Source organism: Pteropus medius, unplaced genomic scaffold (genome assembly GCF_902729225.1).
Source record: "Pteropus medius unplaced genomic scaffold, Ma_sr-lr_union100, whole genome shotgun sequence".
In the NCBI taxonomy this organism is placed as follows: domain Eukaryota; kingdom Metazoa; phylum Chordata; class Mammalia; order Chiroptera; family Pteropodidae; genus Pteropus; species Pteropus medius.
The window spans coordinates 2,652,230-2,722,354 of NW_024340701.1; the positions used below are offsets into that span (position 1 = coordinate 2,652,230).

The following is a 70,125-nucleotide window of genomic DNA, read 5'->3' on the forward strand; positions in this document are numbered from 1 at the left end:
CTTTTTCTATTTGCTTTCATGAGGGGCTGTGAAATTCCCCCAATTTTACCCCTTTTCATGCCCCTCCCGCCTCAATATTCAACACTATCTGACAAAGGCAGGTCTTCCTTCCTATGGGGAAGTTTCAGTCTGAGGCTGCTGGGGAGAGCCTCTGAGGGAGAGGAGGGAGTCTGATCCTTCATCTCACCTCACAACGGACTCCTGAAAGCTGACACTGGATAAGGGAGGGAGAGGCTCCGGGTAGCTGGAGGGTCCAAGGCTCTCACTTATTTTCCCTTACAGGGAAGACTCTGTCTTTGGGTTTCAGCAGTTTTACTATGATGTGCCGAGGTGAGATTTTCTTTGCATTTATCCTTCTTGGGTTTCCTGGTGCTTCTACAATCTGTGGCTTAAACCACTATCCCCCAGTTTTGGGATATTTTCAGTCATTGTCTTTTCCCCCATTCTCACTCTCCCCTCCTTCTGGGACCCTAATTGTGCACATGTGCAACCATTTGACATTATCCGATGTGTCTCTTACACTCTACTCTGTATGTCTAGCCTTTTTTTTTTCTGTTTCTCTTTAGTTATTTTTCTACTGATCTGCCAACCGTTTTACTAATCTCTTCACCTGTGTCTTCTCTGCTATAAAATTCATCTTTTCAGTTCTTAATTTCAGTTCTTAACTTTTCAGTTCTAGAATTGCCACTTGATTATTTTTCATAGATTCCATTTTCCTGTTGAAAGTCTCCCTCTTCTTATCTATTTTTTTTAACATATTAAACCTTTTAAAGTCTATGTCTGAAAACTCCGACATGCAGATCTCTTGTTTCTATTGTCTGTTATTATTCTTGCTTTTTGGTCATTTAGTCTTATCTTCTGGAATGCCAGATAATTTTTTTTTTTTAGGCGACGTAACTCTTGGTTGACCTCACAGGTTGCAAGGACCTTGTCAGCTTACAATCCCTTATTTTTTACGCCTACAGCACCTGGTCTTCCTAGGTGGTCTCCTATCCAAGTACTCACCAGGCCCGACCCTGCTTGGCTTCTGAGATCGGATAGGATCGGTCTTGTTCAGGGTGGCATGGCTGTAGATCAGATAATTTTTTATCAAATGTCCAACATTGTAGAGATTGCATGAGGTTCTGGATGATGTTATCTTCAGCTGAGGATAAGCAAAAGTAAATCTCCAGAGAAGATTTAGTTTTGCTTCTGACAGGCAGGACAGGTCATTTTAAACCAATCTGGGATTGCACTGACTGAGAACTGTGCTTCAGTCTTTCTGAGTCTGGTCTATATCTGGTTAGCCAGTAGTCCCAGAGGATAGCCTTTTGCCCGCCCCCTGCCACCTGCCCCATCCCAAAAAAAGCCGGAGGTGTTTAACAGGACCACTCCCCTTTTCAAGCCCTAAATTCCAATTCTGACATCCCAATTCCATGGCCCCTGCCCCTTACAAACTGGAAAATGCCTTAGAGGAAAAAGTGAAACCGAATATTCTTTTCTCTCCAAGATCTTGGCCCCTTCAAGTCCTTACTGCCTTGGTGGCTCTCCCATGTCCTTAAACAGAGTCCTTAAATGTTTAACATTTTTACTTATCCTCAGTGAGTGAGTTGGTCTGACACAAGCTGGTCCATCTTAGCCAGAAACAAGTCTAGATGAGAATCTGAAATTAGCACCATCAGATTGTTAAATTAATTGTGCTATGCTGAGTACTTGCAATAACGTATTACTGTTATATCCCCATTTTATAGATGAGGATACTGAGGCACAGAAAGATGAAACTCATCCAAGACCACAGAATAGCAGTGGTGGTGCCAGATTTGAAACCTGGTGTCCTGACCCCAAAGCCTGCGCTTTCAATTTAGCACAGTGCTTGTTAGCTTTGGTAAATGCTTGTTGAATGACTGAAACACAGAGAATAGGTTCTCCTCAAGGCCCTGTGGATAAGCTGCTGAAATTAGCATTTACATTGCTCAAATGTCAACAGCAAAGGAGGAGACAGGGGGTATTTTGTGTGATTCTCCAGAAGGTAAACTCACTTTGTTCCTTCCTTGGCTTAGCACACCCAGTTCAAGAAAAGCAAATGCCTGCCCAGGGGCTGAGCTTCCAAGTGCTAATTGCCAATGAATGAGTCTTATTTGCTTCTGGTTGGTGGGGTTGACTGTGGAAGATAAATCTATTCCCAGGGTCTCCACCCCAGGCAGAGAAAGAACTAAGGACCCTTCCTGTCTCCATCCTGGTTAATTGGGATCTGGGGTGCACAGGGGTGAGGTGTTGAGGTCACTCGCTGTTGCAATTGAATTTTCAGCACCATTTCAACCTGGCGGGCTGAGGCCCTCCAGTTGGGGCTGTTGCAGTACTGGATACTGTTTTGTTGCTCTGAGCTCCATTGTGGGGTGTCACTGGTGCTATTCACTAAATCTTTCTGGTTCTGCAGCCTTCTGAACACATGTTAAGATTGCACTTCAGGGCCAGTTTGTGATTAGGTGGGGCCGTGTGACTAGTTCTGGTCAAAGGATTGTGACATGGATCACTTCAAGGCTGGAGTATTTAATTTCAGAGGCAGGATCCTCCCAGTTGATGCTATTGCAATCTCAAATCCTTCAAGCTGTTTCTACTTCATCTCAAGCCCAGCCCTCAATTGCATTGCATGAGCAGGAGGGAAGGTCATTACTGTGAATCTTGAGTTGCTAGGATTGGAATAGTCCTTCTCTTTAGTGAGCACTCTAGGCTGCTGAGCCTGTAGAGATCACCTAGTTTAAACCCTTAATCTACAGGTGGGGGAAACTGAGGCTTGGAGTGGAGAAAGTCATGGAGGGAGTCTGTGGCCAAGCCAGACCAGAACCAGGCCTTTCCCTACCCAGATAGAGCTCTGACCATGGCCGTTAAGTTGCCCATGACCCTGATCAAATAGTCACCACCCTGCTGCCCTGCCTCTGGCAGGGGAGGCCTTGTGGTTTCTATTTGGGAGTCTAGGCCAGAAGCAGTTTGGAGCAGAGGCAAATGCTCGAGGCTGAGCCTCTGGTCATTTTGATCTGGTTGGGTGACTTGAGAGGGCTGGGGCCCCTTTCTGAGCCTCAGCTGTCTGAATGTAAAGGGAATGATTTAACCAGATTACTGTCTCCAAACGTGTCAACCTGCTGCCCCACCTTGAATTACTTGTGGTTAGTGGAAATGGAAAACTGTTGAGAAATTACTGTCGATATACCTAAAGGGCTCATAAAAATGATTCATTTATCTGTAATACCGCTGTTCTTTGCTTTGGGCTGGGATTAAGTCATTCCCTTGAGAAATAATCTGCACAGAGTTTTTGATTATGGAGGAGGAGTGCTGAGCATTCTTCCCACACTAATACAGTTGTTCTTCACCAAAACCCTGTGAGCTGTTGCAATCCTGAACCCTGTTCGCAGTGAGGAAACCGAGGCCCAGGAGGGCGAAGGAACTTTCCCCAGCTTCCTCAGCTGTAATTGGTAAAGCTTGGATTCAAATCTGGTTCTGTTAGATTGAAGAGCCCATGTTGTTTCTGCTACATCATAATTTCTACTTACTGGAAGATATAGAGATGTTTGATTATTAAAAATATATAGTAATTGATTATGACTATCCAGCGAACGAACCATCAATAAGCTTGAGGCCCAAGGAGAGTGGTCCTCAGTACGTGGAGGCAGGAACTCTCAGTGGTAGGGAGTGGGGAGAATCCCTGTCTGAAACCCCTTCAGGTCAGCCTGCCCCCCACCCCTGGCCCAGTCCATGGATCTAGGATGTCTGCGTTGTGTGAGAGCAGTTGCTTGAAACTGTCAGGCCTCCTGGCCCCAGGTTCCTGCTCCAAGGGCCCAAGAGCCTCCAGGTGAGGGGGCTGGAGCTTCGGCCCAGACATCAGCCACTGTTCCTAGCCCCCTGTCTTCCATGTGAGATCGAGGGACTCATTTACTCAGTCTGAACTCTTTACCCCTCACTGAGAACCCCTCTGTTCCCTTTAATATTAGCCCTTCAGTTCCCCCTCAGTCCCTGAAAGTCTGGGCCAGCCCAATGCCCTGGTCCCTGCTAGCTCCAGTGCTCTCTCTATCCCCAAACCTCTCTCCTGGCCACCACACTCCCTCCTCAGGGGACCTCCCACATCACCATTACTCATTACCAGCTTATTCACCGCCCTAGAAGCTCCCAGCTTCTGCCAACTGAACTGTCTCCCCAGAGCCCAAAGAGATGCCACCACTCCCACCACAGCCAGTTCTACAGGGCCTTCCCCACCCCAAGTGATAGGCATGGGCGTGTGTGCGTGCATGCGTGCGTGCGCACATATGTACACACACACGCTGGAAACAAGGCTTGAGAAAGAAGTCTGAAGGTGTAGCTTCCAAGTTCCTACATCTGATTCCTGGCCCCATCATCCTCATCCTTGAGTGCATGTGCATGCACGCACACACATCATACGTGTACAAACATGTATGCTCAGTGATCAGACATACCTAGAAATACAAACACAGATGCATCACACATTGAGAATTGCAGACACAGGCCAACATGTAGACAGACAGATATTCTCTCAGTTGTCTGCCTGTCTGGTGGAAATGAGCTGCTGCTCAGCAGAAGTACCTTTGGAGAACTCCCTTTGCCTGGGAGTGTCGGGGTGGAGAGAACCTTCTTTGGTAGTGAGGAGAGGTGATGGGGGGTGGGAGGCAGAGCCTATTCCAGCTGCTCTGAGGGTGCCTTCCCATTTATAATGGATTCCATGCCTGTAACAGGCAAGTGCTTGCAGTTCCCCTCACCGGGGCTCAGTTTCACTGAGTTTGGTCTAGATGGTCTCTGCTGGTCCTGCAGGCTCTGGTTTTTGCCCAGCTGAGGGGTGCCAGTGACACAGGACTCTCTCTGTAGCAATCAAGCTCTGTGTTCATTAGACTAACTCTACACCCAGCTAGGTGAGGTGACCCTTACTGCTCTGGGCCTTCTGTTCTCTTCTGGGTCCTCCCTGATGCTCTCAGACTTGCTCACCAGACTCCTTGGGCCACATCCCCAGCAGGGGCCATGTCTGTGGCCAGCCTGGACCTCAGACACCACTCCATGCAACTCAGCTGCCTGGAGCCAGCAGGATGGGTGGATAGAGAGGAATGCAGACTGGCTGGAGTGGAAGTGCCTCCTTCCAAGGCTTTGGGACTAAATCTTCCCCCTCCAGCCCAAGTCCTACCTTCCCCACCCCCAAGGGACTTCAGCATCCTTTGCACAACTGCCCTCCTCCCACACCATGCTCCAGTAGTTCCTTGGCTCCTTATCTCTAATGGCCAATCCTCCATTCAACTCAGCTACCCTTGTCCGCTAAGGACCTCATCACCCTGTCATCACACTGAACCATTTTACTTCTGAGAAATCCAGACATCTCACTCTTGACAATAACCCCATTGCTACCACTATGGAGACACGTGTATAGCACCTACTACGTGTCAAACACTGTTCCAATCCCTTTATATTATTAACTCATTTATGCCCTGTGACAACCCTAGAGGTAGATGCTACTGCCATCTCTATTTTCAGATGGGGACACAGAGGCTCAGAGAGGTTGAATTACTTGCCCAAGGTCATAGACATGGTAATAACATGTGGCAGAGCTGGCATTCAAACCTAGGCTGTGTGTGTTCTAAACCTGTACTCTTTGCCACAGCTCTACAGTGCCTCTTGCTACAACTGCTCTTTGAGCTGATACGATCCTGGAACTCTCCGCGGTTTCTCCATAAGTCTCTTGCCTCCACTTCTGCATCCACTAAAAACTCACACTGCCTTACTTTAGTATTCTTTTGCAATTTACCTTGTCTCGCAACTTAACTTGTTCCTTTGCCCTTCTGCAGAAGCTGCTCAGCAAAGCCTCAACCCTGCGTCAGTCCAGCTTCCTGCCTCCTCCAAGTTTGTGCCCAAACAGCTAAGCCTTGTAGGTGACATGAAAATCACAAACTGGGCAGCACAGGCCCTCTGTGCATCCATGTCTGTGGCATGTCTCAGGTCCTCAAGGCTCCCGGGAAATCTCCCCCTTCCTAGTCAGTGCTCATCGATCCACTTCCCTGTGCCTGCATCTCCTCCTGGAGGCAGTCAAGCCTCTATCTCTTAAAACTAAATCCTCCTGGAACCCCACATTGCCTGTTTAACACTCTCTTCCCTTCCTGAAAGTACTGTCTATGCTCCCTACTTAACCTTCTCAAGGGTCAGTGCACTCCGGTCTGGTTTCTGATCCATCACTTGGCTCTTTCCAAGGCCACCAGCTGCCTCCTTGTTGCTGAATTCAATGAACACTGTTCAGTTCTTAGTTAACTTGACCTTTCCACAGCGTTGACTCCACTTAACCTTCCCTTCTAGAAACATTCTCTTCCTCTTGTAAATAGGCTCCTTAAACTTCATCTTCTCCAACAAAGCCCAGACAACAGCCAGAAACCGGGCCTTCATCCTCGCTCCTCCTTCTCCCTCAGGCTTTCCTCCACATATTTCCGATCCCATCCGCCACCAAGCCCTGCAGATTCTTCCCTCCAGGTGTCTCTAGAATCCAGCCTTTCCTCTCCAGTCTCACTGCTACACCACTTTGCCCTCTTCCCCATCTATCCCTATGGGTTAAAATTCCAGCCCTGGCTCCCTCAGGTGGTGGATCTCTGGAATTTTGCTAGAGCGGAGCTGAGCTCACCAGGTGTCATCTGGTGAATATGCTGCTCCCTGGGCCTGAACCATGATGTTGACTTTACCTTCACCTGGCTAACTGCAACTCATCTGTCAGAGGGCAGCTGGGAGGTCACTTCCTTCAGGAAGCTTTCCTTAACTCCCCAAATCAGCAGGTGACCGACGACTCCTGTGTCCAGGACTGCATCCTCCAGTGGTCTTCTTTGAGGATCAGGATTATATCTGCCTTGCTTGCGACTCGCATCCCCAGTAGAATGTCTGAGTCTCCCAGGGGCCCAGGGAAGATTCGTTAGACAAATGGTGAAGGAAGGAATTGATTGGAGGAGCCCCTGATATGTCTCCTGCCTTCCCGGCTTCCTCTGTCTCTTCGTTTTGAAGTCTCTCTGTGCCCACTTCTCTCTGATTCCCTCCTCGCTTTGGGCCGGGGAGGGTGGTGGGAAGCTGAGTGGGGACTAGAGGTGTGGAGTCTAGGGTAGATTTTTATTGAGTTAAAGAGGGGGAGGGATCAGGGTAGAACAGAGGGGGCCCAAGGCAGCCACTCTGTGTTGTCTCTCTTTTTCCCGTTTCCCTTTGTCTCTTTTCAAATAACTCTGTCTCAAGGCTGCAGGTCCCTGACCTCTTGTCTGGGCAATACTCAGTCCCCTGCAGTTCAAGGCTGGATTGAGTGTCTCCTCCATTCCTTAAAGCATCCCCTTCTCCAGCACCCTCTCCTTTCTCCCCTCTCGTCTCATCCCCTTGCCCTCCCTCCGCCCACCCCCAACTTGTGTGGCTTTCTCCTTCCTGAGCCATTATCCCCCTGAACACCCAGCGCCAGCAGGAGGGAGGGATCCCCCGAGAGCAGAGCGGGAGTCGGGGATATGGCGGGGAGGGACCCGACTTAGGGTGGGGTGGGGGCAGGGATGCCCGACTGATCCCCCTCACTTACCGCCTGGCGACTCGGAGGTCCGGGGCTCCGCGGGTGGGCGAGGGCGCTGGGGGCCGGCGGAGCGCCAGGCCAGCGGTGGGAGGCGGCCCTGCGGGTTGCAGCTTCCTCGTGCCCCTTCGGCTCCCCTCTGACCCCGGGACGAGCGGCGATTTCACCGAGTGTCCTGCTGCCCCTCCGCGCAGCCCTTCTCCCCTCACTCCACCGTTTCACGGGTTTCAAGCACCCTGCCGAGAACTCCCAGTCCTCCCACAAGCCGGGGGCTCGACATTCCGAGTACGCGGGGGACACACAGCCACTCGCTCTACAGCGGCGAGGGGTGCAGGTCGCACTGGCTCTGTCTTCAGCCTCAAACAGACTCCCCACCTTCCCTGGAGGGGGTAGGGATGGAGCTGTGGGGGCAGGGAGATTTTTCCAGGGATGGGGCTTGTTCTCAATCACCCTCCACCAATCCTGCCCCCAGAAAGGGGTGTGGCCACGAGTCCCTTAAGAAGCCGAGTCTCTCCTGGTGGGGCTGGGAAGGTCTCGCTGGGGTTGAAGGATGGGGAGGGAGTGCCCCGGCTCCAGGCCCAACAGGCTGGCCTGTGTTAAAGAGAAGACTGGCTGGGGGTGGGAGGTGCTGACTTTCCAGAACCTGGAGTTCAGCTGGAAGAGCATCTCCTCCAATCTCCTGCTTCATTCATACGCCCATCCATTCATAAACTCTCCCTGATATAAATAGATGCCTGGCACCCTCCATCTTGACAGTGGCCCTATGAGGAAGGTGCTGTCCTCATCCTCCATCTGCAGATAAGGACACTGAGGCACAAGACCTCATAGCCCCTTGCCTGGCCCCTGAGGGCGGACTCAGGGTGTGAGTCTTAGCCCCAGACTCCAGCCCCAGCCTGGTCAGTCCCCCAGGTTGTCCCAGCAGGGATGTGACATCCAGAGGGCTGCCTGGACCAAGCACTCCCCAGCCTTTGGTGTGTTCTCAGCACCCACCCCCAGGCCGGCCAGGCGCAGCCACGGTTGAGGTCAAAACAGGACAATTGGACAGAACCCATTTCCTTTATTGAATAGACCACTGGCAGGGCAGGGTCTGATGACCTGTCCCTGTCCACATTCCCTCCAGTGCTTAAATATTAGGGAGTTCAGGGGCTGCTCAGAGGTGAGAGGGCACTTTCCCCTAACACTAGTCACCACACCACCCCTGCCTCCTTGGCCCAACCTCACCTTCCAAAGCATGGATGAGGAGAAAGTGTATGTCTCCACATGGACCACTCCTGTGACCAGAGGGAGTGGAGGTACCAGGAGTGGAGATACACTTGGGGAGGGGGTATCTAGACATTCACCTGCACTGGGGGGAAGGAGGTCTCAGAGAGCCCATGGCAGAGGGAGAGAGAGGAACCAGAGGCTCAGGCCTCAAGAACTCACACCTAGTTTCAAGGATCCTTTGAACCCCACTCAGTTCCTCTACAGTGGCCATAGCTCTTGCTTTCCCATGTGTTCATTCCTTAATTTATTCCACTCTGATCCCTGACATTGCTCGGTGCCTTGCCCTGCCAGGCACTGGAGATACTATAGTCCTGCCTTGGGGAGATAGTGGCTGGGAAGGGTTGATGGTGGGCTGGAGTGGGGGACCATCCTCCCCACAGCTCAGGCTCCACTTCCCTCACTTCCACCCCCTCCACCTTTGGGCATCTTTTGGGGGCACTGCAGGTAAGGATTGAAGATAGACAAGAGGAAGTGTTTCCTTGTTGATCAAGGAGGGGCCACCAAGCTTGAGTTATTGTTGATGAAAATGAGGTTGAGGGAAAGGAGGAAAGAAGAAGGGGCAGGGAACAGGTAGAAGGGAGGAGGAGAGGAGTGAAACTCAAAGAGGGGAGCTGACTCCCCTAAGGCTGGAGGAACTCCACTACTGGACGGTGTTTATGAAACTGAGCCCCTTTATGGCGGTCTGTCCCTCCATGACCAAGGAGTTGGTCCCTGTACCCTGTGCAGAGAATAACAGAGGGTAGAGCCTTGGGTGGGGAGATAGAGGAGATCTGGGTGCCATGCCTGGACCCACAATCTCTCACTGTGGGACCCAACAAGTCTTTTTCCTTGCAGGGCCTCAGCTTTCCCATCTGTACGGTGAGATGGTCTCTTACACTTTTGGTTGGGTTTTGCAAAATTTACTGGGTACTTTCTATGTGCCCAGCCCTCCGCCCCCCACTCTCAAGAGGGGGAAATAGATGAGGGCCACTCAGAGTTTTGGGCTGGGGCTGTGGGGAGGCTTTTGGGAGGAGGTGTCATCTGCATTGATCCTTCAAGAATGAGACTCTTCCTAGCTTGTCTTCTGCTCACCAAACCAGGTCAGGGGCCACATGGAGCAGATGTCTGTCTAGAGGTCGCACAACTGCTGTGCATTACGGGTGCAGATATGTGAAGAGTGCTGTGGGTGGAGGAGCAACGTCTCCTGCACAGCCGCAGGCACCTGGGCCAGGCCTCTCTCACCCCAACCCTGTGGGTACATGGGGCCTTGAAGTGGCTCTCTAGGGAAAGCTTGGGGAATGTTTTCTCCCATTAAATTAAGGCATTAACATTTATTGAGCACCTACTGTGTGCCCTGACGGTGACTGGAAAAGGGCAACATACAGTAGGTTTAAATAGGATTAATAATTGTTTTGTGAGAAAGAAGACTTCAACCTGCCTGGAGACTGTTGAGAGAGAGTGACACAGGCTGGTGGAAGAGAATGAGGAGGGCACTGTGGTTAAGGGGATTCTTGAAACTGGGCCTTTAAAGGTGTGGGGTTTTGATAGGCAGAGAGATACAGGGCCGCCTTCAGGAGAAAGAACGTAAGCCAAGGCTTGGAGGCTGGAATATGTTTAGATTGTTCAGGAGCAGTGAGAGGGTTTGGGAGAAGGAAGGCTGGAGGTCTTGTCTGAAGTCAGATCACAAAAAGCCTTGAATGTTAGATTCAAACACCAAAAGTCTCAGAGGGCAGGGCTCAGTTCGGGAGCTATTTCCTCCTGGAAGCCTTCAGGCCCATGCCTTACCTGGGCTCTGTCATGGCAGTGACCACTTTGTCTAGAATTCGCTCTCGTCTGGTTCATTGCTGCTAAGGTCCCTGAGGGGTTGTCTGGAGTTTTGATACCCTCAAAAGAATCTGATCCAGCCCCTCGATCCAGCTGGTGAGCCCTAGAGGCCCAGGGCCAGGCCTTGGGGGCTGAGGGACTCAGCCAGAACCCTGTCTGTGGTTCCTGTGGGCCTGTGGTTCACTTCTGTGGCCAGGATGGAGCAAGGAACTGGGGAATCCCTGGGGCCCAAATTCCAGAGAAACCAGCTAGTAGATCAAAAAGGAAAGGAAGCTGAGCTGCAGTCCAGAGAGCAAAGCCAGGTCAAGAACCTGAAACAAGGCCCCCCGTGGGGCTGCCAGTGACACCTTGCTTCAGACCCCACCCTCCTTCACATGGAATCTATTGCCAAGAGCCTTGGTCAGCTGGACAGATGCAGGTCTGGTGTCTCCAGGGCCCGGTTCACCTCTGGTGTGGATCCAGGAGGGCTCTGAGACTGGTGTGGCGGGCAGGAAGGGAGGGCAGGGCAGGGGGCAGCCCCTTGGCCCCTGCCTCAACCCTCTCCAGTGCCTCGGCCCCCTGGCTTCAGCTTCTCCAGAGTTCTGCTCACGGTGGATAGGCTGCTTCGGACTCCTAGGGGAGAGACCAGCACGAGGCTGCCTGAGTGGACAGATCTCTGGGTCAGAGCAGCCCAGAAGGACCTGGAGGCAGAGCAGGACAGAATGAAGAGGGAAGGGAGTCCCAGGCTGCAGTTTTAGACCACTTTAAAGAGGCATGGACGATAAACTAGTGGTTATCAGAGGGTAGCAGGGAGAGGAGGGAAGGCAGACAGGGGCAAAAAAAATTTAAATCATTTCTTCAATTAAAAAATTAATTAATTAATTTTAAAAAATAAATAAAGAGGTATGGACGGTCAGAACGCCCTGCAAGAGGACAGTAGCCTAGTGCGGGGTTAGAGGCAGGACTCAGGGGCTGACCACTTGATCTCTCTACCATTTCCAAGCTGTGTCACTTAATTACCCTGCACCTCAGTTGCCCCATATATAAAGTGGGGTTAACTATAGTACCTTCCTCATATGATTGTTCTGAGAATGGAACAAATTAATATATGTAAAGTGCTTGGAACGGTGTCTGGGATGGGACTTTTTGCTGAGATTAGGCCTCCTACCACTGGCACAGACCCTGTGGACTGGGACTGTCTTTGAGAAACTCCTGCCCTGGAATTTTCCAGTGTGCGGGGATGGGGTAGGAGGAAGATGCTCAGTTTCAGGTACCAGTGCTGAGAGTTGGATTCCACAATGGGAGAGGAGAGTGAGAAAATAAACTGGGGCACAGGGCCTAGAGGAGGGGAAGGGGCAGTGCGCTGCCCCCTGTCTCGGTGTCCGTGACGCTGGGCACGGCAGAGAAGCCCTGAGGACAAACAAGAGGGGCTCAGCTCAATTCGGAGCAAGATGGGTTTTGACTCAACGCATGGATGAACCACTCGGCTTTGCGGGCTCTGTGAGACTGGGGAAGCTCCTGCATGCCCCTCCAGGTTGCTCCTGGGTCCCACAGAGCTGCTCAGCCAGAGGGGGAAGGTGGCAGATGGATTCCGGAGTTTCTGGAACTTACCATCTTTATTGCCATTGGTGCTGGATCTTCCCTCCGCATGGTCTGGCCCTGGGTGGGGGTGGATTCTCAGGCTCCCTGCAGGATGAGATCACCCCGAGCCCCTTGGTCACTAAGCCATTCTCAAATCAAGTCCGGCTTTGGGAAGGGAAGTCATTTCTGCTGTATAATCTCCATCCCTGTTGCTGTCTTTGTTCTACTGCATTCGTTTAGGTCTCCCACACGATCTAGGCTTGTGTGGGAGGGGAGTGGGGATGGAAAAAATGGGCCCTTGAAGGAGAAGATGGAAGATTTTTTTAAAATGAGGGTCCTGGGTAGAACTGGGGCTATGTGAAGCCCCCACAGGCGTGATGGAGATGGGATCGTGTGGGGAGCTGAGATGAGGTAGGGGGCTATTCAAGGGTCCTGAGGTCTTGGGGGAGATGGAAGGTCTCGGTAGGGGCTCAGGGGTAAAGTGGAGTGATCTGGAAATCTTGGAGGCTTGGGGAACATGGAGAGTCCTATCAGGGGAGATGGGAGTTCTAGACACCCTGAGCTAGTTCAGGCACTTTTGAGGCAGACTGAAGTCTGCTACACTGTAGTCATGGCAACACCTGCGCCACACACCCAAACACATACACACAGCAACTCTAACACACACAGCCAGGAGCAGTCACACATGTGGGCTTGGCTTCCCCACACAGTGGGTCACAGGCTTATACACAAGGGGTCTCACACAATCCTCGGCAGAGGATCTTCTGGGTGGAGAGGACTTACCTATGTTAGGCAGGATGTGGTCCAGGTTGAACCGAGCTTTCAGGAAGGGGTAGGCCAAGATGAGGAGCCCTGGGAAGAGAGACACAGAGGGTTTCTGTGATAGGGAGGGGCCTGGTGAGTGCGAGATGCATGAATCTGCGGGTGGGCTGTGAGCCTGGGAGATGGTCTATGAGGTGATATAGGTATGTATTGGAGGAGCACAAGTGTGCAGGTTGGGACTCTGGGTGTGTAAACGTGAGCCTGTGAGTATGTGTGTGGGGTAGTTCCCTAACGCCTGGCCCCAAAAGGGGCAGGGAGAAGTGCCTGTCTGGGGAAAGGGCTACAGGCAGTGCAGGCCCAGGATCCTGGCTCCACCCAACTCAGGTGAGGAGCGGTTCAGCTTTCTTCCTTCTCAGCTGCTGGAAATGGGGCCAGCTGCCACCACCACCACCAGCTCTCCCCTGCCCCACCATCTCCTAGGAACCCCAGGTCTTGCTGACTCCTCGGCATACTCCTTTCTACACAGACTTGGGGGAGGGGGGTAGCAGGAGAGCAGGGCCTGCCCAGCCCACTCCCACTTCATCCCCGGACCAAGCGTCTGTGGAGTTTGCAGGTGCAGATACCCAGAGTCCACCAGCCTGGTGCTTCTGGTTCTGCTTTTGGCCTGGGGTGGTGGAGTGGGGCGAGGGATGGTGCTCAGCATCGCTGTGGAGATATCAGTGGAACTGGCCCAGGTAGACAGATGGGCAGATGCTTGGACAGACAGATCCACTGCTGAGACATACTGGGAAAGAAAAGGAAACCCTTTGTCTGAGCTACATCCTGTCTTGGCTCAAGGAGAGTCCACTGGGAACTCAGTTCTCTTTCACCTGCCCCCTGTCAACCCAGCCTCAAGAGGCTCATGAATCCTACCACAAACGTGAGAGCCCAGGCCTGAGGCTGGAGAGCCAGAGAGGAGTGTGACAGCCAGCCCCCTTCTCCACGTCTCCTCACCCTGGCCGTCCACGGAGGGAACCTCACCCCAACCTTTCTCTCCCTCCCTTGTACCCCCAAAGCTGCCTTGCTCACGCCTCTACCTTCCACCCTTCCCAACCAATTCCTATTCATTTGACCATGCCCCTGCTCCCCCTCTTAGCCCAGCACCTGCTCACCCAGACTAGCGGCGCCAATAAAGATACCACCCACGGCAGCTGCAGCTTTGGACACAGAGACACCGATGATGATGCTGCCAGCCACCAGGCCAAGGGCCACACAGGCCAGTTGCAGGCAGCGAAAGTCTCTGCCGCTGATGGGGATGTCCATGCAGGTCTACCCAGGGCACCGTCTCCAGCCAGTGGGGCCTGTTTCCGGAAAAGCCCTGGAGGTCTTGATCTTCTTAGACGTCTCCTTGTTGGAGCTCTGCCTTCAGGGTGGGAATTTCTGGGCAGTAAGAAACTGGCTGGTAATCCTTGGATTTATTTGCAACTCTATCCCACAGCTCTCCTGGGGGCCCCCACCTCACCTTGACCTGGGATCTCTGCCAGGTCACCCAGCTTACTCTTTCTCCCTTAAGGGCCCCTGAAGCTGAGGGCCACTCTTAGGACTCCCGCTTGACCGCATCTTGCTTTGGCTGCCAGAATTCTGGAGAGCTGGGCCTGCCCTGATAGCCGTCTCTTGGGCTCAAACTCAGCCCAAGCTCCCCTGCCCAGGACATCCTGCCTCTGCTCCCTGGAGCCTGCTCAGCTGCCACTTAGCCTCTGCTTATTAAAGTTTAAAGCAGCGAGGGAGGTTGGTCCAGGGGCCAAGTTCCTCTGACATGTAGGCAGCAGGGGGGTGCTGAGTTATTCATGAGATTGCAATGTGAGCTGCTGCCTGGGTCTCAGAGGCCCACTAGGGCAGTCAGCCTAGGTTCCACTACTGGGCTCTGAGGGGGGAGGATGAGTGGCTGGCAACATGCTCAGGGCCCACCTTGCTTTCCCTTTGGCTTGGAGGTGCACCTGGGGCCTTTTCTTGGGGACTTGGAGCCAGAGTGATGGAAGGAGACCTGGAAGAGGCTCAAGAGACAGAAAGTGACTGGGACAGGAAGAGGAGAGGTGTCTCTCCAAGTGCATTCTGTACCCCTGCTCCCCCATCTCAGCAACTTCTGGCTCCCCGGCAGGGCTGATGGGTCCTAATTTGAGGCCCCCCTGCGCCTCAGGTAGGCTTGGTATCCACTCTCTAGTTTCCAGTGGGCTGAGAGGGTGAGCCCTTCCAGCCGCCTAGGAACCCTGGCTGGGGGCTGATAGGAAGGAGCAGTGGTGGGGAATACGGTGGAAGGGAAAACACATGGGCTAGGGCTGGGAGAGGAATCAAAACTGGAATCAGAATCAGTGGGGGCTGGGTGTCTGTGACCTGGATCAAGAGACTGGAACATGGATAGCGCCTCCTGATCTCTGGACTGAGCTCCTCTGCCCAGCTTATCTGACCTACTTGCAGGATCCTCCAACTCAAGGCCAGGCAGTGCTCACCCAGCCCAGCCAGCCCAGCCCTGTCGCACCCCTCGGTTCCAGCCCTCATCACTAATTGCATTCTCTGGCCCTTTGTGGATCAGGGTCTCCCTGGTCCCAGAATGTGGCCTGCACCTACACACCTGGTCTCAGTCCCCAGGGTCTCATCACCGGCCCCACCGGCCCCTCTTTGGACTCCCCCCCGCCAATTTCTCTGTACCATATCTACAGTCTGGCACAGCTAGACACACAGGGTCTTTGCCTCCAAGGTGCCCCTCCCCTTCTCCTCTGCTGCCCTCCCACTGAGTGTCTGCTTGGCCCCAACCATGTGGAGAATACCTCCTCATTCTGCAGGACCCTTCTCAGCCAGCCCCAACTTCGTGAAGCCATTTCTGACGGCGCCTGAGTGGGTGGGCTGCCTATAATTGCTGCCATGTCCCCATGCCAAAGTGCCCACCACCAGTCCTCATTCTCTCTCTGTCTCCCTTGCAGACTGTGAGCCACCCAAGGGCAGGTTTGGGGAGTGAGCTCCATAGAATGCCATGGCTATAGAGGACCGGGGCTAGGCTTTTGGACACAAAGCAGAGCTCAGGGAAGGCTTGGACCTGCACGACCACCTCAGGTTGGCAAAGAGGAGGCCCATGGGCACCATGGGACCTCTGTCTCTAATGAGAGGCTTTCCTTAGTAGGGGCGGGGCCCTACTAAATGTCGCCTGAGCTTCAGCTGAGGGAAGGCACTGCCCAGATGCTGGAGGCCTGAATAGGGACAAGTATGAACTCAAAGGTATGTAGAGAGGAGAGGGGTGCCTGCAGAGCACCTATGGGTCCCCTGGGCTGTATTCCTGGCCACCATAAGAGGAAGCCCCTGGAGGTGGGCATTCCCCAGCCACAGCCACTGCCGCCAGCATTCCCTGTGCCTCTTGCCAGGATGAGGTCTGATTATTCCTCTAATTAGGCATCAAATGACGGCCCATGTCTCTGTCACACATAATTGATCCCCCACTGACTAGTTTTAGAAGGAGCCATCAAAATAATTGTCCATGAAAACATGTTCCTGAGATGTCGAGCTTTGGGAATCTAAACACCCTCCACAAAGCCCCTGCCCCCATTACGTGTGTGCGTAACTCTGGACGTGCACGGCCTGCGCCGGCCGATCTCAGGGCAGTGCTCCTGCACCATCAGCAAGGCAGAGGCTCTCGGGCCATGTCTCCCACCTTGCACTGTGAGACTTGGGCCAGCCGCTCCACCTGCCTAAGCCTCACTTTGCTCATCTTGGGAATGGGGATGGGGATGGCGATGGCTGAAGTCAGGGAGGCCTGTGCCTTGTGAGTTTCAGATTTCAGAAGAACACTCTGACCTCTAAAAACTGGAGACCAAATTAAAAATTAGAGTTTTTCTTTGACATTGGAAACTCCTCAGAGCACGGATCAGAGGAGGAAATATGGAGGAGGAGACATACATTAAGCCATTATCAGCTACAAGATCATAGAACCACAGAACCACATTGACTTCTTTCTAGAACAGAGGAGGAAACAGATGTGGAAGGATTGCCCCGGAGTTCCAGGTAAAATCTCGGTGTCCTGATTCCCTGCTCATCTGGGAAATACTCTAGTATATTTCTGCCCCTGAATTTCTAAACTGTCTCATTTGAAGTAGGAGGAATTGGCAACCCCACCATCAGAGGGAGACACTGTATTCAAAAGAATCAGTCAAGGCCCGCATCTTTTCCTCATCACAGGAGAGTGTCATTAAGGGCTATTGGAACTTTTGTGATGCCTGCTCTTTCATTGATTACAAATGTAGAGAGAGAGGCTTGCCAGCTCTTTCCTCTATATAGACTGTATCATCTCTGAAAAAGGAAATATATGCTTGTCCTTGGGTGATGTGCTTACTCTAACAGGTAAATGAGATAAGCCCAAGGCACTAGAGCTAAAGCATCCACCCCTCTCCCACCCCATAAGCATCAGAGCTCTCCTCCCTGAAGCCTGGTTTCTCCAGGCCCCAGACTCAGAGTGTGGCCAGGCCATGGGTCACTGATGAGTTCCATCACAAAATCTCTCTGTCTCCTGTTTTGGCCAGGACCGGAGGTTGCCTATGAGCTTTTCTTTCCCAGATGCATGAGTCCAAGGGCGGCGTGGAAGTGAAAGGAAGAGTGGGAAAAAGGCCTCAGTTTGGTTTAGTTCTGTTTATTTTCCTCGAGGGGTGAGGACCCTGGAAAAGAGAGTGATTAATTCACCGATCCTCTGGGGGACAGGCAGCTTTCTAGGGCTGTTTGGAAGCTGAAGTCAGGAAGTAGCTTCCAAGGCAACTGCTACCATGGCAACAAGAGTGCCAGCCATGGGGGAACCTTGTTCCTCCATCCCCTCCAGACCTAAGAAGCTGGAGCCGTTGGCACGGGACCCAGTCACTGCTATTCACAGAGCTGGGTCTTGCGAGGGGCAGTCAGGAGGGAGGGAGGAGGGGCCCCAGAGCTCAGGCAGGTGGACACTGGAGGGAGAAACACTTGATTCCTATGCCCAGGGCCCCTCGATGGGGCTCAGACAGGAGTCCTCAGGTTCTGCTTGAACCAGGATGGGCTGGGCCTGAGGCCTAAGGTCTGGGACATACCGGTCTGGGACCAGCTCTCTTCTAAGGCACAGCCCAAGCGTGAGTCCTAGAGCCCGGAACCTGCTGCCACAGTTCCAGGCCCCAGAGCCTCCCTCAGCATGTCGGCCATGGCTGCCTCTGCCCAGCAGAGCCAGGCACATGGCCTGGTCCTCAGAAAGGGCAAGGGGCTTCCAAGGTTACCTAGTGAACTGTGGCAGAACTAGAACTCAGGGCCCCTGGCCCCCACAGCTGCCCTTCGGGGGGAAAGCAGGGACAGAACAGCCTGTCAGAAGGAGGATCCCACAAAGGGCCAGAGGCCAGGCCCATCTAAAAAACCCAAGCTCATCTCCAGCCACACAAGCCAAGGAAAGGGGGAAAGCTCCTCTCCACCACTGGGACCTAGTTAAGTAATTCTGCCCCGGGAGACAATAAAAATAACTATGACTATCATAGCTAAGTTATTGAGCGCTTATGTGTATGCCTGAAACTGCTCTAAACACTTTATATTTATTAATTTATGAACTTTCACAATAGCACCATGAGGTCAGCATGCCCGATTTTGGGTTGAAGAAACTGAGACCCTCAGAGATTAAGTAACTTGCCCAAGGCCCAAAGATAGTAAGTAGCAGAGCTGAGATTTCAACTCTGGGCAGCACAGCTCTGGGTCCCGAGTCTCTCTGGAAAGAATTCCAGTTCTACCTTCCTAGCTGTACAGCCCCTGGCAAGCTATTTTTGCCTTTCTCTGCTTGCTTTTTCATGTGAAGTGGAGTAAATAATAGTACCTAACCTCATAGGACTTCTGTGAGATTTAAATAATGTAATGTTTGTAAGCTTCTCAGAAAGTACCTGTTACTTAGTAAGTGGACACTAATGCTGGCAAAACCAGAGTAGGCATAGTAGCATTTAAGCAGAGCAGTGGAGGATGAGGGGAACCTTGCCAGGTGGACTAAAATGGGGAAGCGGGGCAGTAGAGGGCACAGCCTGAGCAAAGGCACAGAGGCATGAGAGCTGTGTGCAAGACAGGGTGGGAGAGGGGGATGCTTGGTGCAGGAAGCCCCCGGAAGTCACACCCCTGCTGGCTCAAACTGGAGGACTGACCATGCTGGGGCTGCAGTCCACAGACAAAACTCATACCTTGGTTCTGAGTCCCCAGGGACTGGAAGACTTCGAGCCAAAAGACTCAGATTCTGCAGGCCTGTTTTTCCAGCCCATCCCACTCCAGAATGAAGACAGGATGTGAGGGTGGTAAGGCCTACTGCAAAGGGGAGACTGCCAACAGAAAGTATGCCATTATCAACATGGAGGCATTGACAGTGCAGGATAGCTGGTAGCCGGGCTCATCATCTGCCCCAGAGTGGAGAGCCCCTAATCCCAGCTCCCTGCTCTGCTCTCCACAGGGTGAAGGGTGCCAGGGCACCCAGTCCACTGCCCTGACACTCAGGCCTCCCTCTTGCTACTTCCTTGGCAACTTAGAAAGGCCCTTCCTGCCTCAGCCCTTTCCAGCCTGTTTCTGAGGATTACATGAGACAACGCACATGAAAGCCCCTGCATGATGAACACGAGGGCTGTGGACGTGAGGCACCATTTTTCTTTGTTGCCAGCTCTGGCAGGATAAGCACAGTCCTGGGAACACAATGGATCTTCAAGAAGGGCTTAGTGCTGCTTTAGATAGAGGGAACTCTGTTCCCACTTGAGTGGGTAGGCTGGGCTGTGTATAGGGCACATCTCTTAAAGCACTTTTTGAAATGGCTTGTGTGATAGTTGCTGACACCCCCTCTTCTACCTGATGAGGAGATCCTAAAATGCAAAGGCCATTCTTACTCATCTCTGGGCCTTGGCACAGGATAGGAGACTGACAAATGTTTGATGAATTTCATTTCCTCTCCTAAAGAAGAAAAGCAATCACATCTCCTTTACCTTGTTTTACGAACCCAGTGAGGTGCTATATTTAGAGGGGCACTTTCTCCCCGCGGGGCTGGGTTTGGTCCCTCTCCAGAAAGTCTGTATTCCTCTCAGGTCTGCAGGTGAAGAAAGGATGATCAGGAAGGCCATGGCTAGAATTTAAAAATTTTATTAAAACAAGTGTAATGTATAATGGCATTGTTGTATAAATATCGGTCTGACATATGCATATCGATTATCTTTAGGTAACTCCGTAGCTTAGCTTATCTGATGCCAGATTTGCCTTCATGCTGTCCGGCAGGCAGCAAGCACCACATCGCTCAGACTAGGGCGGCTGTGCTGCCTTGAACTGGCTCCACATCAGGCACAGAGCTTCTTCTAACTGCCCCAGACCCTCTTCTAACTGCCCCAGACCCTGTGGCCTTCCACACCAGGCCTGAGGGGTGCAGCAGCAGATTCAGTCTCTAAGTTGCTTACTATCATCTTAACAGCTTAAAAACAATTAAAATAATAGGAAACAGCTGATTAAAACCTTCCACATGCATGGACATTCAGGAAAGAAGAGCGAGCCATTGCACGCTCTGGAAAGTCCATGGGCTTGCAGTGGGAGTTTAAACTCCCATCTTTGCTGGAAAAGCATGGTTAAAAAAACAAACATTTTTTAAACGAAATAATACTAACTTTAGCAGCAATCCCAAACAAGGAAGAGGATGATAAATGAGGGACACATTTCGGTCACGGCAAAGAAAGATTATGTGCTTCTCTGTGCAACAGACTGGAAGACTGATCTGGCTTCTCAAATGTGAAACCTCCTGCCCTTCCCTGAATTGAGGGGATGGCTTTGCTCAGCCCAGGGAGAGGACATCTGGAGGACAGAGGAAGGTAGAAGGACCGCCAGAGGGGGGTGACAATGCAGAGGGGGAAGAGCCTCTGTCAACTGACACTTCTCAACACTGGCTCCCTGAAGGCTGGAGCCCCAGCCGCCCGCTGCCTGCCTGCCAGGCTGGCGAGAGCAGGCTGGATCCAGAATCTGCAGGCGGGTGAGCAGGTGGGCAGGAGCCCAGCAAAGAGATGCCCCTGCCTCAGGCGATTATGCAAAGTGACAAGTGATTGCTTTCCTTTTCAAAGATAACCCCTTTGGAAAAGCTTTTTCCTTGAGGACTCTGGGGAAATGGGAAATGGTAGGGTGGGAACCTCAGGGCCCTCCAAGAAAAGATCTGCCTGGAGATGCACAGCAAGTCCCTCTGCCTGCTCTGCAGACTTTGGCCTCACAGGTTTCCAATGCCTGGAGAAGCCAAGAGTGGGTCAGAGTGCTGTGGGTGTCGGGTATGGTCCCTCATCTCCTCTGCGGCCTGCCTGGGCCAGGGCCCTCCGACGGGCCAGGCGTGACTTGGCGGGAGGGGAAAGCTTCATGGAGCAGAGGCCCTGGGCCAGTGCCTCAGACTCCTCTGCCAGTTCATTCTCCTCATGCTGAGACAGCTCGTTCTCCTCATGCTGAGACAGCTGGCGGTTAAGGGCGATGGCCTCAGCGGCGAAGAGCGTCAGGTCCATTGTGCTGCTATTTCTGTAGGGTCAGAGGGAAAAGCGGAGAAAAGAGGGAGGCAGCACTCAACGGCGTCAGCCAGGCCTGGTCCCTGACATTCCCACCAGCTGCTGCAGTTCTATACGCGCGGTGGATTGTTCTGAGCCTGCCTGCACAGGCTGCTGTCTCCAGAGTTCTTCTTGCATGGGTTTGGAATCTGACTTCGCTGAGGCTGGAATGGCTTTGAGCCTCAATTACTGTCCCTGGACTTAAGAAGAGCAAATGCCCTTTCTATTCAGAGCACCCTCCTCTAAGTCCCCACGGCTATACAAATAGCTCAAAGGGCCATGACACATGAAACCCACCCATGTACATCCCTGTCCACTGTCAGGGCAGGAAGCTCCAAGAGCAGGGGCTGTGCCTTTATGTCTGTGTCCCCAGCTCAGGGCTAGCATATAACAGTCACTTTGGGTTTGCTGAATAACTCTGCTAAGGTAGATCTGAGGTTTGGAGCTCAAAGCATCTGGATGCAGCTCTAGAGAATCAGGTAGGAACCCAAGCCACACAAGAGCATTTTGGCTCATGTGAACTGAGTCTATAAAGGTATAAGACTTCCCTGTGTAACTCCTAGAAATGGCCATGAGGTTGGTTCCTGGAGGCCTCCCACAGTGCTTTCGCCCTGGCCCTTTGGGAAGAGGGCGCTGCTCACTAAGAACCCGATCAAGTGTTAAAAGGCACTACAGTCAAACAGAACGAGGTTCAAAGTTGAACTCCCAAGGTTACTGTGTGGCTTTGACTAAGTTCATTATCTCTATTCCTTGGTTTTCGAATCTATAAAATGGGGTAAAAGGAACACCTCTCTCTTTGAAATTTATTGTGAAGATCATGGTTATAATATATATAAAGCCCTTCACACCATATGTGGCATGTGGTAAGTATTTACTATACAGTGGCCATTATATTTTCTTTTGTCTAGTGCTGTGTAAGTCACAATTAACCCCACTAGTGGCCTTACAGTGTCCCTGATTCCTGCTACTTTCACCAACCCATAGCAGCAGAAGGAAACCTTGGTGTGAGTAACCCACGAATAAGGTCTGTCTTTGGGCTGCAAATGGTGATTTCTTGTTAGGATCAAGTGGATATGCAAGACAAGATTTTCTCTTGCACACAGCACAAGGAGGGGCCTTGCAGGTGCTTGAAGGCAGGGGAAGCTATCAGCGTAAAAGAAGAGAAGAGAGGGAGACAGATCTCTTGCAGGGAGTAAAGAGAATAGAAGTGGGGAGAAGGCAGGCTAGTCCCTTCAGGAGGAGGATATCTGAGCCCAGAGACGACCTCCCCAGCCCCCACCTCCACCCCAAGGTGGCTGAGACAAAGTCAAAAAACCAAAGAAGGAAAAGCTCTGGTGGTCGTGGCATTTACCTCTGGAGGACTTGCGGCGTGGGGAGTCCCCTTTCTGGAGCTTGCTAGAATGGGAAGGACAGATGTGTGGGTAAGTGCTGCTCCCTCCTTCAAGAGCTGCCCCCACCCACACCAGAGTGAGTAGGTTACTACAGGCTCTGGCCCAGCACGGGGGCTTGGCCAGGCTTACCTGCAGGATCAGACCTCCTAAGGAGAGAGCAAGAAAGGAACAGTCCTCAACCAAGCTCCCTCTGCATGGAGAGCCCTCTTTTTGCCTAGCAAAGTCTTAATCACCCTCCAAGACCAGCTCTAGGGTCTCTTCCCGCTGTGAGACATTCCCCCTTCCCTGCCACTTCCTTGCCCCAAGCACAGGTGGGTCCTTGTCCTTTGGTGCACCTAGCACTTTTGATAAGTACCTGTCACACTATCTTGCCATTTATTCTCTTCTCTCCCTCTCCCCATGAAGACAGGGACTTGGTATTACTTGTCCCACTATTATCAGCATCTGGAATGTGGGGGGTGCTCAGTAGAGACAGCAACTCTTGGGTGGCTAAGATTTATCCACTCAGAGACTCTTGGGTTGGGTCCCCATCTGTAACATGGGGCTGTCAAGGCCACTGAGGCTAGCTAGGGCCTGGCAGGTCGAGGGGACACAGTGATTCCAGGAGGTCTGGCAGACCCCTTGGAAGGGCAGAGGTCAAGGCCCATAACTAACCAAGGAAGATGGTTAAAAATGTTTTCTAGTGAAAACTAAGATCTTTAGTTTGGGTAAAAGCCACCATGTGCCTTTTGGGCAAACTGTACCCAGAGTCCAGAACCACAAGGAGAACAGATGTACCCCTAGTGCAGCCATGCAGTAAGCAGGGCAGTAAGGCCTTGCTTCTGGGTGCTCTTAGCTAATGATCTTTATATACAAGGCAACGGCACTATAGGCCCCAGTGATGACACTGGGCTGCTTCTTGGGCTGAGTGCCTCTGCCAATAGTGGGATGCATGTACTGAATCCCCCAGAGGCCTCTGTCTGTTTCAGAGAGGCATGGGTCAGCTAGGGGCTTGGTCTATGGCTCAGGTTAGAGTCAAGTCTATGACCAGTATGGGACTCAGTCTGGGGCTGAGTTAGGACTCAGTTCACTTTACATGCACAAGAATTAAAGCTGCCATACAATCTCCCTCCAGTTGAGGTGAGCTACCTGGGTGTAAGCGCTTCCTCATGGCTATGATGCAGGCCTGAGGAGGTGGGACGCCACCTCTCCTTGGGTCACTCACCCCCTGTACCCACGGGTGTTGCAGAACTTGGGCAGCGCTCAGTCTCTGCTTCGCATCTCGAACCAGGAGCTTGGAGATGAGGTCTTTGGCCTCACTGGAGATGTGTGCCCAGTCTTTGTCAGGAAACTCATACTTGCCTTCCTGGATGCTCTCAAACAGCTTGTTCTAGGTAAAGAAGATGTCTCCTGAGGCCACACTGGCTAGGGGATGGGCAGGATATACCTGTCATTGATCTGGTCACCCTGGGTCCAAATAACCTCAGTTGAAGCTGGGGTATGCCACAGATCAGGGCCCTCTCTAGACTCCCCACTCTCCCCTAAATCATCAAACCGCACAGAATGCCCTTGGTGGGCTGGGATGGCTATGCTTCTGGAGGGCTGGGTGAGTGATGTATAGAAAGTATCAACTAGAGAACAGAGCTTGAATTTCTTGGCCCTTTACACAGGGCCCTCCGTGAACGGGCTCCGGGCACCCCCTCAGGTCTCGTCTCCCACCACCATCACACTTTCGCTCTTCTTCCCTACACACGCAACTCTCGCAAACCTCTGTGTCTTTGCTTGTACCTTTCCTTCTACTTGTATATCTTGCCCCTCTTCCCCTGAGGTAAGATTCATCCTTTCAGGCTCAACCTCAGGTACGGCCTTCTCTAGCAACCCTTTCTGAACTCCCGGCTGGGCAAAATACCCTATTATCTCTATTTCACCTTGTGGCTGCCCTGAGACAGAGAGGGAAGGGGCTTTATCTACACGCTTCCGGATCAGGAACAATCCCAAAGCCCAGACCTGCTTGGCATCCCACAACCATGCTGCCACCCAGCCAGCTCTTTGCAATGGGTCATGGGGCTGCACTCACCTGGCACACCCTGCACACCTCTCCCCGGTCCCAGCCACAGTCGGCCCCACAGTGACCGACAAAGGGGGGGTAGCCACTCAGCATGATGTAGAGGACCACGCCCAGGCTCCACAGGTCACAGCGCTTGTCATAAAAAGTGGCCTCCTCTGTGAAGACCTCTACCACCTCGGGGGCCATGTATTCTGCAGAGCCACACTGTGGGGGCCAGGGTTGGGGAGGAAGAAGTGGCAGAGAAGAGAGAGGCTTAGTCATAAGGAGAGAGGATGGCAAAGAGAAGAATGAAATGGCACTTAAGCAAGAGGACAGAGTTACAGAGCAAGACGCTGTCAGGAAGGCCAGCCAGAGAGCCCGCCTGATGCCACCAAGATGCTTAGAAAAGCTGGGCCAACTGAGCATTTAGTAACTGAGTCCTATCATTCCCCATGATCCTTGTGACCACCTTCTTATCTTTTCAGGTTCTTCTCCAGGAAGCAGAGACCCTTGGTCCAGAAGTTCCAGGAATCTTTCCCTGCCTCAGTGCTCTATAAACAGTCATTTAATGTACAGGTATTTAATGTGTCAGAAGCACGGCTCTGGGAGGGAGATCTGTGCAGATCAATTCCATAAAGCAAGGATTTCTTAAAGTGAAGTCCTGCCAAGCTTCCCTGCTAGCTTAGAGCAGAAAAAGCATAAGGATTTAGAATTAAGAGACCATCAAAGCTAGGAGAGCTCTTAGAACAAATCCACTCTCCCTGCTCCTCCCATTTATAGACGGGAAAAAACAAGGACTAGAATGGGACAGGGATTTGTTTAAGCACAGCAGTGGCAAACCCGGGATCCAGGATTCCTTCCTCCCATCTGATCAAAACAAAACAAATTCTTTTTGCTCCCCTCTTCATCATTTCAGGTTCAGCAAGAGACGCCCCCCACCTCCAACACACACAACTAATTTGATGGAAAGATCGTAAGTAGAGAAAGGACATTTTCTCTGTTATTGGCAATTAGAGTTAATGACCATGAGAACAAGGTAGCTCAGTGTCGTAAAAGCTAATACACAAACATTTCTAATAATGTTACTTAGAATAAGACATGAGCATATTCCAATACATGTCTTAAAAAAAAGGTTATTAGGAAGATTCACTTATAAAACATGTAAATCTCAAAAGAATCGTAATAATTATAGTATACTGAGTATGTACAGAGATGTCTTAGGAAGAAGTAGCTCCCAGCAGCACCATCTGGGCATGGAGTGTTAAGTGAGGGAAGCAACAGGACAACTGGGCCAAGCGAGCCTTTGTGCAGAGAGCCCGGGACCTCTCAGCTCTCACCACAGACGGACCACACTCTCTATCCTCCATCACGAGGTGATGTGCCACATCTTTGGCAGTGGAATGGGTCTCTCAGAGCTAACATATGCTCATATAGCAAAGGCTGGCCCGGAAGTAGTGGTCTGTTTTCACTTGGGTTAGGAGTCAGGGCTCAGCCTGTTCTTGTAGATACAATTTGTCTCGTCACTGGCAGAGGGCCCACCCCAGGCTAAAAGCTCTAATGTCAGTTTCATTAGCAACTAAGCACTGGGGCAGGGAGGGTGTTATCAGTACAGAGCAGTGAGCCAAATGACAACTCAGGCAGCAGGAAGGTATAGATACACTCGCTTTTCCTTCCTTAGCCCTCTGTTCCGGACTCCAGAGCTTTGGGTCAGGGGCACTTCCAATGTATAGAAGCTCGGAAGGAGGTGGCACATACTGGAGTGGTCAGCTCTGGTGTGGTTATGGGGGTGCAGGAGTTATTCAATTTCACTCCACTTCCCAAGTCAAAGTCACAGATTTTCACTGGGGACACCTGAAAAGGAAAGCAGAAAGCAACGGTTACAAATAAAAGAAACCAGAGGGCATGCATGAGGAGACCGATGGGACTATGTGGGTACATAGTTGTGTGGCTGCCACACTGAAGCCCAACTGTACCTGTCAGGTCATGTTTACTCTCTTCAGGTAAGGAATCACGTGAGGATTTATCCTAAGATGTTCTCTTCCCTTATTTCTCGACTAAGAGAAAATGTGTGCACTACATGGTGTCAGACTGTTGTGAACTTAGTATAAAACAAGTAGCAAATCTATGGAACTCTTGTCGACAAATGAAGGTGCAACACAGAACCTAGAGAATTTCGTATGTATTCCTGGAAAACTCTTTGCAGCCCATTCATGGAGGACAAAGGAATTTTGAGTCAAACCCTTGACTATCTCAGGTGGCTGAGTAACCAGCTTGTCTTTGCTTGCTTGGGACTTTGTTGGTTTAAGCATGGAAAGTCCTGCGTTCCTGAGGAAACCCCTCAGGCCCAAGCAAACTGGGATGGCTGGTCACTGCAGGAAGTGACATAGCAGCCAAGCCCACCAGAACTGAATGCTACACCTGAGCTCACAGACAGCATGAGTCATCTCCGGAGCCAACCAGGAGGGCAGTTTGTGTATACAGGTGAGAACAGCCTGTGTGGCAGAAGGAGCACAGTGAGTCAAAAATGCTGGGTCTGTGAGTTCCAGCTCAGACATTTACCGGTCGGGTAAGCCTGGACAAGTCTCTCACCTTCTCTTTCCTTCCTTCTTACCTTCCTCCCTCCCTCTATCCTTACCTCCTTTTTCTTTCTCTTGCATTCTCCTTTCTTTTTCACTTAGCCTCTTTTTTTTTTTTTATTGTGGTAAAATATATATAACATGAAATCTGTCATTTTAACTATTTTTAAGTGTACATTTTAGTGGCCTTAATCACACTCACACTGTTGTACACCATTACCGATATATGTTTCCAAAACCTTTTCCATCATCTCAAACAGAAATGTACCTGTTAAGCAATAACTCCCCATTCCTGCCTCTTCCCGGCCCCAGTAGCATCTAATTTACTTTCCATCTCTGTGAATTTGCCTATTCCAGATATTTCATATAAGTGGAATCACAATATTTGTCCGTTTATGTCTGGCTTACTTCATTTATAAAGTTTTCAAGGTTCATCCACATTGTAGCATATATCAGAAAATCATTCTGTTTTGCAGCTGAGCAATATTCCATTATATGTATATACCCATATTTTGTTGATCCATTCATCTTTTGGACACTTGGCTTGTTTCTAGCTTTTGGCTATTGTGAAAATGCTCAAATGAACACTGTGTTCAAGTCTCTGTTTTCAATTCTTTTGGGTATATACATAGGTGTGGAATTGCTGAGTGGTATCGTAATTCTGCTTAGCTTTTTGAGGAACTACCAAACTGTTTTCCACGGAGGCTGCACCATTTTACATTCCCACCAGCAATATACAAGGGTTCCAAATTTCTCCACATCCTCATCAACATTTGTTATTTTCCTTATTATTATTTTTTTTTATTATAACCATCCTAGTAGGTGTGAGGTTGTAGCTCATTGTGATTTTGATTTTGATTTCCCTAATGACTAAAGATGTTGAGCATCTTTTCATGTGCTTATTGGCCATTTGCATATCTTCTTTGGAGAAATGTCTGTTCAAGTCCTCTGCCCATTTTTAAATTGGATTGTCTTTTTGATGTTGAGTTTTAGAAGTTCTTTATATATTTGATATTAAACCCTTATCAGATATAAGACTTGCAAATTTTTTTCTCCCGTTCTGTGAGTTGTCTTTTTTATTTTCTTGATAATGTCTTTTGATACTCAATCTCTCTTAATTTTAGTTTTTCAACCATAAAAAAGGGGCAACAGATCTGAGCCCTGAAGATCAAATGAAACCAAAAACATGAAAGTACACTATAAACCAGAGGCAATGTAACAGAGTAGCTCAGAGAACCCGGGGAGTTCTGGGGTCAGACTACCTTAGTTTTAACCTATACTACTTATCAGCAGAGTGACTTTGGGCAAGTTTCTTAATCTGTCTAAGCTTCAGTTTCCTCATTAATAAAATGAAGATAATAATAGTATCTACCTCATTAGATTTTATAAATACTAAATAAGTATTAGTGCTGGCACAATGTAAGCACTCAAGAAATGTCAACTATAATTATTATTAATAACCATAATGATAATAATGACAAATTATAAAGTTTAAGGCCAGAGCTACTGGCAGGAAGTCATAAGATCTTATTTGAGCTAATATGTTACTATTCCCTACAAGTGTTGTAAGTAGTAGGCTGACTCACATATTCACTCATAGTCATTCTTTATTTATGGGCTATCCCTTAATTCAGACCAAGGCACATGTGTTCATGCATATGCACACGTATACACACACAGAACTATGAATGTGGGCCATCGAAATCACCAGGACCTAAATCCCTCCTAATAAACACAGAATTTGTCAAATTCATACATGCCTATGGAAATACAAACACTAACATTTACTAGTAGATTGAGTTAAAAGAAAGTTTACAATCGGCGGTATTTGTTCGATATCAAGTATTTCTTTTTAATGGGCAATAAAAATGGAAATAAAAACCCTTTTCAAGAACTTGCTTCCTAATTACATATCTAGTGGTAGACACCAGCTGGCCTATATACCATGACATAAACATTTATAGGCAGAGATTTGCTTCATATAAGATTGAATTGTTGTTTATGACTCCCATCCACTGCTCTAAAGGTAGGTGCACTGGACTAGAAAACATACATTTTGTGCGGGTCTCATATGTATTTTACAAACTCTCAGGCTTAAACCAATTACACTGCTGAGAACAGCAAAGAAGGGACAAGGATTAACCCTACTTGGAATGTAGAAATACCACATATTAAGTATAACATTCTCACATGTCCATAATAACCAGTTCAAGTTGGTACCTGAGGCTGAGAGGACAGCTAACAATCTGTAATTGAAAGCAAGGGTGGCTTTCCTGCATCACTGTAAAAACTGTAACATCTTAAGTGGGGCCCTAAGTACCTTTTCTGGAGATTCACACAATATATTTTCTGGCTTCAGATCGCGGTGAGCAATGCCTGAAACGACAAAGAGCAAAGAAATGGTTAACATATGAACATAATTATCAAACATTCCACACACAATTAACTTTTTCCAAATGCTGTTGTTCGCAGATTAATTCTCAATTATGGTACATTAAAAAGTCAACGAGCTGCAGGAGGCAGAAGTAACCAGAGACACAAACCAAGAGCGCAGTTGATTCTGCAAGTTCTTTTGAAGCAGAAGCTTTAGAATCGGGCAGGGATAAGAAGGGCTAAATGAATCCCAGCCAGCCTACCTCTCAGCACCGCAGGGACACTAAGAATAAGAAGCCTAATATGAAGCAGAGAGCAAAGAGCCCTGCAATGGCCATGCTTGGAACAGCAATGCAGAAATAATGAGTGTCTTGTTTAAGAGCATCTCAGGGGGCTGAGACTGCTCTACCTCATTTCTTCTTCTGTGGCCGATTTAAAAAAAATGATTCCTTCAGTGGGACTCCCTGAATGTTCAGAGGATCAAGTGTTAGTGAACAAATCTCCCAAGCCTGTCTGATTCCCTTCTCTCCTGCTCTGCATGTCCAAGACAGTCCAGCCAGAAGCACAGCAAAGACTGCTTTGGTCCGAGGGTGCTGTTAAGAGAAGCTCCCCTGCATTTTGGGCAGCCCTCCCAAAGGAAACTGCAGATAGTAGCTGATTTCGTGAGGGGTTAAAAGCTGCTGACGGGGCCAAGAAGGCACCTGAGGAAAAACCACCTTCTAACTGAAGACAGAGATAAAGAACCAACTCATAGGGTCATGGAGTTGTAGTGGCGGACACAGTAACATCCCATTCCTCTTTCCTCTTGCAGAATGTACGGTGCGGAGAGAGAAGGGCTGCAAGGCCGAGCAAAGCCCAGACCGCTACTGCTCGGAAGTACTGGAAAGCAGCAGAGGATTCCTGAGGCAACGGGGAAAAGCAGAATCTGCTTCACTAAAACTCCCCAGTGATCAACTTCTCAGGTAGCCCTCCAAGTAGGAGGCGGAGGCTCAGGCCACCAAGGCCCTTCAGTAGAAAGGAAAAACCTGAGCTCCAGCAGGCTCAGTGACTTCATCATTCACCTAATTGAATGAGAGAACCCAGAGCAACTCAGTCCAGGCTGCACAAATTGAGTCGGGCTACAGCTTGCCGCACTAAAAGTGAAAGATATTTTCCATTACAGCAAGTGCTCCCACAGAAGGATCACGAGCCACACATGGAGCCTTGCTCTCCAAATAGGTGCCGATAGCCCAGTTGTCCCCCAGCCTGAGAGCTGAGAGCCATGTGTAATAATGGGCCTGCCTCTGTGAGCACACCAGCCATCGAGCTGCTCAGGTTCATTTCCCAGAGGTTAAGCTGCAGTGTGTCCAGTATTTAAAGGTACGGAACTTGTTTCCGGGCTGACCCATTCTTGCCCAATTCATCTTCTCAGTATGAAGTTATTTAGAAAACAGCCAAGTTCAGCTGGAAATCGTTTTTCATCTCCTCCAACTTCTAGGCACATGGGCAGCTGGCCAGCTAGATGTTAACAAGCTCTTCAGAACTCCTAAGACACCACCAGCCACTGTTCCCTTTAGTGCACTCTCGTAAAAAAATAAATAAATAAATAAAAAACAAAACTGCCTTTACCCCCCTCTAAGGTATGGATCTTGTAAAAAGCATGACCCAGTTTTGCAATCTACAGAGGCAGCTTGGGCAGCAGCTGTAAATCTTTGTCAGGCAGGTGTTACCTACATGCATCCTAGCTTTCAGAAACGCAACTCCTGCTATTCATCATGCTGTGGAAAGTATAGACACCCCCTTCTAGGAATTTTCATCCCATGTGCAAGTCAAGCCCCCAACATGGGCACTGGCAGTTTGCAGATCTCCAGCCACTGGAGGAAACGAAGTGGAATCAGTGAACATGAACCTCCCACATATAGGCCACACCAGTCTGCATTACACTGCTGGCACAAGGTAGGGGGTGTGAACGGCGTACCTACAAGTGGTCCCGAGCATTCACAACCAAGGTGGCTGGCCACTATCCGCAAAAGTGAATGAAGCAGAGCTAAGTCGCAAATTATTCACTCCACCCTCACTCCCCTACCAGGCAGAATGCTTTACTTTAAGGGAATTAATATTAGGAATAAAGATGCTTACTGCCTGGTAGAGGATAAGGGCGGAGGAAATAACAATATTGAAGAACTATGTACTATGTGCCAGGCACTATGCCCCAACTCTCTTATACGTATACCATACACACACAGGACATGCAGAATTACGTAAGCTAGTTAGTACAAACGAAAGGCTTAAGACAGAGCCTAGCGCATCATAAGTTATATAAGAATTAACTACTGTTGATAATATAGTTCTCTTTCAGTTCTCACCATAAGTCTGTGGGGTAGGCATTATTACTGAGCAGAAGCACATAGCTGGCAGAATGTTAAAGCCAGAATTTATTTTTGCCATGGCCCTGTTGTTTGGCAAATTTAAAAAAAATGTATGTAATAGTTAAACATATTTATGGAAATGCAAAACTACCTAATTTGCAAGATTTAATTTACCACAAAAGTTCTTAAATAATCAGTCCTAGATAAGGACTGTAAACCAAAGTGTAATTCAATAGCAACCTGCCATTTACCGTTGTGACGTTCAGTGGATACCCTGAACTTCCTATGTTAACAGAAAGATGCATTTTTTCACTTCTTGTGAAGAAGATATCAAACTATATATATGCTATTATGCCAATCTTGAAAAGAGAGATATAGGTGATGTATTTTAAAAGACTAGAAGGAATAACGCCCAAATATTTATACTAGAATGGTTGTATTATGCATGTTTTGCATTCATTAGGATAGGAAAAGAAAATCATCCATATCCACACACCTACACACATACGTTGTTCAATATGAAATTTATTGTTTTTCCTCCCTGCTCTTTCTTTTGTATCCTCATTCTTCTTAATAGCTCCACATCCAACCATTATCCACTTCAGAAGCCTCGGAGCCACTTCAGCTTGACCTCACACCCTCATGGGTGGGCCTGTCAGCTGCATCAGCTCCTGGCCCAGCCCTCTGCCTGGCCTGCCCCTCTCCCTTAGTCCCCAGGGGCTGGCCAGCCCAGCCCACTCACCAAGGCAAAGGCTCGGCTCACCTTTGGTGTGCAGGAAGTCAAGGGCAAAAGCAACATCCCGTACCACTCGGCTGGCTTCTCGCTCATTGAAGTGCTTCTGCTTCTGGATGTGGGTCAGGATAGAACCTAGGGAGAAGAGGGGACACAGAGGAATGCCTTTTCAGGCTCTACGAAGTATAACTTCTCAGAGGCCTCAAGTTTCTACAGGTTTGGGGGTGGGGACATAGGCTTATTCATCACTAAATGTCCAGCGCTAAGCGTGGCTCCTGGTATGCAGGAGGTACCGGCACAAAACTGGAATGAAAAGAACTGAACTGCTATCTTTTATACTTGTTTATGATGAGTACAGAGGAGAGTGAGGACAACTATTTAAATAACCAAAAAATATGAATGCCATTAGGGCAGATTTGGCTTCTGAAATAAAAAAGAACTAAAAGTGAATCAACATAGGGTTGCGGGCCTCTCTATAGGAACTTTTCCTCCTCTGCATCTGATCTCAGATCTAAACAAGAGCACAAACTTTCAAACAGAAATACCACACCCTCACTGGATATATAAGGGTCTAGAAAAAGAGAAGAAAAACTGTCTGTTTTCCTCTCTGAATTTTCCTTATTATTTTGTTGGCAACTCGTTTTAGAAGTCTCCAGGATTAATGATGGATGATCATCACCTGGGCTTTAATCAGAAGTCCAAACACATACTCATCAGTGAGTACCTCCTTGGAATTTCTCAAAGACCAAGTAAATTTTGTTGGCTAACATTTACTGAGTAGTTACTATGTGCCAAGTATTACTGTGTAATAACTCTTTACATAGATTACCTTAGACTCACCACAAAATAGTTATCCCCATTCTATAGAAGGGAAACCTGAAGCCAAAAATGGTTAAGCAACTTGCTCAAGGTCACACACCAGTAAGTGGTGGCATCAGGACGTAAGCCAAATAAGTCTGGCCTCAGAACCTGTGCAGATATCCCCTCGGCAGGACTTGTGGCCCGAACACTGTGGTGAAGGGTTTGCCCTGAGCCAATCGCACTCTCTTTACCCTGAGTCTGGCCCACTCTGAGCGATATGGTTACAGGTGACCCCAGCTGCACCTAGCATTTCAAACATGTAATTTATAGCCCTAATGTTGTTGGCACGGCATGAACACATGGCTTGGCTTCATGTGGTCTATGCTCACTACTGGAAGCCAGTATTTCTGGACTGAAGGTGTCATCCCTGTGCCATAAAAATGGCACCTGTTTAATTATTATCTCTGGCTTTTGGCAGGGAGAGGGGCTGAAAGATCTTTCACTTGCCAGATTAAACAGTCAAGGGATCTAAACACAGTAGCGATCATTCCCAGAAAATTGGCTCCTGGCTAGATCTCAGGCTTGCTCTACTGTAGTGAGCCCTTATTTTCAAATTTTTTAAAAGGGAAGGTGGAAAGTAACATTCTACATACTTCTAAGATAGCCCCCAGCATACCCAATTGTTTTAATAATACTAACAGCTGACATTTATTGAATCCTTAGTGCCTATTGGGCACTGTGCTAATAAGCACTTCATACGAATTATCTCATTTAACTTTCACAGGATCCTAAGGAGGTAGGTGCTGTCATTATCCCTATTTTACAGATGAGAGAATACTGTCTGGAAATGTTAAGTGATTTGCCCAAGGTCACATGACTAGTAAGTGATAGAGCTAGAGTTAAACTTAGCTTTGTTGGTTTCCAAAGCACACTCTCTTAACCACCAAAGCCCCTCCACGTAGCCCTCCACTTAGCTTCAGACATCTTCCCTTTCACCACAAACGTGTCCTAGGTTTGGATTAGTGACGGAGAGGACAAAGCCTTCTCTATTCCCTTCTCTTTGTCAGAAAAGCAACCTCAATATACACCTTGGTAACTATGTATGTGGGTGATGGTCAAGAATGGCATCTTTCCATCGGAAGGATGGTACACTCTCAGGTTTCCTGTCTGTCCTGGGTCTGTGTCCTAAACAATGGGACCCTCCTCTCCTCCATGAGCTTTTCTGGACTTCACAATGTATGCAAGAACTTCCGCCCCACAATTAATTTAGTTAAATAGTGAATGTGTCAAAACAATGGATTGATAAATTGACGACTACATATATCTATATATGAGTCCTATTATAATGAGAAGGCTTTTATAGAATGCCCATACAGGTGACATTCTAAGCTCTGCAAAATGCTAATTATCATCCTTCCCTCCGGCCTCCCTTCTCCCAAATCAAGGGCAGTTTTAAGTCCTTCATCCTTTTTATTAGCTTGACTCGTTTTAGAAGTCTCTAGGATTCATGATGGATGATCACCACTCTGGGTGTTAATCAGAAATCCAAACACATACTCAGCAGTAAGTACCTCCTTGTAATTTCTCAAAGACCAAGTAAAACCTTGCGTCATCTTCAAAGAACTCAATCAGCTCCAAAATGTTCCTTAAAAAGGGAAAAATAGGAGGAAAGGGAAAAAGGTATTATATATTAAAGCCCACTTACAAATATACAATGAAAAAAATATACAATGCCCGGTAGCAGGGCAGAAATCAACTTGAAATCAGAATGCTTATTAAAGACCCAGGTTTGAGAAGTAGCCAATGGTGTTAGCGAGATTCGGGTCACCTTATCTTTCCATAATGTTTAGTCTCTGGTGTTTTCACCAAGTCTGTGCTGTCAAACCCCAACCCTAAAACCCACTAGGTAGAGTTATAAAAAAGTCCCGGTCACATTAAACTGAATAAAATCTGCAGCCGACTGGAAGCAATTGCGGCTAATAACACTGAATAGTAGGTGTGTGTCCTGGAGGCAAGCAGCAAATAATTACTTGCCCTCCCTCTTGCCCATAAATCACGGGGCAGTATTTACATTGCCTGGAGAAAATGGAAACATCTGTCAAATAGACTTGGGGCCTAACGTGGGCACCGCTAGACCCTAACTGCTAAGCGCTGCTTAATGAAACGGCCGCGTTCCTGGCCACCGTAGCACTTGTGGCCTTCCCCGGTGAGCACTCTCTGTCTGCCTGAGCATTACTGTGCTCTGCCAACAAGGTCGTCTTGTAACTCAGTAGGGAAGCCACCAGCCTGGATATCGAAGGTGTTGGGGGCTTTTTTTCTTTTAAAGAACGAAATAAACCAAGTAGCGTCTCTAATGCTGAACTCAGAAGCTGCAGGGCTGAAAATAAAAATCTGTCCCTCATAAAAAAATGCTGACCACTTTGGGAGACACCAGGCTTTTACTGTGTGATGGCGTCCAAATAAGATGACCAAAATGGCCTAATTTGAAAGAAGATTGTAGAGGCAGTGCCTGGAGTTAAATCAACAGCCGCCCCCATCCTCCAGGGTTAATGACAAAGCCATCAATACCAGGCCACTGGCTCCCTGCTGACCCTGCCATGGAGGGAAAGAGAGGGGGAAGCAGAGTCTTAGAGGTGACCCTGATTTAAAGCCACAGCAGGAGAGCCACTCATTTGGAGCTGGTGGTTAGCAGACTAAGACGGGGCTGGAGAGCACCTTGGCCCAGTTATCAAGCACAGAGGGTCAGGCCAGGTCTCAGGATCCTCACTAGTAGCTGCACATATGTGACGATCCTAAGAACAGGGAACAGCAGCAAATACTCTTAATAGTTCTCATGATTCTCATCTATTAGTTAAAGCAGGTCCCTAAAGGTTCCCACTAGGCGATACTCAGTCGGCCTAGTTTCCACGGGCACTACAAAGAAAGAAAACTCTATTTTTCCCATGATTTGGATGGCTCACTCTTCTAATTTGCCTGAATTGTTGATATTTGTAGTGTTTCAGCCTAAAAAAGGAGACAGCTTCTTTGCTGCTGCTGTTTTCTCCTCTCTTTTTTTAAATATTGGTAGATGGAAGGAGTTATATGCAGTTGTGGGGGAAGGAGAGATAACCCTGGGGTCAGGAGATGGTAAGAAATAACCTCCTTTTCCATGGCCAAGAATCCCCCAAGAGAAGCAGCAAGTAACCCAACACTATACTCTACTCACTTGTTTCCTTGACACTGATAGAGTGTTTCCACCTCTCGAAATACCCTACTTCGACTGTGCCCTGCTTGTTTTTCGATGATCTGTAGAAAAAATAAAATCTGTCATATACATCCACTTGACTTCAAAACACCCCTTAGCAGGAGCCCTCTGGGAGAACGGAAGGCCAAATTTAGCCCAAATCAGTTTCAAGCACAGTCTAGAGTAGGCTTTAGTGACAGGCACTGTGGTTCTGTCGGCAAAGCTACAGACTAGCTTGAGCGCCTTCCAACCTGGCTGGGCCTGTGTGACTCTGGCCAAGCACAATACCATAGAAGCCTCTGAGGCTGCTGTCCCTAGCTGTCCAGGGGAGACTGAGGCATCCAGCAAGACAAAGAGTTGTCTCCCAGCTCCTACTCTGAGGGCATTTCTTTCTGTCTAGAGAGTAAGAATTATAAGCTCTACTAAAGGATCTTCTAGTGCTGGAGGAAGAGCAAGAGGGACGAAGGACACAGTAGAGAGGAACTAAAGCTCTGCAGCCCAGCTTAGATGCCACCTCTGAAGTTCTTCTGAGAATTTATCCTTTGGAAAATACTGTATTAAGTCACTTAGGTAAATAATCTCAGTTAACCCTTACAACACAACCCCAAAAGACAGGAAGAGGTAAAACATTTTGCCCATAGCTCTAATAGGTGGCAGGGCTGACTCTCAAGCCCAGAGCTGCCTCTGAAACCCTTACTATCCTATACCTGCCTATATCGTATATGGCTTCTCTCAGAGAACCTAAAATGCCTTGTCTCTCCTACAATACTGTAGGCTGCTCTCCTTCCCCACCCTGAGATGCTTGGCAACTACTGAGTGAAGAAATGGGTGAGCCAACAGATGAGCAGGTGATTTATGCAGGGACTGACTAGTTCTGAACAGCTCTATGGACCCATTCAGAGCCTCAAACTGTTGCCTGTGAACAAGTCTTCTATAGAGCTGGCTCTGCTTTACAGTTCTATGTGCAGAGTGGGCAGCAGATGGTGATATCCTGTTCCTTCATTCCAAGAAGACTATGTAGAATGCTTCCAACTTCTCCAATATGTTGCAGCGCAAACACCCATGACCAATGTAATTTTCTAAATAAGTCCACATCTGTTAATAAACCACTAGACCCGTTTTCTGAGTAGTCAGTGAGGGGCAGTGCTGGGCCACAGAAGCTATTCACTTCATTCGTTCACCAAGCATTTCAGATAAGTCAGGAAGAACTTTCTAGCAGGCAAGCTATCTAGCAATGGTATAATTTTCTCCAAGGAGGTAATGGGCTCCTGCTACTAGAGATGGGGGAGCTGAACATGGACAACTATTTGAGGAGTTACAGAGAAAATTCAGGACTAAATTATCTTGAAATTCCATTTTCACTCTGAGACTCTATTACTTATCAGGTAGAAGATGGTAGGGAAAGCCAAGCTAGAGTCCAGTGTTTGCCTAAAGATACTAGGGAGTATGGAGGAAAGATCGGGTTTTTCCATAAATGTATTCAGACCTTTTAAAATTAATTTACATTTGTGGTTTTTACCATGCTTAGGCAAATTTTTTAAAAAATTACTTATAATTTTTACTGATCTGTTTCCAACAAGGAACTGAGGGAGTGCTTTTGTTTCCATATGAAGCAACACCCCAGAAAAAAGGAACATGGCTTAGCAGAAGAGTTCTTCTTCATAAAATCACAGCTAAAACTACGACCCATTGGTTAAAAGAAACATTTCTTTAAGGAGTTAATTTGGATAGGTTTTCCCATATGAGGCAGTGCTTAGACCTCGTGGCTCAGGTGGATGTCTTGAAATCAGCTTGAATTTCTCCTCTTGGATTTAATAAGACCTTGTTTCTAGATCAGTGGTTCTCAACCTTTGGTGGATATCAGAATCACCTAGGTAATTTGGTAAAAACACAAAGACCCTGGTGCAGGGCCCACTCTTGAGAACCGCTGTGGTTTTAGATCCATCCCTTCTTCCATGGGGAATCAGCAAATGGAAGCACAGAGGGGTGAAGTGAGCCACTCCAAGGTCACACAGCTAAAAGCCACCTCTCCTGCCCCACAGCTGAGTGCTCCGTCCTTATTATCATGATACTGTACACCCCTTGTACAGCATTTTGTAATCTGTAAATTGTCTCTATCAGTTCATTTAAATTTTCATCCTTATAACCCCTCCATGAGATAGGAAGGGTGGGTATTATTACTTTCATTTTAGAGATATGGGAACTGAAGCTCAAGGAGGTTCAGTGACTTGCCCAAAGTAAAACAGTAGTAGTTCGTCAAAACAGAGATTCAGATAGGCCTTCTAATTCCACTACTGATGGTCTACTCCCTGAAGCTAACTTCATTTGTCAGAATAATAAAAAGCAGGCATTGCTACGAGCCTTGGTACAAGCCAGGCATTGTTCTAAGCACTTTGCACATATTAACTTATTTAATCCTCACAACAATACTCTATAGGTTCTATTATTACCTCCATTTTACAGATGAGGAAACTGAAGGACAGAGAGGTTAAGTAATTTGCCCAATTTTACACAGCGAGTAAGTAGAAAAACCAACATTTTAATCCAGTGAACACAGCTTTGGAGCCCCAATTTTTATTGAGCTACTATACTGGGGAATATAAAATTTATTTAGTTTAGGACTATTTGCAAAGTAAAGCCTGGCATCTAGATGAGACACTCACTTTAACAGCATACTCTTTGCCATTCTGCAGGCTCACGGCACCTTGAACTTTGGCATAGGCTCCCTCTCCAAGCAATTCAGAAGTCAGCTTGTACATATCTAGAGGTGAAATGAATGAAAGGAATAACAAGATGAGTCACCTTTTGCAAGCTAAGATGAAAAGAAGTTCCGTCACTCAGCTTTCCTGGTCTGACAACACAGGCACACGATGACTCCACAGCACTCAGTGACGAGGAAGACCATTCGCTTTCTTGCTCATCTCAGAACTCAGTTTCTCAATACCAGAGTACACTGAAGGCATCTTTGTTCCTATTTTAGAGATGAGGTCAGTGAAGGGGTTTTAATTTGGCATACACTCCCTGATCTCCCACTATGTGCCAGACAGCATATTAGACAGCACATAACAGGGCCAAAGTGAGGAATAAAATGTAGTCCCTGACCTTTGAGGGTAACAGTCCAGTGGGGGAAGACAGACATGTGCACAAGCGACCCCAGAATAAATCAGGCAGTGGGAAGTACTATCATAGAGAGACAAGACACAGTAAAAAGGAGCCGGGGAAGGGAAAGGTTATATCTGTTCAGGGAATCTGGGGGAATCTTCATAGAAGAGGTGTGACTTGAATGGGCATCATATGTTCATTTACTCATTAGTAAATGAAGTTTTATTTGCAGCCATGGCCCTCAGTGCTCTCTCTGTCTCTTTCATGGTTATTCTACCTCTCAGCAGCCCCTCCAGGTGCTCATTTGCTGAGCACCTACTATGTGCCCAACTCTGTGCTAGACATTGGTAATGCAAAGGGGAATAAAGCACTGTTTTATTTTATATCACATACAAAGGAAGTCACTGGTGGTTTTTGACAAGTTTCCAGAAGTCACCCACAGGAAACAGGAGACAGATGTAGATGCAAACAGATGCCTCGAGGTTTTTAGGGTGCTGAGTCAGAGCGGTTCTAACAGAGTAATAGGCCTGGGTTGAAAGAACATTTAGGTGACCTGCCCAAGCTCACAAATAGCACAAGCTCTTTGAGCCCCTTCCAAAGGAAGCCACAGCTCCACCAGGGCCTCTGCCGAGCTGACCTCCTCCTCCCCTGGCCTCAATTCCTCAGCTTCTTCCTCTTGAGGCAGCCTAGCACGTAAACCCACAGACTGAGTGGAATACTTTTTAATCAGGAAATTAGATTTTATCACTGAGTTATGAGAAGCCCTATAATTGCGCAAACCATCCCTGAATAACAGTAAATACTCTAATGTTCATCGAAAGAGCAAGTCCTGCTGATTTGAAAACTATTCTAAAAACCTTGGAACTTTTGTCCATCCCTCCTCCCTTAACCCCAATCCTTCCCCCCTCCCCCACAACTACTGTTTGAGTTAAAGGCAAAGAAATAGACAAAACCCTGCACTAAGTACCTTCTTGGTTTCATTATGGCTTGGCCTTACAGCTATTTATAAGAATACACACTATTGTTTGTAAGTATTTTGAATGACATGCCTTATTCACAATGGACACTTTGGTATCAGCCTTTTACAAATGTCAGGATAGGTTGGTGGTTGGAGGTCCAATATTCCTGACTCATAAAGGGCTTATTATTAGAACCATTCCACAGTCAATTCATTAGTGTATCTGCAATATTGGAAAAAGAGACCACGAAGGGAAGCTATTTCAGGTCTCACATGAAAGAAACAAAATAGATGAAGGAGGCATGTCACTCCTAGGAGTAGCTACTGATTCTTTCAGTCCTTTACATAAGTGTCCAGTGGTTCACTTCATCCCATTACAGGCCCAGTGATAAGAGGACCTGCACTGAGCCTAGTGCCTCACACACAGAATGTGCTCAAAATGTTTGATGACCCAATAGCCCCTGAACACAATATTCACTCAAAATGAAGTCAAACTCATACCGCACAAGTAGCTACAATCTCTAGGAGTCAAGTCCTCTGCTTATAGAAGACTGAAGTTTTATTTGCAGCCATGGCCCTCAGTGCTCTCTCTGTCTCTTTCATGGTTATTCTACCTCTCAGCAGCCCCTCCGGGAACAGCTGAGGGAAAGAACACATCTGAAAAGAAGATGAAACACACCAGGCAACCTTACTTCATGTACAACTCTGACAGATTGATTTTTCTGTCCCCTGATAAAGAGCTGAAACCATTCCTGGGAGGCCTGTGCACCATCCCAGGGCTTTTCCCGTCCCTGTGTTGCCTCACCCCGCCCTGCCTTGCCTCATCAATCTCTGTCACTCCTTTGTGTAAACTTTCTCACTCCTGACTTTCATCCCTATCACACACATAACCATGCACTGGCTCTAAGATGACACAGGCCCTGTGATCTAGACCCATAGGCTTCCAGGATGCTCCTCCCATGCTTGGAGAGCCACAGGCTCTGATCTAAGACTGCTGTGTCACCCACCTTCAAACTTTCCTGATAAGGAGTCAATGGCCCGGGCCTTCCGCTTCTTCTTCTTTCTCTTGTCACTTCCTGCAATGGGAAGGGGTTCACTGCTGCCCATCTCTGGGAGAAAAGAGGAGATGTAAGGGAAGTATTACTGTACTGATCAAGCTATACTTTCACCCAGGGGAAAAAAAAAAAAAAAAGGGAGGGGAGAACCAAGAGCTTTACACTGATGGTTTTTAAATATCTGTGAGGACTATTGATCTGTTTTGACCCAGGAGGCAAAACTAAAGGCAAAATCATTACAGGAGATCATTAACTGTGAAAAGGAACTCAGACAGACAGGCCAGATTAAAAGAGGATAGCAGAAGCCCGCTTTAACCAAGCTCATTAGCACATGGATTTAGAGCTGCCACCAGTCAAACTACAGTCCTCAAACAGTACAATGAATCCATAAGCAGAATCCCACCTGTCACATCTGCCAGCCTCAGCACCAGAAAGGCAGGACCCAGGGAGCTAAGCAAGAAGGAGGGTGAGGTTGGGACAGGGGTCCATACAAATGAAATCACATGCTCTGTAACATCCCTCTGTGGTTGTACACGAGGAGTCAAAAGGCCTTCAATAGACACTGCCTCTGTGGAGGTACAATAGGGCAGGGGATGGGACTGAGGATGGCCCTAGGTAACTTCATGTCCAAGAGCACAGACTTGAGTGCCCGTGGAGCCAGTGCATACCCTTCCCTCCTCAGCTCCTTATTTGAGAGGATGCAGGTAAGGTCCATTTTGGAATCTGCAGTTGACAGGTCTACAACAGGCTGCTGGAAGAGGTCATTTATTGCAAAAACATTATTACCTCTCACGGGCAAGCACCTGGCACCCCTTGTTAAAGGGAGGATTTGGGAGGCAGATATTCAAACATTGGACAGACTGGGCAGGAAAATGTAGGGACAGAAAGAATAAGCAGGAGACTGAGTAGGGGAAAGAGAAATAGAGGAACAATGAGTCAGTGCCCAATCACAGTACTGTTTCTAAGACACTCTAGTGAGGGCCTTCCTCTGTTAAAGATAAATTACTTATAAAACATGTCATGCCCCTGATCCAGAGTGGAGCTTTAATACTCTTTGCCTGCAGTTAGAAATAATAAGATTTCTCTGAAGTCTCTGGGTCTAAATCCCCACCAGGGTGATTAAACCTTTACATCCTTCTAAAATAGAGGCACTCGACTGCTGATGGGGCATACCATGTGAGAGACTTCTAGACCAACCTTTAATAAACACAGGCTCTGGGTTGTTGGATTTTTTCTGAGAGATTGTGAAATGGAAGCTGGCTCTTAGCCCATTGAGAGAAAAGGCCCACTCTCTTCTCAGAGGACCCCAGCTGAACGTGATCAGAGAAATGGCAAGTCTGCTCAGAAAGATTGATTAGAGCCGATGCATGTCTTCTATACACTGTTCTCAGAAGCAAGTACAAAACAGCCATTAGGAGAAAGCACAGAGAATGATGGCTCTTTTCAACACCACAATCCAGAAAGCATGGTTAGGGTAGCCAAGTGTCTGACAGCTCAATTTAGATGCATTCTTCCTTCTGTCTCTAGGACCCGATGACAGCAGATTTTCATTATACTTTACAGAACAGATAAACACATGAATAAAAGGAATCTACAAAGAATCTCAAAATATTACTCTAGCCAAAAGCTTTAAGCACAAGATATATCTGGGGACTGCAACATGCTATATATTCAAGGAACTAAACTTAAATATCGGCACCCAAATATCCACTCTCACCAAGGTATATTAAAAGGAAAAAAGCTGCTCAACACAGTGAGAAATTCTACAGAAATCAATATAGCATCACTCATTTTCAGGAGCTCAGGGAGAGGGCACTGGCCATTGGGATGGCAGGCTGAAAAGGAAGGACCACTGTCCCCCTTGCCCTGCCCTAGTGTGCAGTCCAGTGTCAATCCTTGTCCTCATCTATTTTCTCACGAGCACTGTGAGCCAAGTGCAGAGTGGACAGATTTTGGATTCACTTCTCTTTCTCCTTCCCCAGCCCACACTCTGATGGAGGGCCTAAGGACAGGTAAAACAGCCAGCAGGCAGTGTCGAAGAGCAGCAAGAGGGCTAGCAGCATTTTAATTCACAGGGGATGCTCAGACATACTTATGACTCTAGCTAGAAAACCCTGTTAGCTGCCATTTATACTTGGTTTTTGCCACAGCAGGGCTGAGGGAGCCTCTTGTGGAAGAAGCATACATCTGAGCACTGCTGCTCACTCAAGATTAGATTTTATGATTTCACACACAAAAAGGTAGAATACCTGGTCTATTCTGCATGGATTTCATTGGAAGAGGGTACGCCAGAAGGGACAAATGGTTAAGACTTCCCTTGGAAACAGAACTTGTTGAAGGAGAGCTGTTTTTGAAACTAGGAAGAAAAAAATGTAGGAAGACAGTGAAGTGAAAAAACATGCTTAACTTCCCTGTTTACACGGGTGGAGGGGGAAGGTGAGGTGTCATAACCTTATGAAGGGGTTGACAGTTCTCCCACTGTAGCCTGCCCAAACTCTCTATTTTATCACTAGCAGGGTCTGTGGGGCCTTAATTTATTATGCATGCAATCATTTGGTAAAAGCTTCTTCAGGGTGTAATGTTCCACAATCAAGCTGGTCCTTGGCTCACCTCCTTCGTTTGGCCTAAGAATTCTTCTGAGCCATCAAAACCCATCTCAAAAGTCTCCTTCTCTTTGAATGAGTTAAGGTTTGTGCAAATATCGTTAGGCTCTATAGAAACAGATGGTATCACTACACACCTAACTATGAGTTTGTGCTCCATCCTCTGTTCCAAACACTCCGCTGGAAATACTATGAGCGCACTGATTTTTGTGGCCTCCCCAATGTTCCTAAAGACCAGGACTATCACCTGTTCATCTCTGTATTTCCTATAAGTCATGGCAAATTGTCAGACATATATACTAGCCATCAGGAAACACGCATTGAAATGAAAATGATATGAAATGATGCATATCTCTGTGCATGTCTCCTACGTTCCTTAAATACTAAGTGAACACACTGAAAGAAATGTGGGTATACCATTGCCCCACAGACAATGCAGAGTAAGGCTATTCAGTTCTATCAATTCCTGATAAACTTCCTCTCAAAAAGAGCACTATGACCCAGAAGGTTTTTAACTTTCTAGCAAGATGCCTATTTCTTGCTATAGGATTGAGCAATGTGTCTTGTTATTTCAGAGAAGGAAGTGAGCTCTTCTTTTCTTTTCAGACAGACCGCAGCTGGTATGGAGGCTCCCAGCACTTACACTGCGCCCAGCCCTTGCCTTCTTCTTAGGTGGGGCTGGGTGATCCACCATTTGTTTATTGCTGGAAGTGGAGCTGGAAAGGAAGCACACAGCTGACAGGGAAGGTACATGGGCTCAGCTTCAGGAGGCCAAAGTGAAAGTCCTGGTTCAGATAGTACCAGACACAGCATCAAGGCCAAGTTACTTTGCCTTTTAGAGTCTCTATTTCCTCACCCACAGAATAGGTTTAAAAATAATATCTGCCTTTTCTAGAAACCCTGTGAGGACCTAGTGATATACTTACTATAAATGCACTTCAAAAAAAAAAAAAGTGTATGTACACACAACACACACAACAGAGTAAAAAGACTATATAGAAATACACAAAAATGTTAATACTCCTACAACGTAAGAGTGCCTACTATGTGCCAGGCACCATGCTAGGTATTTTACATATATTATCTCTAATTCTTAAAATAATCCTAAGAAGTAAATATTTAACTATATTTCAAGTGAGGAAACAGGTTCAGAGGTTAAATTATCTACTAAATGCCAAACATTTAATTAGTGGTTTAACTGGGATTCAAACTCAATGCTGCCCTTTCAAAACTAGGCCATTTATAACATATAGTCATTTTCTCTGCATGCTAAGGTGATTTTTATTTTCTTCTTTGTATCTTTCAGTATTCTCCAAATTGTACAAAATAAAATTTATTACTTTTTATTCTATTATTTTAGTCAAGATTTTTCAATAAAATACACAACAATTTTTCTCTAATGCACATTGGAATATGGAATCTGATTATACAGTTTTAAAAACCATATCTAAATTTCTCTGTATTGAAATTCAACATTCAGTGAAGAAAAATATTTCAGGAATATTGGTTCCTTGAAGATATTATTTTTATAATTTTGAAAAACGACAAATACTATTTAAATTTTTACATTTTTAAATGTTATTTTTTAAAAGGAAAAACATAAAGACAAAACAATGCATTGAACATTCAAGCCTAAAAGACACCAGTTTAAATCCTGACTCTCCACCACAGCATGAGTTTTGGCAAGTTGCTTAGCTTCTCTGAGTATCAGTGTCTTCATGTACAAAACGAGGTCACAGTAAGGCCTGGGCTGCCTATATCACAAGGCTGTTGTGAGGATCAAAAATAAGAACCTAGAAGTGAAAGCACTGATGACTTACCTTTTTATTATACACATGCTGTGTATACTGAGCATCTACTAATTGTCCAGTGTTAGTGAGAATATAAGAGAAGATATAGTCTTTACCCTTATGGAATTTAAATCTACTGACATATAAAACAGTGGACAAGTTTCAATATAGATGAACAAGTGCTGTGACAGGGGAGTACCAGGTGCTATAGAACAGAAAAGAGGCATCTAACTCAGTCTGGCAACTAGAAGAGGGATGGCTAAGCTGGTACCTGAAGGATGAGTGGGAATTGGCCAGGGTTGGGGGCTGGGGAGAGACAGAGGAAGAGCATGTGCTAAGGTCTGAAGGAGATGGCCGATTAGTGCCACTGCAAACCATCTAGGCCGGCTGGAGCACAGAGTATGTGGGGGAGTGACAACAAAGAGGTAAGCGGAGGCAGATCATATTCAGTCTCACCATCATAGTATTATCCTCCTCCTCATCATCATAATCAATTGTAATAAATGTTTCTATTCCTAGGCATAAGTTTATCTTGTTTTCTCCATTTAAATAGGAGTTGGGATGCATATTCTCATTTTTTGTAAAACCTGTTAGTCAACAAGTATTGATTGTACAATTAGTATAGTAGCTGTTAAAGATACAGATCCACCAACTAACCTGGCTCCCACATGGGGAGAAGGCTCCAGAGAACCCACAGAGCATATGAGAAGGGGCTCTAGTCCCAGTGGGACAACAAAGGCAATTCATATTCCTGACACGAAAGTACTAATTCACTATTTTCACCCAAGCTGACCCCAAGGTTCCCCTTCTGAAAGAACTGTGTCATTTCTCCATGAAGTCTTATGAGCCATAATATCCTCAAAGTCACCAGTTCTGTTCTCCATATTTTGGTAGAGTCTATAGAGAAGTAACCAGTTCCTATATCTGGTATATGATACCAAAGATGATCATTTTCCCATTAAGAACAAGACTTTGCTGGCTAACTCAGCTCGGCTAACTTAGCTTATGCTCCTCTCCCAGCCACTCGGAGTTCTTTTCAGGGTCTGCGGTTCACTTCTCTCCCCAACCTGTAAGACTTATATCCCTTAGTCTCAAGAGCTTTCTAGAGAAGAAATAATGGTGAGAGTAAGTTGATGAGTATAATGATCAATTCAGCTGCTCTCTCAGTTATCAGCTGGCTGAAGGCCTCCCAATAAATGGAGAACTAAGCAAATGAAAGGAAACTGAGGCAACGAAAGAAAGGTGGTGATTCACAACAGGCTTCAGATGGACAGTCTTAGAAAAGAGGCCAAGACTAAGAAAAATGAGGCAGAGGAGAAGGCAATCAGGAGCCTGGGGAAACTGGGTCCCAAACATTTACTTTTCTGAAGTAGTATAATAGTAGTTGAACACTACTACTACTAGTAATGAGAGTACACACATGCTTATATGGTACTCACTATATGCCAGGCAATATTCTAAGCACTTTACAAATATAACACTTTACATATAATAACTTATTTAATCTTTACAACTTTATGATGTAAGTATAATTATTATCCATATTTTATAAATGAAGAAGCTGAGGTACAAAGAGATTAAGTAATATGCCCATGGTCACATAGCTAGTAAGTGGCAGAGCTAGAATTTAAATCTAGATAGTCTGGCTCAGAAATAATATATTTAAACATTAATGCTGAAAGGCAAAAGGGGGTGGCCAGAGTTAGCCAGGCCCCAGCAAGAATGCTTTTACTTAGAAACCTTAGCACAGAGCTTCCCTACTGATGTGCTGTGAATGAGATACTGATCTTCTCATCAGGTTGAACAATATCATTTTCTACGTGTGCTATGAGGTCAATAAGGTTGGGCAGCACTGCTCTAGCTGACATAAATACAGGGGTATTATTACTACCTTATTATTATTATATTAATCGGAACTTTCTTCTTCTTGCTCTGAGATAGCTTTCTATTTTGTGTTTTGTCACATTATGTAGGATGAACTACAAACCAGCCCAATCACATTATTTCATGGCAATTCTTCTATCAGGTACAAGGCTATATTATTCTGCCAGACCCATTAGTGGGGTGATTTGGTTTTTGATGACATCATTACTATGTAGGGGACAAGGTCAGGGAAAGGGAACACTCAAACGGAAGGTAGTCAAATTTAACACATGATGGATGAAAGGAGCCAGCTGTGAAATCAGCTTAATCAAAGGACGATCTGTAAGCGTGATTTCAGGGGCTAAGATACTTCACAGGTTTTTCCCAAGAGTCCCATCTATAGTAAAGCTGGGCAGCATTATGCAGATTACAGTGTCTCACTCAACTACAGTAAAAGAAGTATGAGGCCCACTAAGGTGCCAACAGGGTGGTGATTCACAACAGGCTTCAAAAAAGGGCTGGGACAGTAAGATTCTCAGAGGCACAGGATCTAGATTTAGGCTCATCTTCTTCCTTCCTCTGTTCTGATTCTGGGATCACAAGTAGCCTTCAGAACTGTCATTGCATCTCCTGATGGAAGGTATGACAAGAGAAAGGGCAGAAGGGGTAAAGAAAGTGTGTGTTTAAGAAATAGCAAGCAAGAAAATAAAACTACCACGTGATCCAGCAATCCCACTTCTGGATATTTATCCGAAGAAAACAAAAACACTAACTCAAAAAGATATATGCACCCCCATGTTCATTGAAATATTTACATTATTTACAATAGCCAAGATATGGAAACAACCTAAAAGTCCTTTGGCAGATGAATGAATAAAGAAAATGTGGTATTATATAAATATACAGTGGAATATTATTGAGCCATAAAAAGAATGAAATCTTGCCATTTGAGATAATATGGATGGACCTTGAGGTTATATCATGCTAAGTAAAATAAGTCAGACAGAGAAAGACAAATATTGTATGATTATATGTAGAACCTAAAACAAAAGCAAAACAAAACAAAAAAATAAAACTAAGCTCATGGAATACAGAGAACAGATTGGTGGTTGCCAGAGGTGGGGAGTGGGTGAAATGGGGGAAGGGAGTCAAAAGGTACAAACTTCCAGTAACAAAATCAATAAGTCATGTTGATGTAATGTACAGCATGGCAACTATAGTTAATAATATTGTATTTTATATATGAAAGTTGCTAAGAGAGTAGATCTTAAAAGTGCTCATTCACAAGAAAAAATAATTCTGTAACTGTGAGGTGACAGATATTAACTAGATTTGTGATCATTTTGTAATACATACAAATATTGAGTCAGTATGTTGTAAACCTGAAACTAGTATAATGTTTTATGTTGATTATACATCAATAAAAAAAAAGAACAACAAAATAATAAGCAGGAGTAAAGGACTAAAGGACTAAAGGATTGGATTTGTGTGAGCAGGACAGTATAAAAAGCTAAAAAGGCAGACCAAAGTCAGATCACCCAAGCTTAGGGTCTACAAGGCCCTCCAACATCTGGTCCCTATCTACTTTCCAGCCTCACTTTAGTCAATTATTCTTTCATGTAAAAATGAAAATGGTGGCTAGTGTAGCTTGCAATTCAAGCATCCTGCAAGTTTTTCCTTGAGACCGCCACTGGTTTTTGGTAGGCAGGAGAGTGCTTTATGAGCATTCTCCTTTTGTCACACAGAATATTAAAAAGATGTATACTCAAGGGTTGAGATTCATTAAAATTACTAATTTTTACTGCTTTATCAAGGACATTCTTAAGTGAAAATGGCATTTTTAAAAAACTCTGAGTGTGAAGCAGTGAAGAACACAATGACTGCCAGTATAGTTGGGTGCCACTGCCTTGATTGGTGCTAAGGCGCCAGCAGTTTTGCCCACTGTTGCTTTGCAACAACAGATAACATCTCGGTACTACTATGAAAATAGTTTTGACCTTGTAGATACTCTGAAAGGGTTTCAAAGGCCCCCAAGGTTTATAGAGCACACTTGCAAACCACTGTTCCAGGCAATGGGGAGGGACTATCGACAAGTAGAATATGTTTTAGGGCCACCAAACTGGCCGTGATGTGTGTGGGACAAACTGGAGGCTGGAGAGGGACTGGAGGGTGGAATGAGGCTGCTGCAACAAGTCAAAGAAGGCCTATACCTGAGGCAGGGATAGAAAAGAAGAGAAAGAGGTATGGGAATGAAGTCACAGAGGCAGACTGGAGATAGTGAGGGAGTCAAAGCCTACTACCCTCTATGTCTAATCTGTATAGAACCAGGCACAGAGGAGGACCCCAAAACATGTTTATTAACCAAAGTCAAGTAACCATAAGAGCAGTAGTACCATCAAACAAGGGGAGAATTCAGGAAAGGAAGCTGGTTGGGGAAAACAGTGTGCCACTGAGAGACTTCAGATGCAGAAGGGTGTCACAGCAGCAAAGTATGAAAATTCACAGATCAGGCTACAAACCATTCTCAGCCAGCCCTCATCTGACCCAATCTACAAATGAGGCATTATTTATAAACTGCCAGGCATGGCAAACCTCAGGTTAGAGTGTCATTCAGAACACTTTCAAATGTCATCATAAATGTCATATATATTATAAATTTAAAAAAAAACCTAAAAATATACATCTCAAGCCATTATTAGCAATGGTTATTTAGGAGAATTAAATTGGGTGGGTACAGAATTTTACTTTTTATACTTCTGTTGTATCTGATTTTGTTTTGTTACAGTATGGTTGTTTCACTTTTTAATTAAAAGTAAATAAATACATTTTACTTCCTGTATAGTTTTCCTTATGAGCCTCTTCACCATTTTATTCTGGTAGAAATGTGCTCCTCCCTATTAAGTAACTGTTTTAGGCATGCCAGGCAGTCCCGCTAATCCTAGCTGCCAAACTGAATACTGAAACCTCTGACACATCCCTTCCTCTGGAAATAATTTGAACCTGAAGCAATCTAAAAGGCTAACCAAATGTATATCCAACCTTACCTATAGGTTTGCCCAACTTTTGGAGAGCGACTCCTCTATAAACTTGAAATTCAAAATAAAATAATGCTTTTGACAGGGGGTTGCTGCCTTCTAGTCATAGGAAGTATTTCAATGGCCTCTGTACGTAGCAGACGTTCTTCAGTTCTCCATCGGCCTCAACTTCATATCTGGCATGAAAATCTTCAAAAAGTAGAAATAGAAAGGACATCAAAATGCTGGCTTCTTTAAAAAAACCAAAGAAGATAAAGATCAACTTAAGTGTTCCCCAAACCTATGTGTCATATTATGAAGAGACAGACACACGGCAATCACAAAATTCCCATGTTTAAAATCAGATATTTGAACATTTGAAAATGTTAACACCAAGCACTTGAAGATTTAACAAGAGTCTCAGTAAAAGTTTTCAGATTCTGTTTCCATTGTGGGAGTCCAGGACCCCCCAAAATAATGACCTGGATGAAGATATGGACACCTATGTTTGCTGAGGAGTCTCATGCAGAAAGTAAAAGCTGACACTTCTCTGTTGTTCAGCATTCACAGGCAAGAGGCAACAGAGCCAGAAATTAAAGTAGATGCTGAGAGCAGCAGGCAGCATGAACAGGAACAAGGTTTTATGCCAAACGTATAATTATTGCTAGTTTTCTATTTTAATCTCGTGGCTCTAGCTATCACGTCTCAAAGTTGATTTGTGAATTTCTCTACAACATGATTGTGTACTTTCACTTTTCCCAATAGAAAAGCTCTGAAAATGTAGTTTAAATCTGAATTCTAGGCCCTTGTGCCAAAATTTCTAAAAAGGTTTCCTAACTGGAAGCCAAATGTGTTTCATTTTCTCAAATCACATGTTCCAAATTGGACTTATCCCCAGCCCCCGCCCAGTGCCTTCTTCCTCCTTTCTTTTCTTATCAGATTATATTATTTTGCCAGTCACCCAGCAGCAGAACCTTTAAATCATTCCTAATTTCTCTTTCTCCCCCTATCTCATAAGCTCTAAATATTCATACTGCCAGGCTTTCCCTCAGCCTGTTATGTAGCTCCTTGAAAAGAACATCTATTCTGTCTTCAAAGTCCATCACAAATTACTGAAATTACAGAAGCAGTCCCTGACTTTTTCTACTTCATCCAGCATTTAATTGAACCCACAGTATATTATTATAATACTTAGAGCTGATGATACAAATGCATATGTGGCTCTCCCACTAGGCCATAAGCTCCTCAAAGGCAGGGACATACATTTTTCATCTATGTATTTCCAGCGTCTAACATAGTATCTGGCACACACAAAAAGGGGGGGCTCTAGTAAATATCTGAATTACTTCACAAAATATTTCTTTATTGCCCAATAGAGAATGTTATCATATAGAATAATCCTTCCTATTATGCTTTTTATTCCCAAATAAATCTCTGTGGCCCAAAGAATCTATTTTCAGGACCCAAAAGAGTTCAGGTTACAGTCTTTCTCCTTATGGCCACAACACTTCTGGAAACAACCTTGAACACCTTTGAATTTCAACTCTGCCTTTAGTCTTGCCACAGGTTTAAACTCCCCGGTCCCTTCTTGTTGCCTATAGTAGGGGTTAGCAAATTTGTCCTGTAAAAAGCCAGATAGTAAATCTTTTAGGCTTTGTGTCACATGGTCTCTGTCACAACTATTCAATTTTGTCTTTGTAGAGCAAAAGCAGCCATAGACAATATGTAAATGAATGATGTGGCTATCTTTCAATAAATCTTTATTTGTGGATACTGAAATTTGAATTTTCACATTATTTTCATGCCACAAAATAGTAATCTTCTTTTGATTTTCCCCCAACCATTTAAAAATGTAAAAAGCATTTGCTTGCAGTCTATACAAAAATTGGTGGTAAGCTAGATATGCCTATAGGCCAGTGTTTGCCAACCCAGCTTATTTCTCTTCGTCATCAACTCCATTCCTCCCCAACACACACCACACACACACACACACACACACACACACACACACACACACACACACACACACACACACCTGTTCATTTCCATCTCTAGCGAAAAGAACTCTCAGAATTCCTTATGGACTTTGTTTTATTCTGCTCTTTGGAGCCATTCCAGGGCTGGAGTAGGAAGCACATAGGCTTTCTAGCCATTAGGGCCCAGACTGAGATTCTGGCCCCATCTGCTAATGAGGTAGCCTTGGACATAATACTTGACCTCTCTGTGCTTCACTATCATCATCTATATAATGGGGGCAATAGCATCTACATCACAGGGTTGCTGTGAGAATTAAATGAGCTAATGCATATCAAGTTCATGGCACAGTGCCTAGCATAAAGTAGTGGCTCAAGAAATAGTAACTGTTATTCAAGCTTGGGATATGGCTTCCCAGATCAGCTATGGAATTGGAAAGCACTCTGTAAACCACAACTGGGCAGCAGGAGGGAATAAATTCTTAGTGAAGTAGGAGGTTTTCAGATATATGACACAAGATTCTAAGTACCTACTTAGCCCTAATTCTTTCTGGCACCATTCCAACTTCCATCTTTTCTTCCTTAGCCAGAACTTCTGACTCTCATACTGCCTGAATCTCCTTAGCATTCCTTACCAAATACCCAGATGAGTCCTGGAATCCTCTCCTCATTCTTGGTATAGGGCTAGGGAAGGGTGAATGTGGCTAGACCAAATCTAGAGATTAGTCTGCCACTGGGTCTTATATAGGATGGGCACCCAATTCTCTCTCAAGTCTTCATAAATTTCCTGCTATATACAGAATGAAATTTTTCCAGAGCTCAAGAACTAGTCTTTCTATAGAAGTTTTAGAGTAAACAAAACCAAGTATCCAATTAAGGGATTCATTCTATTACTTTTAAGACAGAAAATATCAGTGGTGGGCAGGTAAGACTAAGGCTTGTGGTATCCCTGTTCTTGGTCCAAAAAGCCAGATTTAAGCTTGTCATTTTCTTGCTCCAACACCTCTAATGGGCGTCCACTGCTTCTTGAATAACCAAGTTCCTGTGCTGTCACTCAGGGCCTCCACAAACTTGCCACTCCTCTACAGAAGTGTTGACCTACAGTCCAGGCAAAATGGACTGTTTCTTCTGAATTGTCCTAAACAATTTCCAGCTTCCCATGCTTGTGCATAATTCAATCACAGTGCCTGTAATAGTTTATTGCACATCTGCCCCTCGACTGTGAGCTAGAGACAGGGCGGAGACTAAGTCTGATTCATCTCTGGGTCCCTATACCTAGCACAAGGCCTGGCACGAGGCAAACACTCAATAAATGTTAATGAATAGAAACATCTGAAGTTATTCTTCCTTTAAACTGTTTTAGTTGGACTAAGTACAGTCTGAGTCACTGCCAAGTAATAGAAAAATTGAAGAGAAACTAAAGAAGCATGACCAATGAGATCCAAGCAATGGAAAATAGGTTTTAAGAGTGAGGTAAAAGAAACCAAGGCTGTTTAGCCTGGAGAAAAGATGAGGCCTAACTTCATTCTGGCTTTAAGTACACGAAAGGTTCTTATGAGAAAATCTTGATCTCATCCTCCCTTTATAATCTGAAGGAACTTTTCCATATTTATGGAAAATGGAAGAAGAAATGGCTTAAGTCAAGGCCAGAAGGGTTTAAGGTAGAGAAACAGAAGAACCAAATTAGGCACCACTTTTCCAGATATACTGTTATTGTACTTTTTGGCAAGTGAATTAAAGGGATCTTGCTTAGCACTTTTGTTGAAGGCTGTGCAAAATGGAATAAATACACTGCTCTGTTCTTGTTTACTGTGGAGAGAGGGGTGAAAACACAAGTCAGGTAAAATTTTCTAATGAGTCAATGACTTTTTATTGACCCTTTTCCTACAGGCACTTTCTTTCATGTTATGCTTTGCAACTTTGTGATGGAACAATCTAGTGTTTCAAAGATTCCTGATGGGTCAATGGAAAGAAAGAGAAGGAACAGCATCAGAGTAGAACGGCAGGAAAAATGGCCTTAATAATTATACTTTCTATAAATACAATACCCAACTGGACATTAATAATAATTGTTAATATTATTACTATTAAGGATAACATTCATTGAATATCTACTATGTGCCAGGTACTGTGCTAAGTGTTTAAGTTATCTCAATCCTCATAACAACTCCATAAGATAGATATTATTTGTATCCCCATTTTATAGATAACGAAACTGAGACCCAGGAAAGTTAAATAACTTGCTTAAGTCACAAAGCTAGCAAGTGATAGAGTCAGGACTCAAACTCAGGCAGTCCAACTATGAAGTCTATATACCTAACTACTAGTCTTCTTACAAGGATGAGAGACTGGAATTTAAATCCCAGTTTCTCTGAATCCAGGGTCATATTCTCTGCTACTTCCTTATACTGCCCCAAACCAGGAAGAGCAATGAAATACATGCATTAGTAAGAGATCTCAGAAATGAACCAAAATACCCCCTATATTACAGAGAAAGAGCTGAGATGGAGGACTCATGGATGATAATGAGCAGAACCAGGACCTGAATGCCAGCCTTTTGACTCCAAGTGTAGTCCTCTTTCCTCCATTACGGATTCTTGTCAAATTTGAGGGTGAGAAAATGGAGAAACGGTATGTGCCAAATGAGTTCTCTCCCTAGAGACTTTTGTAATGAACTGCTAATCTCACATTAGAACCTATGCCTGAATAGAAAAGTGCCAGCAGCTTCTGTAAACTGATTCTAAGTTTCTACCAGCTAAAGATGGCCATACACTGATTTATGGTACTACAGGAGCTGCTATAATGCTCACATATTAAATCAAACATACCTAGAGCAGGTAGTTTCTACAGTAGGTCAATGGTTCTCAGTTTAAGCCTAAACTGGATTATTCCAACAGCCTCCTCATCGATGTCCCCATTCCGGGATCTTCTTTGCTCCAGTCTAGCCTCCATCCTGCAGCCACAATAAACAGAGCCCTAGTCATGGCATTTGGAGCCTTGCAGTACAATAAAAAGAACATGGGTCATTGAATCCAACACTTGCAGGTTTGGACTGAGCTCTGCCACTTGCTAGCTACCTGACTTTGGGCAAATCATTTAATCTTTCTGCAGTCTGGTTTCTTCATCTTTAAACTGGGGATAAATCACTCCATATTACAGGATTGTGAGGATTAACTAAATTACAGTGGGTAAAGCATCTAACATGTTGCAAGCCACAAAACAGAGCAGACACTAGATAAATGTTAGTGTTCTTCTCCCCACTCTCCTCTCTACATTTTGGCCACAACTCACTATTTCAGCTTATTTCCCCTCTTCACCAAGTCCATTCCTTTCCTTCAACATACACACATGCACGCACACACACATACACGCATGCACACACACACACACCGCATTATCACACACACCATCTGTTCATTTCCACCTCTTGACCACTGCTCAAGCTGTTCCTCATAGGAATTAACTTCCTCCAAGGCCCACCATAAATTTTCCACCTTCAAGAATCTTTCTCTAGACCCCCTTTGGTCATGTTGGGATTGATTTCTGCTCCCAAACTCCCACTTTGCTTACATTCTTTACTACATTTACCATAGTCAGTTATTTATGTACTTATCTACCTTCCCAACTACACTAGAGGGAGAAGGCTCTGAGAAGACGATTACTTATAAAAGGGCAGGAAATGTGACGTTCTTCTGTGTATATTTCTCAATTTCAGGGCCTTGCACCTAGCAAGAGCTCAATATGTATTTACTGAATTGAATCTTGCTACCCTTGACTGGGAATATTTACAGAAAGATCCTGGGCTGAGTTTATTCTAAAACTCTGCATTTACTGTCTGACTTGATAAATATGCAATTTTTAAAGTATACTAATATTTCAAAGCTAAGATCCACTACTACCCATGCTTCATTCCTTCAACCATTCTTTCAATACACTCAGGACTCCTCTCAAAACATCTCTCCAGAGTACAGGGAGACATTGCTGGGAGGATGTCCTTCACTCACACAGGTAGGGTGATCTGGGAGCCAGCTCTTGGGAGAACTGTTCGACCCCACTGGTTGAGAGATGACTGCCATTAAAACTATATTAAAAACCACTGTTTTGGGATCCTAAAGTAGATCTGAATGATTTCTTTCTGCCTCACCTTCCAAGTCTATATAATAGAGTTTTGAAATGTTACATGTAAAGCACTTAAAACAGTTATCTGCAACACATAAAGTAATCGATGAGTGTTAGATATTATGTTAACAATGTAGTAGATTGGATAAACCCAAACAGCCAGGACTTTCACTTCCAGTACTATTTCCACCACTGACTGATTCCTTATGCAATGTTGATCAAGCCCTTTCTCCTCTGGGCCTGTCCCCATCTGCAAAATTAAAGAGGTAAAACAGATGGTTCTCAAGTTCCTTCTATCTTCAACAATGTATGTTTTTCTACTATCAACAAAGAACCTCCAGTTCCATACGCTGAAGCTGTTGGCAAGGAAAAATGTGAATGTGTAACAGCTGGTTCCCTGATGGTAGGGGCCAAGGCCAAGGGCAGGACAATTGATTAGTAAACCACCTGTGTGCTTTCCCCTTTGTTAACTATAACACACTCACTGCAGGACTCTGAACAGAGCACCTCCTCCCTCCCACCAAAACCCACTGCAAAGGCAAGACAAGAGTCTAAAAACAAGAGTTGCAATGAAGAATCCTGCCTTGTGCAGAATTCCTTCACTTTCTTGCCTTTGATACCTGTAATTAGGGTATAACCGATCTACAGTAGGGCTCTTCTTAGGCATAAAAAGAAGGAAAAACACAAAGGCCCACTTTGAACCTGAAAGCTCATAAAACAAAAACCAAAGTGAGTAAATAAAAAATGGCACTGACTCATTCAACTGTAAACACTGCAGAGGCCTACTACGTGCCAGGCAGAGGAGGGATACAACAGACAAGGTCCTTTGCCACCAACATACTCAGAGTACATATGGACTGATGTACGTACCCCAAGGCAGACTGTGATTGGAGCTATATTAGAGGTGTGGCCTCAGCTACAGAAGATGGGGGGTGGGGGGGAGCAACTAACCTAGCAGGGGGATCAGAGAAACTTCACTGACAGGTTACATGAGCACGGACCTTGAAAGATGAGGAGGAGGAAACTCTAGGAAGAGGGAATACAAGCAAAGAAACATGAAGGGAGTGTTGAGTAACAAAAAGTTGTTTTGACTAGGGTACAGGGTGCAGGTTTGGGAGAACAAAGGGAAACAGGACAGGAAAGAGGTTTGGGAACAGATTATGGAGGAATTTGTCTATGAGGCTGAAGAGTCTAAACTCTATATTGTAGGCAGTGAAGCTCCCCAAGGTTTCTGAGCAGAGATATAACATGATGAGAACACTATCTCAGGAAGATAACATGGGCACCCATGAAGAGGATGCAAAAGGATTCAAGTTACTAGATTACTATGAGACCACATAACAGAAAACCACAGGCATTTTGGAAGCATGTGCAGGAATCTAACAGGATCCATTCACAGAACTTCCCTGATCCAGCTTCATGCAAGCTGACTTTAAGAGATGCTCATTTGCCAGGCCCTCTAACCATCAAAATCCGCTAGAGCACTAGAGTAACAGGCCTCCTGGACCAAGTCAAGAACCCAATTATTCTACTGGATCACAAAAAGGGAAGAGCTGATGTGGGAGAAGTTGGGGAGGGAGGCACCAAAGTCTTCAGCTGGCCCAGTTCCATATAAACATCTAACCCTGTGGGTCTCCTCTTTACGTCATTTCCAGTCTAGCTTTCTTTAGACGGGCTGAGTGGGGCTGAAAGCACCTGACTGATGGCTGAGGATTCAGTGATACAATATATATCAACTGCCCAGCATGGCACTTGGCACATGGGCAATAAGCATTAGTTCTCTTCCCATTCTGCAAGGTCAGTTCTGCCTATAAATCCCACTGAGGCTTTAGGCTTTTAGGTCACCTCAACTCTTCTCCCAGGGCCTCTCTAAAGTACCCTAGTCTAAAATGACCTAGTTCACATAAATCACACTCACTGCATGCACCAAGTATTCAGCACCCATTTCATAACAGGTGCCATAGTAGGTGACACATGTAATCCTATTCAACTTTCACAATAACCCTACTATACTTTTCTTATACAGGAGAAACTGAAGTTCTGGGAGGAGAAATGACCTGCCCAAGGACACACAAATAGGAAGTGGCAGGGGTGAGATCTGGACCCAGAACTGTCTGACACAAAGCCAAACACTTCCAACACTTCACTGCTGTCACCCACACTGGCCTCTGATCTGCTACTTACAATCTGACAGGTAGCCTGGAAACTCCCTAAGGAGAGAGACTGCACCTGACACTATTCTCTCTCCTCACTGTACAGTGATCCACACATGTCAGGAGCTTTTAAATGAAAACAGATAACTTTAAAATAACGTTCACAGATATTAGAAATTTCTCACATGAAAAACTAGTCACGATGTTAGATTACCTCTGAGCCTTGAGCCCAGCCATATAGCCTGATAGGGACTGAGTCTCAAATTGGCCCCGGTCTGAGCTCTGACCTCGGACACCTGTCATGACCCAAGCCCTGACCCTAGGCACAGGCTGAGCCCCGACTGGGGACACACGCCGCGCCCTGAGCTCGTTACAGACGGAGCCCTGGCAAGTCACAGATGGAGCCCTGAGAAGCGCCCTAAAGAAGCGTCTCTTTCGGCTGCCCGCCGCCGTTGAATCGGATCGTGAGCTCGCGCCGTTCTGAAGGCCCTCCCTTCTCCGTCCCGAACACACTAACTCACTCACAGACCGCCCCTGCCCATCCCATTGCACTGCCAGGGACGCTTCGCTGTCTCGTCTTTACCTCAGCCGACTCACCGCAGGACCAGTCGCGCGCAACCCCACCTGCAAACCGCTCTGCCGGGAACGCGGAAGAGGCGGTACTAGACCCGAGGGGCGGGGCCGACCGGAGGGGTGCGAGGGGCGGATCTGCGCCTGCGCCTTGATGGCTACACCCAAGGAGACGGTGTGGGGGGGAGCTAAGTATACTGCGCAGGCGTGGTAAAGAGGGGCGGGGAGATTGCTGGGTAGGGAGTGGGCCTTAGCTTTTCTGAGGCTATTTTCTCAGAGTGAAGGTCGGCAAGCTAGAGAAGTGTCAGGAGGGAGGAGGCCAGGAAACGGCAGGTGTAATTAATATTTATCGAGACCTTCTGCATGCCAGGAAGGAATTTTTAAAAAGCCTTTTATATATGGGGAAATGTCAGTCTTTTCTAAAATGAGAGCTAATTCTGTAAAATTTCTTAAAAGGTTTGGGTATCTATGATTTAACCATGCAAGTTTCTCCTTGACTAACTAAAGCATTACCTCCAGTAGTTCAAAATAAAAAACTCAAAAGTTCATTTCTTGGAGAAAACCAACTGCCAATAAATTAATATTTCAAACAGCCACAGTCCCTCTCCCAGGATGCAAGTGTGATGAGGTAATGAAAGGGCTGATTCAGGACCTGACTCTTGAGGGTTTCCTCTGTTGTGAAATGGAAGTAAATATCCTTTCCCTGTGTCTCAGGGTTGCTTTCAGGGTCTAGTGAGCAATACTAGTTAAAAAAGCCTCTTGAACTTCTTTCCCATCACCCACCTGACAAACATTTGTTCCCTTTCCCCTTCTGGGCTCAGTCTTCTTATCTGCATGATAGGATGTCTGGAACATTAAGGAACTTTCAGGGCTTTGCTAGGTTTCCCAGTCTGAGTGAAGCCTGGAGGTAGGCGGGTTTGGGGTGTCTTCTCCCAAGCTTCTGTATTAGTCACTTCCAGAATCACTCAGTCTAACTTGAAGGCCCCTGTACATCCTGACCTCTCCCACCTTCACCTTCCAGACCCACCCAAACTTTATATCCTCAGAGGCCTTGCTGGCCTGTTCCCCTCTCTTCCCTGAATGTCTCAATAGCCAGTTGCTCCTGAGTCACTCAGGCCTATGTTCCAGTCCAGGTTCTCAAAATTGCTATGTCCTCCATATATATGGCAACTAAGTTCAGTTAACACCAGAGATAAGGGCTCTGGAGAGCTCAAAGGAGGAAGGGCTCGAGGAAGGCTCCCCTAACTCAGGTGGAGCTCCAGACATGATTGCAGCTCCCTTCACCACACACTACACACAGCTCCAAGGGGCTGAAGAGTGGGAGAGGCAACAGGAAACCTCAAAGAGGAGGGTGCAGTGGTAATGAGGGCCGAGGGTAGTGGGGCAGCCTTTACTCAGTAAATAGATGCTCTGCCCCAATGTGATAAGAATGGCTTGCTTCCTTATTCTCTGCTCTGAATATTTTTATGGATCCTGAACCAAAAGGAAAACAAAGCCTTCCACAGCCTGGCTGCCCAACCAAATTGTCCCTTTACCTCTGGTACATTGCCTATCACAGGACCCTCACCTGCCAAGTTTTGCCCTGTTGAGGGGGCGGGGGGATCTTCCTCTCTCTGTGTTGTGGTGGCCCCAACTCTCTTGTTTCCTCCTTTCTCTCATCTCTGTCTAGTCTTCTCTAAGCATCCCTTTCTGAATTTCTAAAAGCCATTTTGTCACAACTTATAAGGTACAGACAGACCTTCGCCACACAGCTCTGAGATAAATCTACCCTCACTACCATGATGTATTTCAAAACTACTATGAATTGAGATCCCAACTTTCTAAGAGTCTAAGCTGTCCAGTAATTGATGAGGTAGTGAGTGATCTGTCACAGGAAGTGTACAAGCAGAACCACCTTTTAGAATGCTGGACTTGAGCCTCCTCTGGTGAGCCTTGAAAGGGCAGCAGAGTGGAGGGCCTTACAAATCCTAGTGAAAGGAGGGATACTAGGTGCCAAAAAGGGAGCCAGGGAGCTAGCCAAAAACAAACTTGATTCAATAGGCGATTATATGATAAGCATTTAGAACTGTACCTGACACATAATGAGTATTAGCTATTATTATTGTGAATGATCCACAGACTGTATTGAAGGAGGTTAGAATCAATCATTTCCTCACTCCCACTCCTGGTCATGAAATAGATGAGAGTAATTAAGGTCTGGAGGGGAAAGGGGCTTGGTATAGTACCTCAGGAGCTGGGCTGAGACTGGAACCCAGGCCTCTGCCTCCCAGAAGAGCCACCGAACAAAGCCAGATCGTCTCCTTCTTAGGTAACGGGGAGAGAGCTCTGACTCTTAAGAACCAAGCTATTTTTCAACTTGTCTGGGCAGCTTGAAGGTACGGGGTAGTGGAATAAGAGCAAGACCTGAGCTAAGAGAGTCAGGTATCTCAGGGGGAATAAACTCAGGAGTCAGCCCCATGCCTTGCCACCCCCACTTTGAACTCTAGCCAGTACTCGACAAATCTTTTTCTTGAGAAGGGTTTCTGCTGCTGTGACTGGGGTTAGGACTGTGTTTCTGCCCTGTTCCTTAACCCATTAGCTCTATCCAATAAACCACCCAGATTAAGAGGGTGGGGTGAAAACAGCCAGTGCCAGGTGACCTGAGCTGAAACAAGGAAAGACTCCCAAGAAACTGAGTTCCACGAAGGCAAGGGCCAGCCCTCCCCACTCCTAGGGTCCTAGCCTAGTCCAGGAATTCTGGATCCAGAGTTCCCAGAGCCCTGGGAAAACCTTAGTGTCTCCACCCTGGAGAGCTGGGCCAGATATGACCACACCAGCCAGCTCTCCATATGGCCCAGGATCTCAGGACAAAAAGCCCTCCCTGCCCCGTTCTGGCCCAGTGCCTTCCACAGGCTGCCCAGGAGCCATGTGGCACCCAGACCACAGCTTCCCACCAATGCAGCTTTATTTTACCAAAAATAACAACAATAAAATCTTCCTTGTTCACAAAAATAGATTTCCCCACCCCCTCCTGTCTTACCCCACCCGCCTCTGCAATCAGCACCAGCCACAATCTAGAATCCATCTTCCAATCCACAGTCCTCTTTGGGGGAATCTTTGACAACCCCCCACCCGCCTGCCATGCAAACCTCTGGCAAAGCTGCTGGGGCAGTGTGTTTCTCTTGGGAACTTCTCCAGAGACAGCCGTCCCAGGTCCAGCTGCCTGGCCCCAGAAGCGCCATCTGCTTCCCCAGAAATCAGGCAGCTGCTGGGCCATGGAGAGGGTCATGATTTTGGAGGCTTGGCTCAGCAGATAATCCCAGCGGATCTGCAGGGAGGTGGGGCACTCTGGCATCAGGCTAGAAATCCTTGCTCAAAGCAGGAACTGTTGTGTCCTGGAGAAGGATTGTCAAACCCTCTTTCCATGTGCTCCTCATCTCCCTATGTAGCAATCCATAGGCTCTGGGGTGGCAGTCAGGGCCCCTGGTTTCTATTCCAGCTCCACAACAGCCTTGCTGTGAGGCCTTGGACAGTTGCTCCTTCTCTTCCCGGCTTCAGTCTCCTGCTAGGTACATGGAGGAGTCTGTGAGTGACTCAGGATGAGCCTCAGGTCCCTTCTGGCTCTCCATTCTGGCCTCCCAGCATGGAGACTCTGGGAGGGGAGGGCCCTGTCCCTGCCTCAGTTTCTCCACCTGTGGGTCTGGGCACAGGGTTGGGCCGAGTGATAGAGTGCTGAATGGACATCCCAGTTTCTCTGTGGACAGCTATGCTCTGAGAGCCAACCAGCTGGAATGTCTCAGGGATAGTTGGGAAAGAGGCAAGTACTTGCAGGATGGGGGCTCTCCAAGCTTGGAAGGGTCCATTCACTAGTCACGTGGTCCTCAATGTCCCAGGATGGGAGACAAGACTCTGGAATTTCCCAATTCGAGTTCCACTAGATCCTTGGGTTGGAGGATTTTCTGTGCTGGACTTCAGATTCTGGGAGCTAGACTGGATCATGTGATTCCCAATTTAAGAGCCAGTGGAACTTTGTGGACATGAGGGATCATCCCCAACCCCCAAGAGGCTGTCTATAATCAGGCTTTCCTGGAGGCAGAGGAACGAGTTAAATGACAGCAAACGGGCATCTCTGGCTGAGCAATCAGAACCTGTGTCTGTGGTGGACTATGGCTTTAGGTACCTAGGATGAGGATCCTCTTCCTACCTCTTCACAGCTCTTCAGAATTCATGCTGATGGAAGAACGTAGCCTAGAAGTTTCACAGAGGTACCTCTACAACCACATTTTGTGCACTTATACACATTTGCCAGACATGCCAAGTGGGGACAGTGACCTGTCATCACTCCGAAAGTGGTCATAGTCTGATGGTCCTAATCCCTCCTCCCCTACCTCCCTCATTCCTTGGTTTCTTCCATTCATCCATTTATCTAACATTTATGAGGGCCTCTTATGTGCTATGGAGGGTCTAAGGCAGCCAGCTCTCACAGACACACCCCACAGTCAAATACACACACACACACACACACACACACACACAGTCATCTGTGCTCACTCACACACAGGCTGCTCACTCTCTTGTACCTGACTTGCCATCACCTCAACCACATCCACAATTTCCCAGGTAAGCTTGGAAAGGTCACATATCGGAGCAGAAAGCCTCTAGCCTACCCCAACCCCAGACTTCATGTCAGAGGTTTAGCCCTTCCTTTCCTTCTGTTTTCCCACCTTTAAATATTCCCCCTCTCCATTCACAAGCAGTCAGGGGACATGTGGGCACACTCCTGAGAACCAGAAGTCAAGGGGCTTTGGATGTGTGGAGGGGGTCCCAGGGCCTTCAGGTTCCTCTGCCACCAGACTCCTGAGGGTCCCCTCCCTTAGCCACTCTGTGTTCAGATGGTCCATCTGACAGGCAACAATGTCCAGGCCTGGGCTCAGTGACAGATCCGCTCTGTCATTTCCCTCTGCAGAGACACAAGATGGGGAAGGGTCAGTCAGAGCTCAACCTGCTAGGTAGTCCCTTCCCAAACCATAGAGTCTGGCTGTATTTTTTGCCTGAATTTGGCCCATTTCCATCATCCCCCACCCTAATTCAAGGCTGCAGATCTGGGTTTGTAAACTGACACTTGAATGAATTCTCTATTGAAGTACAGAATCATTGTTAAATGAATACCGTCCCCTAATTTATCTATACAGGTATTGGATTTTCTTGAAGCAGGTAGCCTTTGGATTTGAAAACTCAGAGGCTAGCCCTGGTCGGGGAGGGCAGTGGGGCTTGGCCTCACCAGTGGCTCTAGCTCCCGTTGGTCCACCAGGCTGAACTCGCGGATGAAGTAGTAGAAGTGCTTATAGCAGGTGTTGACATGTGCTTCAGCCCCCATGCTGAGGATGCTGTCGAAGTGGTGGATGTAGACGTGGACAAAGACACGGAAGAGGCGGGTCAGGATCTTGTTGCAGACCTGCTGGAAGTTCTTGGGAAAGGGAACTCCTAAGGGGGCATGGATGAGCAGAAGTGGGGGATGAGCATCTTGGTATGAAACTCTGCCCAACCTTCCCTGCCCTTCCATATATAGGCAGCCTTCACCCAGAATGGCCTCTTCCCTAGCACACTTTGCTGTGGGAGACAGAAAGATCTCATGGTTTGCTTTCTCCCATACTTCCCTTTTTAATGAAGCACAAATCTGACTGTGCCTCTCCCCTGCTGAAAAATAAATCATCTTCCACATTTTCCCATCACCCTGAGTAGGCCTCTGCTACCTGGTTGGGGTCACTGACCAACCCTTCTCAGACTATGATGAAAGTGATGCCCAAACTCTCTCCAGAAATATGTGTATCTGTAGGTGCTCTCACATGACACCCTTGGATACAATTCCAAAAGTGGCTCGTTGCCATCTAGGTTCTATTTTTAAAAACATGGGCCTTCATGATTAAGTCTTAACTTCCCAGCATGGAACCTGCTCAAGCCCTTTCATGATCCTGACCTCCTTCTCCAGCCTTGCTCTGACTCCTTCCTTTTTGTGGCATTCACACAGCAGGCCCCAGACCTGAATCCTGAGAATTACTAAGTCTTCAAGAACTTGTTCAGATATCTCTCATTCCTTCATATAATCAATAACATTTACACTTCCATCTGTGAGCCAGGCCCTGTGCTGGCCCTGCACCTTTTGCCTGGTATGATAATGGGTATTATATCCATTCTAGATGTGATAAAATAGAGGTACATAAAGGTGGAGCCACTTGCCTGAGGCCACATAACTATTAATTAGTACAGACTGGAAGCAAGATTCAAACCCTCTTTGTACTGCCCTGCAGCGCCCCTCTGAGATAAATGCCACTGGTCCTGCTCAAGAGAAGCTCCAGAACCTGCAAAAAAGGCACAATTTTGTATAGCCCTGTGCTTAAGGTAGAGATCTTGGTAGCGATACCCTGTTCTCTGCTATGGCAGAGCCATCCCCGGGTTAAGGAACAGACATCTGGGGTCTCACAGGCCCAGGATGTTAAGGCTAGAAGGGAATAAGAGCCCAGACACAGATCCACACTGACCCACCTGGCTCCCTAGAGCCCTTCTCCTTCCTCGCTGCTCTCGGATGGGGTTGAGCCCTGCCTTCCTGTGAGCCCTAGGCCCAGCCCCAGTCCCTCAGACGTCCTGCTCATCTAGACTTAGGGCCTGGGCCCCAAGAGACCTGAGGTATGGTTTGGAATCCCTCCTGATTCAGTGCACTGTCCCTCTCTTGGCCTCAGTTTTCTCCCATATGAAATGAGGATACCCATTACTGGGCAAGATAGTACAGGAAATGGCAGGCTACCAGCTGGGATGGGGCCATGGGCATTGAATTGTGACTCAGCGCCCAGCTTCCCTCAGTATTCAGACTTCTCCCCTCTGGGCTTGACCACCCTGCCCCACCCATCTCTGATTCCTAGTGCCTTAACGGGATGAACGTGAGGCCAGGTGGGGAGGGGCTGCTGTGATGCACACAGTGTCATGCCCGCTCAGCTCCTGGGCCAACACCCCCTCTAGCTGCCCTTGGGTGGGGAAGCAGGGTCAGGGTGACATCACTCATCTCCTGTCCCTACACTCACCCGCCAGGGCTGCCCAGCTGAGATAAGAAAAGGCTCCATGGCCTGGGCCTGACAAGGAAGAATCCTGCCCTTGGAGCCCCCTGAGGTAGGGATACCATCTGGCCCACCCAATCCCCACCCCCTTCCCTTTCCGGGGCCAGGAGTCAAAGGCAACTCCTAGGAGACTGCAAGTCGTCAGCCCAGGTAGGGTGATCTGCTAGGAGAACCTTGAGGCAACTCTTCTGGAAGGTTCTGAGAATCACAGTGGTCTTGTCAGGGTGGTCCCGGAAGGGGTACTCAAGCCTCAGACAAGAAAAGCCCTAAACTGGGAGTCAGGCAGTTCTAGCTCAAGATACCTGATCTTGAGCAGCCACTGAACCTCTCCATGCCTCAGTTTCCTCTTCTACAAAATGAGGAAGAAAATTACCACCACCCTGCCTCCCCTCTCGAATTGCTGTATCAAACTAAATGTCTCATCTGTGAAATGGGCTCCGGTGACTGCCTCTCTTCCTGGCCAGGCCTGACCTGCCTGCCAGGTGGCACTCACCAACGCGTGTGGGAAAGACATCCTCGTCGTTGATGAGGCTCTCGATCCAGTCCATGAGCAAGGCCATGTAGCGCGGCGCGGATAGCTTGGCCGGCCGCCGGTACTGGCGCTCGTCCTGCCAGCGGTACTCGTAGCGGGGCCCTCCGGCCATGACCGGGCAGGTGGTCTCGCTGCAGCGCTCCGCCATGGTGCCGTAGATGAGGTTGATGCGGTTGAAGAAGTCCACCACATGCACGGCGATCCAGTCGTCAATGTTTTCTCCAGGCGGCAGCCTCACTACACTGCGCAGGTCCAGGCCAGACTTGAGCGACGCCTGTGCCTTTTTATACAGCTCAAAACGCTGTGTGCCGGGCTCGAAGCGCTTCCGTGGCCGAAAGGTCTTGTCTTTGGCGAACACCTGCTTCAGGCACAACGCCATGGCCAGGCTGGGCGGAGGGGCCAGGTGTCCGGTGGCAGGACCTGAAGATGCTCTGCCAGGGCCGAGGGCATGGGGAAGCATGGTGGTCAGATCCTAACCAAACCGGCTTTGACTTCCCAACACATCACTGGCCCACCTCTGCAGTCCCTGCCCTATTTCCAGGCTGCCCTAGTTCCTTCTGCCAAGCACCCACAGCCCTCCCATCTTGTTTTGTTTCCTCCCCACATTCATTGCATTTCACAGAAGGCAGGGCTTCAGCTCCAAACAGGTGCTCCTCAGACTTGCTGTTGGCCATTAAAGAGGTGGCAGAGGCTTTCTGTAGGCCTGCCAGGAGGCAGGGGCCTGGATAAGATGAACTCTGGGGGGAGCCCAGAGGCCAGCTGGTGCAGCGTGGGAGAGAGAGCCTGGCTGCATTGTGCTGGGGGTAGGGGGAGGGCCCCTGCCTTCAACTTCCTCTGGGATATCCCGTAGTTTATCCGGCCACCGGGGGTTCCCAGGGAGCAGGAGGGACTTTTCTACCAAAAATGTCCTTTCCTTTTATTACTCTGGAAAAGGAAAGGGCCCTCATATGGCCAGCTGGGTGGCCTCTGAGTGTGGCTGCAGGCGCTGGAGGAGAGGGGGAGGTGGCAGGTGTAGAAGGACACCATTTCCTTCAACAGTGGCTGAAGATTCTTTCCCCCAAGCCAGCCTCCTCCAGCCCGAAACCCCAAGAAGCCACAGCAGCCCTCCTAACACCCCATTACCTGGAACTCAGTAGACATTCCTAGAGCACTCACTACATGCCTAGAACTGGGAGATAGGAGAATATAGTCAAATCTGTCCATCTTGGCCCATCTAGAATTCAGATGAATTTGCTTTGCCTCTTAGAACTGAAGGATCCCAGATTCAGAACAGACTTTGGGGACAGGAATCAGAGTCCCAGGCTTGGTTGCAGGAGTCCTAGGTTCTAGTCCCAGCTCCATCATGGCTGGGGCACCCCTGTAGCAGGCATGGATTTGGCCTATGCAACTTCCTGCGTCACTCTGATACAAGCCAGGTTTCTGGGACTCTCAGGGTAGTATGTGAGTATGTGAGCTCTTGGGAAATGCAGACCCAGGTACCTGCTGAGAATGAAATTTAGCCACAAACTGAGCACTGACCCTGACCCCAGACTGAGCACTAACACTGAGTATAGGCTAAGCACTGAGCTCTGGCTCCAGGTTGAACTTTGACCTGGCCCTGACCCTGATCAATGGGAGTCCTGACTAGCTTTAGACTGAAGCTTGAATATAGTCACAAACAAAGCCTGGCCTTGACCTCGGAGCTGACACTAGAGCATTTTCCTTTTCATATCTCTAGTAATGCTGGGACAGAGGTGGGGAAGGAGGATGGGAACAAGGTGACAATTGGGTGTAACTAAAGGCACAGTAAGTATGGGCTGGGGGAGGCGTCACATCAAGCAAAAAGTCAAGCTAGTGGAGGAGAAGTTTGGAACAGGGGTTCTTTCTTGTGCCCAAAACAGGCAGGTTAGGAGGGAGATAGTCAAGTAAAATGAGAGGAGTCTGGAAAGTAGGGGCAGGTCTCCCAGAAGGATCTTGTCTTCTTGAAAAAAAAACCTCAATGACATGGCAGGTCATCTCATCTATTCCCTGCAGCTCGCCTTCTCACCCAAAGAAAACTCCAGTGTGGGACCTGAGCTTCCTGACCAAGAGGAGGAGATGTTCATGCTTCACTAAACTCTGCTTGGGGCAGGTGCTTCCAAAATCACACTGAAATTAGGTGGGGTTCCTGGGCCCTGTACCATCACATAGTCCCTTTTACTGAGAGTGACCAACAGACCTCACCCTGGCATTCAATACCTCACCTTACCTTTCCTGCCCACTCCCTGACAACAACCACTCTGGGCTTCTTGATGATACCTGAACATACTGCCCACTCTCCTGCCGCTATGTGTTTTCTTACACTGGTCCCTTTGCCTGACTACATATGATCAGGTTGAATG

At 47.0% G+C, this 70,125-nt stretch overlaps 3 protein-coding genes and 1 pseudogene across 12 annotated transcripts in view; all 4 read right to left on the bottom strand.

The window, feature by feature from the left end:
* Positions 1–956: 956 nt before the first annotated feature.
* On the bottom strand, positions 957–1,075 carry LOC120623188 (uncharacterized; annotated as a pseudogene).
* Positions 1,076–10,893: 9,818 nt separating this feature from the next.
* Positions 10,894–15,048, bottom strand: KNCN (kinocilin). Of its 2 annotated transcripts, XM_039885287.1 has the most exons (4): positions 14,083–15,048; positions 12,953–13,021; positions 12,200–12,274; positions 10,894–11,221 (listed from the first exon to the last, which is right to left on the bottom strand). In XM_039885287.1, the coding sequence occupies exons 1-4, from the start codon at positions 14,231–14,233 to the stop codon at positions 11,142–11,144; spliced, it is 375 nt and encodes a 124-aa protein (XP_039741221.1). In that variant the 5' UTR covers positions 14,234–15,048; the 3' UTR covers positions 10,894–11,141. The 2 variants fall into 2 exon arrangements, with proteins under 2 accessions (XP_039741221.1, XP_039741230.1); XM_039885296.1 differs by lacking the exon at positions 12,953–13,021.
* Positions 15,049–20,037: 4,989 nt separating this feature from the next.
* On the bottom strand, positions 20,038–60,275 carry MKNK1 (MAPK interacting serine/threonine kinase 1). Of its 9 annotated transcripts, none has more exons than XM_039885205.1 (15): positions 60,159–60,272; positions 56,132–56,256; positions 51,361–51,540; positions 44,310–44,416; positions 42,013–42,114; positions 39,609–39,706; positions 36,928–37,007; positions 35,294–35,367; positions 32,952–33,056; positions 29,788–29,843; positions 26,647–26,742; positions 24,922–25,116; positions 24,070–24,234; positions 22,826–22,869; positions 20,038–21,448 (listed from the first exon to the last, which is right to left on the bottom strand). In XM_039885205.1, exons 4-15 carry the CDS (start codon positions 44,332–44,334, stop codon positions 21,190–21,192), a joined length of 1,299 nt encoding a protein of 432 aa, XP_039741139.1. In that variant the 5' UTR covers positions 44,335–44,416; positions 51,361–51,540; positions 56,132–56,256; positions 60,159–60,272; the 3' UTR covers positions 20,038–21,189. The 9 variants fall into 9 exon arrangements, with proteins under 9 accessions (XP_039741139.1, XP_039741147.1, XP_039741129.1 ...); XM_039885213.1 differs by having other exon boundaries at positions 60,173–60,259; XM_039885195.1 differs by lacking the exon at positions 56,132–56,256 and having other exon boundaries at positions 60,159–60,275.
* A 1,488-nt stretch (positions 60,276–61,763) lies between these two features.
* MOB3C (MOB kinase activator 3C) overlaps positions 61,764–70,125 on the bottom strand; it is a 10,021-nt gene continuing 1,659 nt past the window's right edge. Inside the window, exons 2-4 of the mRNA XM_039885275.1 lie at positions 67,727–68,196; positions 65,406–65,608; positions 61,764–65,084 (exon numbers count right to left, since the gene is read on the bottom strand). Of these exons, the coding sequence (XP_039741209.1) occupies positions 65,055–65,084; positions 65,406–65,608; positions 67,727–68,144 (651 nt within the window). The 5' untranslated portion in view covers positions 68,145–68,196 and the 3' untranslated portion in view covers positions 61,764–65,054. The remainder of the gene's footprint in view (positions 65,085–65,405; positions 65,609–67,726; positions 68,197–70,125) is intronic.

Coding starts and splice junctions, on each gene's coding strand:
- KNCN (XM_039885287.1), bottom strand. CDS start 14,233: ATGGACATCCCCATCAGCGGCAGAGACTTTCGCTGCCTGCAACTGGCC. Junction 13,022..14,082: donor TATTGGCGCCGCTAGTCTGG/GTGAGCAGGTGC, acceptor CTCTCTTCCCAG/GGCTCCTCATCTTGGCCTAC. Junction 12,275..12,952: donor CCACATCCTGCCTAACATAG/GTAAGTCCTCTC, acceptor CTCATCCTGCAG/GGAGCCTGAGAATCCACCCC.
- MKNK1 (XM_039885195.1), bottom strand. CDS start 44,334: ATGAAATCCATGCAGAATAGACCAG. Junction 35,368..36,927: donor TATCAGTGTCAAGGAAACAA/GTGAGTAGAGTA, acceptor TCCCTTTTTAAG/GAACATTTTGGAGCTGATTG. Junction 21,449..22,825: donor ACGCCGCAAGTCCTCCAGAG/GTAAATGCCACG, acceptor CTGACCCTACAG/AAATAGCAGCACAATGGACC.